Below are 71,868 nucleotides of genomic sequence, written 5' to 3' on the forward strand. Positions count from 1 at the left end.
CACACACACACACACACACACACACACACACACACACACACACACACACACACACACACACACACACACACACACACACACACACACACACACACACACACACACACACATACACACACACACACACACACACACACACACACACACACACGTAAGGACAATACAAACATTGTCTGTCAGTCCCTTTAATGCAATTAAATTCTGGTCCACTGAGCCATCGATTCATCCATCCCACTGTCAGACACTCCTTATTCCATTGGTCCAGATGTTCATTCAGCCGACCCTTCAGTAATGTGATGTGCTCCACACACACTTTCCCACCATCTTTACATCCCTTTATCAATATCTCCAACTGATAACAAGGATCTGATGAATCATAACAGTCTTCCGCACCTTATGGGAATACATATATGCTAATCTTTTAATCTTGTATTTTATATCTGTCTTTTCTTATTTTAAGGTTTATTCTCTTGGTTCTTTAAGTTTTTTTATATACACTTTGTCATTTGGATTGTTTACTGCATGCTGCAATTTTATAATGTTTTTTAATCTTAATGTTTTTGTTGCATTATGGACTCCTCATTGGGAACACATTCAGAGTTTAACACACTGAACACACACACACACACACACACACACACACACACACACACACACACACACACACACACACACACACACACACACACACACACACACACACACACACACCTGCTCACTGTTATATTTAAAGGCTATTGTGTGCGTCACCATCCACTGTCACTTTCTCCTCCTATTCTCTGAAGCACGAGCCGTGATCTCATTTGTTAATTGTTTACACCAGTAGGCGTGAGCCGTCTGTCACTCACTCTGTGTGTGTGTGTGTGTGTGTGTGTGTGTGTGTGTGTGTGTGTGTGTGTGTGTGTGTGTGTGTGTGTGTGTGTGTGTGTGTGTGTGTGTGTGTGTGTGTGTGTGTGTGTGTGCTTGGTGTTGGTAATAGTGTTTTGTCAGTGACACATCCATCTGAGGAGTGAGAGGTAAAGCAAGTTTCTCTCTCGTTGTTGTATTAAAAAAGTAACACAATGCTTGGAGAAATATATATCTATATAATCCTAGATATTGGTCTGAAGATACACTCAGCAGACTGAGGACACAGGCTGCCACCGTGAGGTCAAGATCTGCTTGAATAATGATATTTAAGTAGTGATATGTCTCAACTCTGGGCTACTTTAGATTCAGATTCAAAATGCAAGCCTTTATTGTCATATAACTAGATTGTTCAGTAGACAAGAAATACTGCAAAGAAAGCATTTGGAACAAATAGATTGTTGGTTATCGGACAGCTGCTGTGTAATAAAAACAAAATATTTGTATATCTGCTGTAGTGTGAATTTTATTTTTTATCATTTACTTTTTTCTTTTAACCTGCAGTAATTATTTCTGGAGGAAAATGTGATACAAACATTATTATACCTGCCAGATACTTCAATGCAATAATCAATTAATTGTTTTAATTCAAATTTTGATGATTCAAATGTTACTTGCCATTCATAAAACTCACTCAAAACTATGGGCGTCAAACACTGGGTCACACAGTTTTAAACAGATTTAAATGATTATCAAGATAATGGTGAACTCCAATTATTTTGGCCACCAAAATCAAGACATTTAGAGTTTTGTCCTTTGCATCATAGAGTTTTGTATATCTCTTTAAATGTCATTTTGTTATTTTAAACCTGTCGATGTGGCTTTTTTGTCTATTTTAAACCTGTCTATGTGGCTTTTTTGTGTAAAAAAACTAGCTACTATAACCTAGGTTCTAGTTTATTGATATTCTACACTGTGAATACATTGAAAACGTCCTTTTTAGGAGCTTTGATTCTGTTCTAACATCATTTCTTGCCTTCCTTGTACATAATTGTATTTGTCAATGTACTGATTTTACTGTGTTTTAATTGAAATAAAACTAGCCTTTTTTACATTTGATCATCTTATTTGTATCTCCCTTCATGTCAGGTCAGGTCAGGTAAATGTGGTCATCATTGAGTCGAGCAGACAGCGCCACCCTGCGGCGGACATGATGAACAACAGCTGAATGCAAAAGCGAAGCTGCGATGTTTTTCCCTAACGTGTTCCCGTAGAACGCTGCTGTCATGTCTGCCCCCTTCATGGTAAGCTACCCTTCAAATTTCGACTTATTAATACAGTAGTTCATACTATTTAAAAACATTTACCGACACAGTTCAGAGTGTAGACATGTTTATATTCAGTTAAGGGGCTGCATGCTGTTAGTGTGTTGTTGCTTGTAGCTGCATGTAGCTGCCTGTTAACAACATGTTAGCTTTAAAATGCTACATGAGCCTTAAAGCCACCTATGTGATGTATGTATGCAATGTTATTATATTGGGTTAGGGTTAGGGTTAGGGTTAGGGTACCCTCACCCTTATATTATATTGTAGACATGCAGACAATAAGACAATAATAAGAGCAATTTATCAGGGATTGGTAAGCGACTAATAAGGTAAACTCACAAAAAGGAAAAATGTAGTGTCACCTTTCAATGGTTGCGTATACATGCCATCATACTTAAAAGGTACATTTAAAGCCTACTCATACATGCATACCTTCAGTAAAGTATATAGCATGATAGCCAGTAATGTAAACGGACTGTTTTCAATAATTGAAGTCGTGTAGGGATGCAAGTAAGTTTTATTTTCATCCCTGAGTAATTTGTAAATGCAGATAATTTCATTAATCAGAATACCTTTATTAGTCCCACGGAGGGGAAATGTGCGCAGACAGCTTAATGTTACATATGTTAATTATGTGACATGCATTACAAAAAAAGTACTAACTTGTGATTTAATACAAAATATAATAAAAAGTTAAATAATAAAAAAAAAAACACACCCTGTAGCAGTTCTTAGGATTTAGCAGCCAGGTATATATTACACAGTTATTAACGGCATTTATGTATTGCACATATTTTATTGGTATTTAGCAGCAAGGGGTGATATAGTCTGTGTTGTGGTGTGGGGAATAATGTTGTGATAGGGGAATGTTTTTTAAATGTCTTGAACTCAAACAATAACAGAGTGACTTTTAGTATGCTATCGGCTGTTTGTCAGACTCTTTATTTGCATTTGATTAATTGAAATGCAATACATTCATTTAAAATGTGCGGTGTATCAGCATTTAAAATGGAAATAGCTGTGCAGCTTTAAAAAGGTAGCATTGTGCAGAAATGTGAAGGAAAAAAATCTGAAGAATATGCAACAGGTCACATTACAGAGCGTAAGGAATGAGACAAAGATACACGTGTTTACGTAACACACACCTTGATGTAATGCATGTCTATGGGAGGAGTTAAGAGTCCTCTTCTAACACTTGATCAGACAAGAGCTGCCGGACAGTACCTTTCCTGTAAATATCTTTCCTTTATCACTTTATAATAATAATAAATTATATTTATATAGTGCCTTTCAAGGGACCCAAGGCCGCTGTACACGGTGGACAAACAAACAGACAATCAATCAAAGGGCAAACCAAAAATAAAGGAAGCCGGGGGACCAAGAAAGGGCTCGGGCCCGAAGGCCAGGGTGAACAGGTGTGTTTTTAATGATGGTTTGAAGATGTCCAGGGAGGCAGCATTACGGATCTCGGCAGGAAGTGCATTCCAGAGGGTGGGGGCCGCAACACTGAACGCCCTGTCACCAGCAGTTCGGAGGCGAGAGAAGGGGTGTAGGGATGGAGGAGGTCCGATGAGTACTGGGGGGCGAGGGTATGGGGGGACTTGTATGTGAGGAGGAGTGTTTTGTACTGAATCCGGGACTTGACCAGCAGCCAGTGGAGGTGGGTGAGGGTGGGGGTGATATGTTGCCATGGCTTGGTGCGGGTGAGCTACTTTAAGAAGGCAAGGCAAGTTTGGTTCAACACTGGCTGAACAACATGCTTACAGTTAAACGTAAAAAAACAGTATGCATGATGTTCAGTAAACGACCAGTCAAAATAGAAGGATCCGACGTATTTTTAAACGGCGCAGAATTAGAACTAGTCTCCCACTTCAAGTATCTGGAAGTCATATTGGACTCAAACTTGACTTTTAAGAAACATATCAAGAAAGTATCCAATACCATTAAATTCAACTTGCAACATTTTAAACAAATTAGACCTTTTTCTTAGCTGTCAATGCTGCAAAGTCATACCTCCACTGTATGATTCTATCCCACATTGAATACTGTTTGACTAACTGGTCGTTTGCTTGAGCCACACACCTGAAACCAATAGAACAGCTGTTCAAGAGAGCTATCCAGGTGTTTGAGAGAAAGCCAAATTCATACCACCACTGTACCATCCTAGAAAAACACCATTTCTTGAGTTTTGACCATTTTAAGTCTTTTAAAAGTATGTGTTTTATTTATAAATGTTTACATGGACTGCCCCCCCTCCCCCCCCCCCCCCCCTTAGGGGAATTCATTCACAGAAAACCCACTGGACGCTGCACTAGGTCAGAAACCAGAGGAGACTGTGAGGTCCACCGCAGACGGACCACTTTTGGTCAAAATGTCCTCTCCATTAAAGGCAGCTCTTTGTGGAATAGCCTCCCAACTGAGACACGGGATTGTCCCACTCTCAATAGTTTTAAAGGTCAACTCAAAGAATGGATGAGAAACAAACAGACGTGCAATCACCGCTAAATGCACTTTAACACAGAGGTATCTCCTCTCGCACTTTAGGTAGCTCTTGTATCTCCTCTCGCACTTTATGTCGTTGCTGCTAGATTGTAAATACTTGTGTGTGCTGCTCATGCTCTTTCTGCATATCATGTATTTATTTTTTGCTATGTTTATAAATGTCATGTTCTTATATGTTGTATGTCAGGGACTACGGATGGAAATGAGCTCAAAGCTACAATCCGGCATATTTACACTTGAAGCATTATTTGTCTTAAGTGTTCATTGATGTGCTCTGTCCCTCTTCAAATAAACCATTCAATGAAATGAGATCATCTCCCCAAGGGGATTAAATAAAGTTTCATCTTATCTTCTCTACAGTCTCTGTACAGATGTTGCCAGCGTTCGGCTCTCCTGGTCGTCTCCAGACGGTCGTTGAGCTCGGTGTCTCCCTCCAGCTCGGTGTCTCCCTCCAGCTCGGTGTCTCCCCCCAGCTCGGTGACTCCCCCCAGCTCGGTGTCTCCCCTCAGCTCGGTGTCTCCCTCCAGCTCTGTGTCTCCCCCCAGCTCGGTGTCTCCCCTCAGCTCTGTGTCTCCCCTCAGCTCAGTGTCTCCCCCCAGCTCGGTGTCTCCCCCCCCTCTGCACACCAGGTTCCTGCTCTACCTCACCCAGCGCTTCTACGATGTGGAGATGCTCCAGAACTGGAATTTTCTGCAGAGGTGGAAGAAGGTTCAGAAGAGAAATACGTAAGGAAACATTTTGGCTGTCTTCAACATCGAGAAGCTTCCAAACCAGTGCTGCTGCTGCTGCTGCTGGTATCTGTTACTGGGAGCAGTTGTAACAGGATGTGTCATATCAAAATCTGCATTTCTCCGTTGTGATTAACTGACTCAGGTTTAAAGCTGTTACTGATTAATGCACACATTAAAGGTCAATGCACGAATACAAAGAAATCCTCAAAATAAATGTGCATGTAATAGTTCAAGTTAAGAATTGTTTTAATATTGGTTATTGTAAAATATTAGTGAAGGGCCTTATAAAGATTTTTGATATTATATTGATGGATTTTATTCTGATATAAGACTAAATATTGATTTAGATTTTGTATATCGTAATATGGCATTAGTGTCTTTCCATGGTTTTAAAGGCTGCATTAAAGTAAAGTCATTTTATATTTGTCTTTACCAACTAGTCATCAAATTCAAATTATTGATGGTAATTTAGCAAGAAGTGTAATTGTGTAAATCATTTTTAAAGCAGTACCATATTGTCAGAATATTAATATTGATGTATGAAGGAAAAAGTAAAGTGATATCTGATTTTCTCAATATCGCCCAGCCCTATTTCCGTTCCATTTTGTGAAGTTTCTGTATCTTTTTGACCTTCGCTGACTTTTCCCTTCTGTCTTTCACAGTTACTATGGCTACGCTCAGGCGAACTACGGATCAGATATCGCAGCAGCGTATTACATCCTGAGTCTGAAGGGAGGGTTCAGGTAAGAGCCTTTTTTTTTTACATTAAACAAATATTCTTTTGTCCCTCACTTTTCTCCCGGTGTTAGAGACAGTTTTTGGTTTAGTTTTTTGTGAAAAAGACAAATATGTTCACCTAGTGGCTACCTCTGTAGTCAGGGCCGTCCCTCCCTACAGGCCGATCCTGCAGACTGCGTGGGGCCTCACCTCGCGGAGGGGGCTTCACCTCGCGGAGGGGGCCTCATCTTGCGGAGGGGGCCTCGTCTTGCGGAGGGGGCCTCACCTCGCGGAGGGGGCCTCACCTCGCGGAGGGGGCCTCATCTCTCAGCTTACGGAGGGGGCCTTACCTTGCGGAGGAGGCCTCACCTCGCGGAGGGGGCCTCACCTTGCGGAGGGGGCCTCACCTCGCGGAGGGGGCCTCAACTGAGCCGCACCTATGCGCTTATGCGGTGCAATTAGTGTGGCACGGTTTCACCGCTGCGAGGCTCCACTATCACCCCCCCCCCCCCCCTGTCGACGCTCGCGAAACAGAGGGCCTCATCATATCACTTTGCGTGGGGCCTCATGTTGGCTAGGGACGGCCCTGTCTGTAGTCGAGGGAATATAAAAGACTACAATTCCCACTGCGCCGGCCCTTTAAGAGACACAGATATAGGCAAAAATATATGGAAGTTAACGTCAAGACATAGTTTTTAACCGTCAAATTACAACCTGTAGACAAAACCATTGGTACACCCTTACAGTATGCCTAAGGCTATTCTTGATGCTCCTCCATCTTGTATTAAGTTGCCATATCTCCTGTAGTAATGCAGCATAGGGGATACATTCATCATGTTCAAATGCTCCGCTGTGATCCAGTTTCCATGTGTTCTTCTGCGTTGTGTCCTCAGGTTTGTCGGCCAGTCAGATTGGTTCATTGCAGATCAAAGGGGCAAATTTAATTGGGCTTTCCTGGATCACAAAAACACCCCCCTGGAGGAAGTGAACATGAACTACACAGGCATCAACTACAGAGGGCTGGACAACCTCGGTAAAGAGAGGTTTTTGTTCCTTTCAATACAACTTTTCTTCCTACTATATCCTCACTTTCTGTCTCTCTCACCCCGTCTGACTCATGTCCTCCCTCAGAGGTGCAGAAATCTTTGCGGACTCTGTCATTACGAGGATGTCCTGAAGTGGACGACTGGTTTCTGGCCAGGCTTCACGTGTTCGAGGACTCTCTGGAGGAACTGGACATCTCTCACTGTCCACGCATCACGACAGGCGGCCTGGCTGCACTCAGGAATCTCAAGTAAGTATCCGAACACTTGAAACATTACCAAATCACTGCTTTTTTTATTATTCAGCTCATTTCCAGGTTGATATTAGTATTTTGTGTCTCTACTGTGTAGAGCTGTACCCGAATATCCGAATATTCGTTCGTTGGAGTACTATTCGGGTTTCAATTTCGTTATTCGGATATTCGTTTTGTTTGTTTTTTCGTTTTTTTCCCGTTTGTTTTTCAAATTGAATTCTCCAATATCAACGTAAGAGCTTGTGCCTCTTCCGGGGGTGCTAACACTTAACCATAAACATTATCGTTTACTTTCTCCGTCTTTATATGTAGATATTACTTTTCTCCGTTAATCTCCGTCACGTTGTTTCCATAGCAACAACAACTTCCTGTCAACAGCGCTAACTCTCCTTCAAAAATAAAAGCATGTCCATAAATAGGAAGCCAAGCCAAATTACACTTAAGACATATACAACTGCAACGAAAGTAACAAACACAATGCGATATCTTTTTCAATTTCAAAGAACACAAATTGCCAGAAAAATGGTATTCGGGACATACTGGGACATGTCTCCGTACTTTAATGTTCAAAAAACTCTTTAATGTTCTCATACTGCCTGTGCTGCAGCACCTCTTTTGACCCTCTGTCTGAAACCAGAGCCCAGTCTGCTCTGATTGGTTAGCTGGCCGGCTCTGTTGTGATTGGTCAACCGCTTAGAGATGTCCCGCCCCTTAGCCTATAACGTGCAATGTGTTAGAGCGCTATCAAATTGTTCCGGAAGTAAACAAAGGAGTCCAATGGAGGCTTTTCAGGCAGAGAGAGAAACTCCCTCTGGAGGGAACTTTGGAATTTGGATCTCACTGACCATTTACATGCACCCTATATAACACACTACAGGAGAGGGAAAACCCCGACAGAGCATAATAAGGGCTCTTTAAATGTTCTCACTGTTTGTTGTGTGCCTGTTCTTCAGAGGACTGAAGCGTCTGGATGTGTCGTCCCTCCCTGGGATCTCGAGTCCAGGCGTGGTCATCATTCTGCTGGAGGAGATGTTACCAAAGTGCGATGTCACTGCTAACGGCTACGACCACACGCTGAGGGAGGAGCTGAAGGAGGAGCACATGTGAAGGACGGACGTCAGAGGAATCGAGAAACTTTGTTCAGAAAGAGAGAGGGTCTTCAGTGGTCGGACAGAAAGTCTGCTTTCATGCTATGGAAACATTAACAATACAATCATCAAAGATTAACTAGACACAGACAATATCCAGCATCTTCATTTTTCAATGGACATCTGCACAAGTCTTGTCACACATCTAATTATGTGAAAAATAAAACAATTCAATAGTAAGGAACGTATGTACTTCCTCAAGTTTGTTAGACATCTCAATCAATGTTTATTTATATAGCCCAATATTACAAATGTTACATTTGTCTCAGTGGACTTCACAGTTTGTACAGAATATCAGTATGACAATACGACACCCTCTGTCCTTAGACCCTCACATCGTACAATGAAACACTTCCAGAGAAACCCCACAGTTTAAAGGGAAAAATGGGAGAAACCTCAGGGAGAGCAACAGAGGAGGGATCCCTCTCCCAGGACGGACAGACGTGCAATAGATGCCGTGTGTAAATTGAAAAGATAATACATTTACAACATAGGTAGTCCAAATGTTTGGAAATGCATGTGTGTATAATAGGAAGATGAATCCACGAGTATATCCATCCAGGACTTATGATCCAGGACCACAGCCACGACTCAAGATCCAGGACTCGCAATCCATGACACAGGACCGCAGGATCATCCATGACTCCGGATCCTGGCGTATATAGACACCAAAAAGAAAGACATTTGGGGAAGCTGGGTTAATCGGAACATGAGAGTACACAGGTATAGACAGAGAGAAGGAAGAAGTAAGATGTCCCCCGACAAACTAAGCCTATATCAGCAAAACTAGGGGCTGAATCTAATCAGCCCTAACTATAAGCTTTATCAAAAAGGAAGGTCTTAAGCGCACTCTTAAAAACGGATAGGGTGTCTGCCGTCCGAACACAAACTGGAAGCTGATTCCACAAAAGTGGAGCTTGATAAGAAAAGGCTCTGGCTCCCATTGTACTTTTAGAGACTCTAGGAACAACCAACAACCCTGCATTCTTGGAACGCAATGCCCTAGTAGGACAGTAGGGTATAATGAGTTCTTTAAGGTAAGATGGCGCCTGCCCATTAAGGGCTTTGTAGGCGAGAAGAATAATTTTAAATTCTATCCTGTGTTCTATAGGGAGCCAGTGTAAGGCAGCCAGAACAGGAGTAATGTGGTCCCTTTTCCTAACTCTGGTTAGTACACGAGCTGCAGCATTTTGAATCAGCTGAAGCGACTTGACTGACTTCTTGGTACACCCTGATAATAAGGAGTTACAATAATCCAGCCTTGAAGTAACAAATGCATGGACTAGTTTCTCTGCATCGTTTTGAGGCAAGATATGCCTGATTTTTGCAATGTTACGTAGATGAGGCGGTCCTTGAAATTGATTTTATGTGGGTGTTAAAGGATAAATCCTGATCAAATATAACACCAAGATTCCTTACAGTCTCACTGGAGGCCAAATTAATGCCATCCATAGTTAGTATATCTTTAGATAATTTGTTTCGTAGATTCTTTGGGCCAAGTACAATAACTTCAGTTTTGGTCGTGTTTAACATCAAAAAATGTAAGGTCATCCACGTTTTTAAGTCCTTGAGGCAGTCTTGAATTTTATTTAGATGATTAATTTCATCAGGCTTGATTGATAAATATAGTTGAGTATCATCCGCATAACAATGAAAGTTTACAGAATGATTCCTTATAATATTGCCTAACGGAAGCATATATAGGGTGAACAAAACAAAAATCTGTCCTCTCTTGTCGGATATAAATCTATATGGGTACAGATGTATGTGTGTGTGTGTGTGTGTGTGTGTGTGTGTCTGTCTGTCTGTCTGTCTGTCTGTCTGTCTGTCTGTCTGTGTGTGTGTGTACAGTGTGTACAGTGTGTACAGTATGTATGTATGAATTTATGTATGTATGTATTGAGCAAATTTAACCATGTGCATGTGTTTTGCTTGCAGAAATGTAAACATGATTTGAAATGTACTGAATAAAGATTTTATTTCTCAATATCATGATTTGTGTACACTTATTACCTTTATCTATAACATACAAGTTCTGTGGCAACACGCCCAAATGTGTATATTTCAAATCTTCACTGTGGAAGCTTATGTGAGGAAACTAAAGCCCATAATCCAGTATGAGCCTTCTAGGGTCAGATCTGATATTAGATGGACAAAGACACCAGAACTATTGGGAGACAAGAAATAACTCGGATGAGGCAATCACTGCTTGCGTATGTAAAGATGTCCTCTGCAATGCTTTGGTAGCCATTTTTTAAGTGAACATAACTTGTTTTATGAGCCAGTCCTACTTTACAATGCATGTTGCCTATTTTAAAATGTAGATGTTTCCTCTTCTCCACGTTTATTAACTTCTTGTTGATTATATAGACTTTTATGTGACACTCAGTGGTGTTAAGTAACATTTCCTCAAGTCCTTGCCAATATCTTTGTACTTTACTTAAGTAACCTTTTGAATGCATGACTTTTACTGTAACAGAGTATTCCTACACTCTGGTACTTCTACTTTTACTTAAGTAAAAGACCTGATTACTTCTTCCACCTCCGGTTTTACAATGCATAATATTGTCTCCTATCGAGTTTATTTGTGGCATATTGTCCACCTTAATATCTGTTTATTTAATAGATAGAGTTGTGTGTAGGTGACATTTTAAAGAACCTTTAATTGTAGAATAGTTAAACACCTGAACTGTTGAAGCAACATCTGTTAAACACCTGAACAGTTGAAACAACAACCTTAATATTCATCCGGCTGCTACTTAAAAAACATTTATCTATTTACCTATCATATTTCAATAACTTGCATATAGACTATTATTGCGCTATTTCACTTTTTAAACTATTTTTCTTTTTGTATTACTATTTACTTGCACTATATTTTCTATTCATCTGTGTTTTGTGTTGCACTATTGGAGAAGCCTGTGACACAAGATTTTCATCGGCATAACTAAACTGTAGCTATGTTCGTATGACAAATAAAGAACCTTGGTAGGAACCTATTACCTCATGGGAACTCGGTCATCACCAACCCGGACCGTGTTTCTGACGGACAACAACATCCGAGTGCTCGCTGTAGCATAAACCAGGAACCTGTCGTGATTTCGTGAAATCTGGGATTTAAATAAATTGTCAAACAGACCTTTGTGGTGAAAACGTTTCAGTACACGGATAAATGTCTGAAGCATCAGGTAGGAAGACTGTGTGATGATAAATGAAGTTTTAATTTAAATAAATAAACGGTGCTACACTGAGCTAGCCATAAAGCTAACAGCGCTTTAACTCGAAGATACATTTTTTGACACAAGTGATATTTAATTTCTCCATTTTTAGAACGTCCTAAAAAAGAAGAAGAAGAGGAGGAAGAAGTTACGCCTGAACCCGAGGTTAGAAACATGTTATTTGTATGTAGCTAGACAATGTTAGCGAGTATCGAGTATACATTCACAATGTCAACATGTCAATCCCTCCAAAAGAAATGAAATAAAAACAATTGTAAAATAATAAAATGGTACATGCATAAAAAATATATATGAAACACTAATAATAAATACACTATTTATCGAGTTAGCGAGTACTGTTAGGTGGGGTAATTCCACTCGGCTGACTGTCAGCTTTCCAAACAAACACGTCACCTGTCATCGTCTGACTTCCGCAGATCTGGAGAAGAAGGCAGCCATTCACTAGATTACTGCCTGTTCTCTTTATACATCCATGTGCATCCATTTTAATGTCAGCATTGTGGGGTTTGTTTCGTAGGAGGACTCGGACGACAGCAGTGGAGAAGAGGCTGCAGGAAACACAGAGAGTATGTGACTGTGACAGTGGTGCAAAAACATCAAATAGAAAGTCCAGCTAATAACAACAGCTGCTACATTATTAAACTGTTATTTATAATTACATTTACTCAATTCAAGTACAATGTTAAGGTACTTGTATTTACACGTTATGCTACTTCATATTTCCACTCCACTAGAATTTCGAAAGCAAATATTGCACTTTTTACTCCTCTACCTCTAAGTTAACCCTAACCCTATAACAGTATAAAAAGTAATACAGTTTGCTACACCTTACCTACTTACTGTACTTTACTTTTAACAGAGTATTTAAACACTAGTATTAATAGTTTAACTTAAAGGGGACCTATCATGCAAAATGCACTTTTTGATGTCTTTTATACATAAATATGTGGCCCCCCCGGTGCGTTGGGGAACTCAGAAAATAATACCCTTTCTCTTTTCCTCCGTACCCAAATATTTTTAAAACGGAGGTACAACGAGCGGAGACAGATTTGTTTTTTTAAGCTAAGGACCCAAAATCCGCGTTTCTCTAACAGGGCTGTAACAGAGGGGTTTGAGCAGTATGAGGCATGGCTACAATGGGTGAACTGTTTGGTATTTGAAGCAAAAAACGTCACAGACATGTTTTGTATAGGTATGGCCCTACAATATATGTTTCAAATATAGCATGATAGGTCCACTTTAAGTAAAACACTGGAGTACTTATTATACATCTGCTCCAACACAAAATGTTTGATTCATTCCTTTTGAACTTAACGATCCTATTTGTTTATTGTGTTTGAATGCATTGAATTGTGTTTTAATGTTACTCTCTTCATCTGGTTGTCCTCAGTGGACTTCCTGCGTAATCTCTTCTCCAGCACGCTGGGCCTCGGATCACCAGAGAAAGTTCTGGATGATCTGACTCTGGAGGGAGTGGCACGATACATAAAGAGCGGCAAATGTGAGTTGTTGTCCGCCTATCCGTTAGGGATGGGAATGATTAATCGAATATTCAAAATGATTCAGGTATTCGAATATAAATTATAAAAAAATGTATTGCAATTTTTTTTTTTTCATGGGAGGGGTGCTTAAGTTGATTACTTATTATCAAATGGATTCATTAAATGTACACGACAGTGCCATTTAAAATATCTTAAGAAAAATATCAAAGAAAACTTGGTTTGATTTCTATATTTATTTGAAAATGTATTTATTGATTAAAAACAATTATAGGTGTTGGGGAATAATTTCCCCTGCATGTCGTCCTTCGCCCTCTGACGCAGCTGACCAGCCTTGAGCAGCCGTTATCTCCCTTAAGGAGGGGCTGCCCTAGCAAGTTGTTGATGTTACCAGTTTGTGACCGGGCAACTCTCTGTCAGAGATGGTTATTGTTGTGGGACACCTGGAACACATCCTTCTCGGGGTGTAGATGACCCCGAGCCATAAGAGACAACAAATGTGATTCAGTGTCCTCAGCTGTTTAGTCTCTCTATTGAAGAATGTTGATTGTTACACTCTGAACTAGTTAAAACCTGGAGCTACAGGAGGGGTCTTCAGAATTGACCGTGGCAACTCTACCGTGAAGTCAGAACCTCTGACTCTTTAAAGGCGCGTTCACACCGGAGTACTTTTCCCGTTTAGTTCCGTTAGTACCCCTGATGTCGCGTTCACACCAAAAAGAGTACTTATTGCCGGGAACTTTTACCCCCATTTTCAGTGCCTGCTAGAGAGGTGGTACCAAAAAAGTACCAATTTTGATTGGCTGGGCGAATTGCAAACCACGCCCCGTAAAACTCTGAAAAGTCTTGTGAAGCCGCCATTGTATTTGCTGGCATTAGCATTATTAGCATTAGCATTAGCCCCGCGCACCAACGGAGAGAGAATAACTTATGGCAACACAAAAAAAAACATGGGAGCGGTGGAGATGAGAAGGTGTCGGCGTTCTGGCGGTTTACTCGGAAGGCTTCAGCTGGGAGTCCCAGCAGCTTCTACTGAAGCCAGTCCCCAACTCCGGGGTCTTCGGGTGGCAGTATACGCCGTGAAGTTGTTTGCGGCCTGCCAGTAAACCCAAAGCAGAAGAAGAAGAAGTGATGTCAGCGGCTCATTTGCGTAATCTTCCCTCAGGGAAAAGTACTCTGGTGTGAATGCGATAGGTACTTAGTGCCCTGGAGTAATAAGTGCCGGGGCACTAAGTACGGCAAAGTACTTGGTGTGAAAGCGGCTTTTGACTTGTTTTGTGAATTCTTCGGCCGAAGCTCCATATAAACCCATCAGTGTTTGACATCAGAGCTCCAGCTCTCCCTGTGTCTCCTTTGAGTCAGGGACTCCTCCTGCATTGCTACACAGAAGTTTCCCCCACAATAGGATATGTCAATTCGGTTAATCGGTTAACCGTTTTTTGGGGGGGTCGAATATTGGAATATAAATTTGCTTTCAAATGTCCATCCCTATTATCCATCACTTCATAGTGGATTGATTTTCTCCTGTTTACATATTGCATTTATTATTTTGTTATATATCTATATATATATGAGAGTGTGAGGATTTCATGTCAAATATGTCTCTGCCATCACACAGGTAAAAACATCATCTGCATGGTTGGAGCCGGAATATCCACATGTGAGTGTCGTACCAGGAAACAATTACTTTTGAAAGCATCGTTATGTTGATGTGACCATCAATGTCCTCTCCGTCCACAGCGGCTGGGATCCCTGATTTCCGCTCACCAGGAACTGGGCTGTACGCAAACCTGCAGAAATATAACCTGCCTTACCCTGAGGCCATCTTCCAGATCGATTACTTTAAGGTGAGTTTTGAATTATTATAATTTACAATTAGATACACAAGATAAGCTAAGAAGCCAAGTTTCTGTTTGTTGTAGTGTAATGCCAAGATAATGCACATTTAAGTAGGGTCTGAAAGACGTTTTTAAAAAGTCACGTTAGAAAGTTGGGACCTTAATCTAAACTAAAAACAAAAAACACAGCTTACCAAACCAATGTAATAACATGTCTCCTTCTTCTCAGAAACATCCAGAGCCTTTCTTCGCCTTGGCCAGGGAGCTTTACCCAGGACAGTTTAAGGTAGTAAACCACACATTGCTGCCTTGGAAGCCTCATGTTAATTGTTGAAAACTGTACGAACTTAACAAATACATCTGGATATTCAAGTATAAAATCCAACTTCAGAAAAACAGCCTCACAGGTGTTGTTTCTCCTGTGGTTCTATTGTTGTTTAGCCGACTATCTGTCACTACTTCATGAAGCTGCTGAAGGACAAGGGTCACCTGAGACGCTGCTACTCTCAGGTAGGACTTCACACTCTGAAGATGTCTCATATCTTATTTCCTACCTGACATCCAGAATACTGAGTCTCTCTCCATTTTCAAATCACGTCCCAACACATATCTCTTCACTCTGGCATATCACACGTCCTCTGCTTTTTCTGCTTTTCTGTTTTTATTGATTGATTATGTTGTCTTCTTTTTGTACTTTGGTTTTGTGTTTTGTGTACGGCGACCTCGAGAGTCTTGAAAGGCGCCTTTATAAATTCTTATATATTATATTGACTTAAAGGGGACCTATTATGTAAAATCCTCTTCTTTATGTCTCTTCTACATCAGCATGTGTCCCCTCTTCTTCATGTCTCTTCTACATCAACATGTGTCCCCTCTTCTTCATGTCTCTTCTACATCAACATGTGTCCCCTCTTCTTCATGTCTCTTCTACATCAACATGTGTCCCCTCTTCTTCATGTCTCTTCTACATCAACATGTGTCCCCTCTTCTTCATGTCTCTTCTACATCAACATGTGTCCCCTCTTCTTCATGTCTCTTCTACATCAACATGTGTCCCCTCTTCTTCATGTCTCTTCTACATCAACATGTGTCCCCTCTTCTTCATGTCTCTTCTACATCAACATGTGTCCCCTCTTCTTCATGTCTCTTCTACATCAACATGTGTCCCCTCTTCTTCATGTCTCTTCTACATCAACATGTGTCCCCTCTTCTTCATGTGTCCTCTACATCAACATGTGTCCCCTCTTCTTCATGTGTCCTCTACATCAACATGTGTCCCCTCTTCTTCATGTCTCTTCTACATCAACATGTGTCCCCTCTTCTTCATGTCTCTTCTACATCAACATGTGTCCCCTCTTCTTCATGTCTCTTCTACATCAACATGTGTCCCCTCTGTGGAAAGAGACTCTGAAAGTTTCAGGAACAAAGATTCTCTCTCTTTTTGATCCATTTCTATAAAAACCTGTCTGAAAATGAGCTGATCAGATTTTGGCCACTTTATGATGTCATAACGATGTTTTGTCTTGTGTAACCATTAGCCAATCAGCAACCAAGGTAACCCCCCCCCCCCCCCCCCCCCCCCTTATCACCTGAATCTCCTCCTAGAGCACCATTGAGTTCTTTTTAACCAAATCTCTCTCAGAGGGGCGTGGGGAGGGGCTCCTTATTTTCATCTAAAGTAACAGACAGAGAATCAGCACTTTGGAAACAGGGCTGAAACAGAGGGGATTATGGGTAATGCTGCAATGATCTGTTTGGTGTTTCAGCCAATCAGAGACAGATTCTGGATATATCTGAGAGCTGTGATATATTGATGAAAAACAGTATAATAGGGGATCTTTAAATGTGTGTGTGTTCATTCAGAACATCGACACCTTGGAGCGAGTGGCCGGATTAGAGGGAGAGGATCTGATAGAAGCTCATGGAACGTTCTTCACGTCTCACTGCGTCTCCTGCAGCAAGGAGTTCAACCTGGACTGGATGAGAGGTTTGCTTTCACTGGCCTTTAGAAAGAAAAAAGCTTCTGGTTTTTGAGCGATTGTGATTCAAACCGTTTGAGACTTGAACCGCCTCTCTTTGCTTTGTAGATCAAATCTTCTCTGACGACGTTCCCCAATGTGACGGGTGCAGCAGTTTGGTGAAGCCAGGTCAGTTGATCATTGGCTATTTCACTTCTTTTCATCCAATGTATTTTATGTCCCTTGTTTCTCTTCCTTAAAGCCCTTTGGACCTTTCTGCACACCATCTGATATCTATCTTACATGACAGTTGGATATATGTGTCCCTCTTTACCTCAACATGTCTTTGTACCGATGTGTCCCTTGCATCTTTTAACCCAGACATCGTCTTCTTTGGAGAGAGTCTACCTGTCCGGTTTTTCACTTCAATGAAGATGGTGAGCACACAGATACAGATGTCATTTATTCATTCGAAATTTCAAAATGATATACAAATGTAGGAGATTTGCGTGTGTTTACATGGTGGTGGTTTTCAAGGATGTATGCATGACTGGTTAAGAAAATATGACATAACACCTCTGTAGGAATCAAAATGTTTACACTGTCTTTATTTACCTGTCAGGACTTTCCTCGCTGTGATCTGCTCATCGTCATGGGAACGTCTCTGCAGGTCCAGCCGTTTGCAGGTTTAGTCGGCAGGTACTGCAGATCAAGTGTCATGTCATGCTGCTTTCCACAGACTCTAACTGTGACATCTAGCTCCCGTTGAATCTATTCTGCATTATAAAAGATTCAGGCTTTCCAGAAATAATCTTCTAATTGTCTCTTAAAATATCTCCGGGCTTAAAGCTGAGGGATCTCTCTCCCACATGTTTGCAACTTATCGTTCATTGCTCTGGTTACTAAAATATTGTTTTTTTTAATTATTATTATTATTATTATTATTATTATTATTATTATTATTATTATTATTATTATTATTATTATTATTATTATTATTATGTATTTATTTCAACAAGGACCATGCATACAAATACATTCATCTCAGAGAAGAGAGGGGAGGATTTATGCCAGGTCAAGTACAGGTCAATAAAATAATACATACTGTAGTTCAAATATAATATTACAATACAGTTCCAATGTTAAAACTCAGATTACAGTGTCATTCATGTTGGCATGACTGGTTGCTTGATATACATTGTTTTGCACCATTAGAGAAAGAGTTAAAGTCAGTTCAGGTTTTAAATTCAACTGGAAGAATATTCCAGTGTTTAAAGATCACCTATTCTGCAAAATCCTCTTCTTCATGTCTCTTCTACATCAACATGTGTCCCTTCTTCTTCATGTCTCTTCTACATCAACATGTGTCCCTTCTTCTTCATGTCTCTTCTACATCAACATGTGTCCCCTCTTCTTCATGTCTCCTCTACATCAACATGTGTCCCCTCTTCTTCATGTCTCCTCTACATCACCATGTGTCCCCTCTTCTTCATGTCTCTTCTATATCAACATGTGTCCCCTCTTCTTCATGTCTCTTCTACATCAACATGTGTCCCCTCTTACTCATGTCTCTTCTACATCAACATGTGTCCCCTCTGTGGAAAGAGACTCTGAAAGTTTCAGGAACAAAGATTCTCTCTCTTTTTGATCCATTTCTATAAAAACCTGTCTGAAAATGAGCTGATCAGATTTTGGCCACTTTATGATGTCATAACAATGTTTTGGCTTGTGTCACCATTAGCCAATCAGCAACCAAGGTAACCCCCCCCCCCCCCCCCCCTATCACCTGACTCTCCTCCTAGAGCACCATTGAGTTCTTTGTAACCAAATGTCTCTCAGAGGGGCGTGGGGAGGGGCTCCTTATTTTCATCTAAAGTAACAGACAGAGAATCAGCACTTTGGAAACAGGGCTGAAACAGAGGGCATTATGGGTAATGCTGCAATGATCTGTTTGGTGTTTCAGCCAATCAAAGACAGGTTCTGTATATATCTGAGACCTGTAGTATATTGATGAAAGACAGAATAATAGGGGACCTTTAAGTAATTTGTTTCCGTCCCTTTTTCTTTGCTCTCTCTCCTCTCTCATTAGAGTTTCTAAAAGTTGCCCCAGACTGCTCATAAACATGGAGAAGGCCGGGCAGGTGAGCGTTTCCCCTCCATCAACCATTTCCTGCCTGTACGCTGACTATTCTTTACGTCACAGATGTATTTCCTGTTTCCTCCGCAGGCGGATCCTATGCTCGGGCTGCTGGGTTTTGGAGGAGGCATGGACTTTGAATCAGACAAAGCGTACAGGTGAAACAGAGAGACTTCCTGTCGCAGATTGTTTGGCTGGTTTACTTTTATTGTACCATTTCAACTTCTTATCTTGTGTTTAGAACATCTGATTACATCTACCCGATAGAGAAGTAAATCATCCAGATTATACACATCGGATCAGATTAAAGGGGAAAGAGATTATTTGGAATGATGAACCGTTTTTAAGAAATGTATCACCTGGGTCAAAATGATGAAATAATCAGTAATGGTTGATAAACAGTATATCATATTAAATGTAATGTTAAATGTGCATGTATTTTGTCTATCAGTTTGAACTAAGCATCAACTTCCAGGTTTGAAAAGATGCAACTAAAATGACCCGATACTTTTCACTTGGTTTATTTTCTCACTAAACATTTTTCTAGTACATTCATGGTCTCAATTTTTTGTTTTAAGGCTTCTTAAATACAGCATGATGTTCAGTTTAAGAATGTATTGTTCCATTTATATGAAAAGAAAAGGATCAAACAGTTTATGCTTTAGGTTGCTAACAGAGTTGTTTGGTTTGGATGTTGTCAGTTTTTACAACTTTAGACCTCTCTTGGTTCATTTTCAGTAAATGTTAATTGTAACGTCTTAATTCTCTATTTTAGCGGTTCCCAATCTGTGGGCCGCGGCCCCCTAGTGGTCCGCGAAGGCATTGCAACTGGGCTGCAAAATTATTTTTATTATTTTTATTTTGTAATAACAATAACATATAGGAGATGACATTACCATCTCAGACAAAAACAAAACAAAAACAGAATAAATAAATATACAGTCAGTAGGACCACTTCAACATTTCACAAACAAAAATAGGTTGACAACCAAAAACCACCAAAAACACAACATGGCAAGCATATTTATTGTTCCTTTGAATCCACTCTTCGTTAGAGCTCATTATTTCCCAATTCATGGCGTGTTCATCCGCCCTTTGATTTTTTGCGGTAATAATTTTATCCAAAATAAATTGTATTTTTAATCTACTCTTCAAACACCTTAAATTAAGATTACTCCTTGATTGAGTTTTTAAAATATGTATTGTAACCAAAAGAATAGTTGTATTTATTAACTGTGTGCGGTCTTCATCTAAAAGCCCAAATAAAATATGAAAGGGTGTAAATGTAAATTCAATATTTGCCGCCAAATAATTTGCAAAACATTATGATTTGTTTTCCTTTCTCTTTCTTGATCCTCCTTAGCAACGGTCATTACAGTCCTTGACAGCACAGCGGTCTGTTCTACTGGATTAACAATGTGTTTTGAATTGACCAATCAGAATTTTATTTAGCCTCCGTATTGTTTATGGTTGAATGTGGGCCGCGAAAAAAAATGTAATTCTTAAGTGGGCCCTGAGTTGAAAAAGGTTGGATATTATCAATAAGGCTCTATTAGGCGTTTGGATAAACTTGGGTGACATCACAGCGGCTACGTTTATGGTTTGAACTGACATCATGCAGTTTGGCTTTCCGCCACCAGAGGGAGCCAAAGCATTCACTTTGACCTGTGCTTCATTTTCTGGTTCTCTCATCATTTAGCTTAATTCTTATTAAACTCACTTTCTCAGTAATCACAAAGAAACAGTCGACAGTCATCATGACATCCAAACATTGTTGCTTGTTGACGACACCAATGACAGTTTGTTGAGTCATCTCTGACAGTGCATGTTAACAAAACCCCTCTAAAACGCCCGGGAAAGTGTTTCTATTCAAGATCCAAGGCTTTTACTGTCATTCCTACATAGCTACAGTGTATTTATGTCGATGACAATCTTAGGTCCCAGGCTCCTCCAACAGTGCTTATACTTTAGAGCTGGAAATAAACACACTTAATGGAGATGTGTCTATGTTTTAACACTGTGTTTTGTTCTCCAGAGATGTAGCTCACATCAGTACATGTGATGACGGCTGTTTGGCCCTCGCTGAGCTGTTGGGATGGAAGGTAAGTTGCACAACTATCTGTCATAGTTCATGCTAATTCTCACATCTATTTGTATTTGTTTCCTCTACTGTGACATGTCTCCATGCTTTAATGTTCCCATACTTTACAACACACACAACACATACAACACACTTTAGGAAAGGGAATAGGGCCTCTTCAAAGCAGTGATGCAAATTAGTCGCTTTTCGGCGCCTCCCGCTTTTTTAACGCTGATTTGGGTGACTTGTGTAATTCGTGGAGAACCGAAGAGTTTTCGTTTTGGGGGGGGGGGGTCCGTCAGTCCGTCCGTCAGTCTTCTCACTTCAAAAAAGAAGAAGACATCTAGATCGCAAAATAATTAAACAAGCGAGTGCCTGTTTTTCCTGGCCAAGGACAGGTTCATTGAACACAACACGAGCGTAAAGTGTCTTCACCATAGGTCTTCACGTGGTTATGTCTCGTCTGAAAGGAGTAACGGAGAGCATCGGAACGCCGCTCCAACTCTTCAAATATTGCATTACCTATAAGGAGCCATACACATGCCGCAGTGTTTGCGAGGCTGTGTCTTTAGTTGTAAGCACAGTGGCGATCTGTTGTTATTAGCATCTGGTTAGCTAGCTATGCTAACGAATTTAAAGAGCTTTTCTACAACCAGGTGGAAGAGAGCTCTCTCCTGAGAGGCTCAAATAACCTCAGCTCAGTGAGGTTAAGGCACACCTTGATATGATCATTATAGTTATTAATGAGACATTATACACTAAATTATTAACAGGTATAAAATACTATATGACAGTAACAAAAAAAAGTTGTTAAAAATAACAAGAATAGAGTTTGAAAGGGGAGTGATTTGTAAAATATCCAAAAAGAAAAATCTGTCATTGTCAGATGGTAGATTACGCTGTTTTTTTTCTGCTTCGAATAGTTCTCTCTTTTTTCTCCATACCTGTGTTTGCATCACTGTAAAAGATGCATTTATTGTTTGAGGACAATCCATCTGCCAAAACTATCACACACACTTACTCTAAATACTCCTGGACCGTTGAAAACAACAAATTCAGTAATGGGGTCACGGCCAATGTAACCACCGCTGTTATTCAAACACAACATTCGGAGCGTTGTTTGTTCACAAACCATAAATGTTACGCCTAAAAGCAGAGCTGAATAAACATTTTGATTTGCTGTGGACAGTGTTTTTCTGATATGTGGAGTGATACAAAAAGAGTGCATTCTCTAGTTTCATATTTAGCACACTAACACATTTAAGGATCATTGAAAACCTATGGTATTAGGCATGTTAAAGGCCTGTTATAAAGATATTGAATACTATTGGAAAGGGGAGAAATCCATTCATGTTCGGATGTTATCTTCTAAGGTCAACTCACAACTTCCAACTTGTTATTCAAACACTTTTCCAGAACACAACCTTGAGATATTGCTACTTAAGGAGAGTAATTCTACAAAACTAGCTGCATAGTGAGAAACCCTCAGATTCACACCTCTATTGAATATATCTAGTTGTTGGCCATATCACTAGCTCTCATCTAGAAGATATCTGCCTCGATCTACCCTCTAAATATACATTATACTAGTTTGCACCTGTGGTAGTCATGAGGAAGAGTTGCAGCAGAAGCAAATACAGAGAGAAAAAGTGAGAGCTTTTGAAATGTGGTGCTAATCTATTTCTAACGTTCCTGTGATGTTGTGGTCGTACGTCACCACAGAGGACGGACTTCTCGTAGCACAGCAGAGCATACACTGTGTTTCTGTTAACCGCCTTCATCTGGTCTCTCTGAGGCTCCATGTGTCAAAGTTTACTGTTTATTTATTCATTTGGTTTTATCTTATATTTGTTGGTTTTTGTTTTTGTTTTGTTGGTTTTTCAATAACAAATGTATTTCTTTAAGAAAAAATATATATATATTACATTACATGTCACTTGTTAGACGTTTTTATCCAAAGCGACTTCCATACTCAATACTGTGGACAATCCCCACAGGAGCACTTTGGGGTGAAGTGTCTCAGGGACACAACGACATGCTGACTGCAGTGGGGTTTGGACCTGTGACCCCCTGGTCCAAACACCAACGCACTAGTCCACTGCGCCACACGCCTAATCTGTTAATAATTTAGTTTTTGGGAGAAGGGGTGGGATTAAATAAGTGTAAACTTCCTCCCACCCCTTTTCGGATGTGTAATTAAGTAAACCATTTGTTTATATATAATTTAGAGTCAATAATATTTTTGTTTATCAATTTGAGACTGCTTAAGTTTGTATAGTATAGTATAGTTTCATTTCATTATTATTATTATTATTTTTTTGTTTGTATCATTGTTTTACACATTCGAAATAAATCAAATCAAAATCCTTTATCTGTGTCTTTTGTTCCAGGAGGAGCTGACGGAGCTGGTGAAGAAGGAGCACGGCAGGATCGACAGCCAGGACCAGAGAGAGAAGAGCAAAGGAGCGGCAGCCAATGAGAGCTCTGCATCTGAGGCACCAGCGGCTAAAAAGGAAGAGTAACTAGTCCTTTTAGAGAAGCTACTGGAGGGATGTCAGAGTTTCGCTTGGCCCTTAAAGAGAAATCGTGATACAAAGATTTTGGTTTGGAATTGAAGCTCATTTTAAAATGTCATTCTGAACAACCTCCATCTTGAAATCGCTGTGTGGAAGGACTTGGGGAAACAAACACAAGTCGTTGAGAGGCTGAAGTCTGAAGCATGGTTGTCTTTGTCTGATGCGCTACCGAAAACACTTTGCTGAGATAAAAAGAATCTGGGAAGTATCTTAAATTAAAAAGGCCCTGTTATGCTTTTTGGCTTTCCCCTCTGCAGTAGGTTTCTGTGCATGTAAATGGTCTGAAAAAGCTAAAACACATTGTACCTGATTGGCTAAGGGGCGGGACATCTCTAAGCGGTTGACCAACCACAACAGAGCCGGCCAGCTAACCAATCAGAGCAGACTGGGCTCTGGTTTCAGACAGAGGGTGAAAAGAGGTGCACAGGCAGTATGAGAAAAATAAAGAGCTTTCTGAACATTAAAGCATGGAGACATGTCCCAGGAGAGACACAAAACACTAATATGAACCTGAGAATGAACAGAATAGGTTCCCTTTAATTAAAAAAACATTATAATATGCACCCAAATGTTATCTGAATAATCAAAAACGTTGCAGACTTCAAAAATAGAAAGACTCTTCAACCCTTTCGTCCACAATCACCTCAGGGGCACAGGTGAATACATCGAATATCCATTTGACCAACCCATAGTGATCACACAACATTCAATTATAATATAATAACAAATACCAACATTTAACAAACCTCACAACAACAACAACGTTCCACTCTGTGAGCTGTTTGGCTCCTGCACTTTGTTTTAAGCTTGTCAATTGCACTTTACTGACATGTATCTACTTTCCTTATTTGTTTTTTGCATAATTTGATTCCTCAGCTGTATATTTTCTTTTAAAGGCAGTTCACTCTATGCATGGTTTGCAAGAGACGGTGGCGGGGTAGAGTATAGCTGGTGTTTGCAGAGCGTTAAGGTCAAATCTACCAAATGGTAGCATTTGAATCATCACTATGCTGAATTATATAACAAAGATACACTATAATGTCTCTTAACCACTTTTTAAACACATCTGATGGCCTGATTTGGCCTAAGCCACTTTTTTCAATTTAAAATCACATACTCAAATCTGTCCTGTCGGTCAATGACCTCTAAAATATTTCACATGATGAACTTCCTGATAGGAGAGCGGAGGTAGTTGTAAAGTTTACAGTTAGCTATGTGGAAGTTTTAAAGTGTTGTAATTATATTAACCGTGTCTTTCATCCTGACCCTCTGTTGGATTTTCTTTCATTTCTTTTAACAAAATGTCTTCGATGCAAGATATTATTTCATATTCTTATGAAACAGCAAACTGTACATGGTGCAGTAACTCTGCTCTTGTCAGTCAAGAGGACTTTAGGAGGTCTTTGGTTGATTCTGTTGCAGAAACAAAGAACAAGGATAAACATTTAGTTTTGATTTGATCCTCATAAGTTGAAATACAGATACTTTCACAAGACATAAGGAAAACGTGACAAAGTTATCTGAATCTTGAGAATAGAAGGCATTAAGGAGATAGTATTTAAAAATGTATGTTTACTAACAAGTTGTCTTAACTGTGACAATAAGTGCTTAAGTAAGGTGTAGTTAAGGAGATGTTGTTTCATGAACAATGATTTTGGTTATCTGAATTGGCATGATTTGTCGCATCATGAGGGTTTGGACACGGTTACATACCATCTGTACAAATGAATGTAAACCAGTTGAAAAATCCTGCAATAAAATTAACATTTATAAAGCCGATGATTTCCTTTTGTCATTTTCAGGAAGGAGCTAATCCAACTCTGGTCATTTTTCAGCCTTTAGTTCAGGGGTGGGGAACCCTGGCCCCCGGGCCGTAGCCTATAGGCCTACGAGCCGCGAGACCATTTGATAAGGCCCTCGAGGTCATTTATAAAAAAAAAAAGATCTAGACCGCAAAAGAATTAAACAAGTGAGTGCCTGTTCCAAAGTTACAACTGTTACACTACGTCCGTTACGAAACTAACTAACTAACAAAGCTCAATATGGAAACATTTAAGGTTAACTTCGACCTCCGGGGTGGCCTTCCTATGGAGGAGTGGATTGAGCAGTGCCTATCTCCAGAAAAAAAAAGCGTCTAAACGACGACATGCAGAGCTACGTGAAGAGCAGGTAGAGCAACTGGAAAAAAACCGAAAACGAACAGAACACCGTGAAGCAAACAAAATGGGCGGTTAAGTGCTTTGAAGACTGGTGTCAGGGTAGCTGTGGTCATAGACTTTCAGACGTCAACAAAACAGCAGCTCAATACCATGTTGAGAGATTTCTATGCAACTGTCAAATAATAATATTAGCCAAATAATGGATCAACGCTCTCTGTCTAATATGTTCGCTAGCTGTTAGTGTTATTGCATAGCAACCACCTCGTACTATGTTTTGTGCAGAAGGCAACGGAGGGACTATTTTATTTTGAACATAATTATTTACTAATAAAAACTATTTAACCCATAAGAACCTGGACCAATTTCTGGCTCAATAAAAATTAGTGGGAGCATAACACAGGTTGAATAGAGCACATAGAACACATGTCTAAAAAAAAAATCTAAATTCCACCACCAGATGACAGAGATCTGAAAAGTGACATCAGTGTCACTGCAGTCTTATTTGATTGTTAAATTAAATTATTAAATGTACAGTGTTTTCTGACATTTCTGACATTCCTGAGCACATTCCATTAACTCTGAAGCTTCCAAAGATGTTACCATAGGCATATTATGTATGGTTGGAAAGCTGAGAAGGAATGGAATCCATTTCAGATGACTTAGTCATGGTCAAACCATCTCAGAAAGAGCACAGAGAGAGAAAGGAGTATTTGCATTTCCGATTGCCCCCAAAAGGGCCCGCATGCCATTATTGGCCCCAAAAGTGCCCCCACCAAACATCTCTACACCTAGGCATGCCATATGTTTTTTAACATCTACATTTCCCAAGGAACAATTATATCAAGTCCATTCCCCAAGGTCCATAAGACCTTCCCAGAAGGAGTTATCATCAAATAAAGGTCAAGTGTTGTCGCCAGAGCACCACACCTGCAGCAAGGGACTGATCATTAGTGCTCACCTGACTCACCTGTGTTGATAACGCAATTGCACTCTATTCAAAGACCATGTCCATGTCCCACACTGTCCTCAAGAGACAATACAATATGTATTATATCTATTATATGTAATATGCCATGTATTACTAGTGTAGAACAAGTGCCATTCATTCATTTTTCACACCAGGTGTCTGACATTTCAAACTGGACCAGGTGAGAGGTGGATCTTTGTCTGTTAGGTCAATGTCAATCTTCATTTGTCTAAAATTAATCAGACTGAGAATGTAGCTGACTTTTTATTTTTATCAACATCCAATGCCACTTGAATAATAAAAAAAACAATGTCCGGCTAGAAATTATTTCAGATCAACAGCAGGAAAAGTACAATCTGAACAATAGAAAACATGTTGCCTGGTAGATTTGGAACCATTTGGAACACGTGAAACAGAGTGTCAATAATCACCAGGAATATTTTTAATTCCACAACACCTACATCTCAACAACTTCCCGTTCCTCTTCTCCTCCCAGTCATCCTACACTATCCTTTCCAAGCCTACTGCTGGCTGTTTAGAAATGGTAGCCTTTGAAGCAGTTTCTCTCTTCTGTGAAGCAGAGATGCACGTCGCATTTCTCACACAGGGTGGTGGTTGCATTTGTTTTGCAGACTGTGCAGCGGCCACGCTCGGTAGATTTCACGGGCCAGTGTCCAAAGTGGTCCTTACGGACATCATCAGGAACTCCAACACGGACTCTCTTTCTCGTGGGAGGTGCTGAAGGAGATGGAGTGTTCATGTCAAGTGATGGGCGCCCCCTTCTTGCCTGGATGAGGATGAGGCAAGTTGCCACCTCTGCCTGGAATCTTCTTAGATTCAGTGCTCTCTCACCGATCAGCTTGCAGTCGTTCTTGTAGATCAGCCACGCGTTGACCAGGGCTACCATGAGGGTGTGCCAGAAGAGGTAGATGTACCATCTCCGTGATCTCATGTGGTATTTGTACCGGAGAAGGCATCTATCCATGAGATCCACCCCCCCCATGAAGGTGTTGTACTCTTTGACGACATTAGGCCGGATGACGTCAAGGAATGCCTTCTGGGGTTTGCTCCAGCGCCTAGCTTTGTCTTGTGGTTCCACTGCTGTTTGAGAGGAGATCAAGGTGACAGGTCTGTTGTCATGCCACTTTACTATGGCCATGGACCCCTCTTTCTCCACCCGGCAATCGAAAGATCCTCTGCCTCTCTTGGCAAGACTCTTGTCATCCTCAAGCTGACATCCAGCCAGGCGACTGCTGCGGACTGTTCCTGTAATACATAAAGAATAAGACAAGATGAGTCAAAACTAGAAACAAAGGAGAATGAGACCATAGGTATGTTGTTATTACCTGTGTGTGTGTGTGTGTGTGTGTGTGTTTGTGTGTGTGTGCGTGTATGTATGTGTGTGTGTGTGTGTGTTACCTGTGTAGAAGATCTGCCGCTGACGAAGCTCTCGCACCAGTGCGGCTGAAGAGAAGAGGTTGTCGGCGAACACTTTGTAGTTCTGGCCTGATGGAAGAGTTTCACACAACTTGACGACCACATCTCCTCCCATTCCAAGTGTGGTTCTTTTCCCAGTGCCACCTTCATAGACCTGGAAATCACATAGGATTCCGTCGGATGAGCAACGGGCCCAGATCTTGAATCCCCAGGGGTGGGGTTTGCCCTTCACATATTGCCTGATGGGGCAGCGCGTTCCTCTGAACGAGACCATCTGTTCATCGATGGAGTTGTGCTCCATCGGGGTGATCTGGAGACATTGTTTGCGGAACATGTCAAGCCATGGACGGATCTTCCAGCACTTATCCCCTTTTTGCCTGTTGGATGGAGCCTCGTTGTTGGTGAAGTGGAGAGATGTGAGGAGGGTCTGGAAACGGTCGCGTGACATGTTGTCAGCGACCATGCCAATCCTTGTGTCGTTTTCCCAGTAGACACGGTTTCCTGGAAGCTGGCAAAGTCCCATGCGCAGGTACATGCCGATTAGGATTTCCAGCTCCTTTACTGTGGTCTGCACGTTCTTGTGGGTGGCAGAGGTTTGAACGCTGTAGAGGTTGGTTTGCTCCATCATTGCCACAAGCATCTCATCTGTAATGAACCTCCTGAAGTACTGCAGGGGAGTGGGGAGCTCATCTGGAGGTTGGACCCTCTCTCCTTTGAAGGTGTGGTCTGGTGTTTCAAAAGCTTTTTTTCGCCATAAGAATCTTTCTTGGCCAGTAGAACGGTGGGATGCTGCAGTCGGAGGTTCTTCATTAGGAGGTTCTTCTCCCTCTGGTTGAGGTGGTTCCTCTTCCCCTATGTCGCTTTCCGACTCATATGGCTCCTCCTGATAATCAGGATCTAAGACAGGATCATCAAATTCATCCTCATCTTCATCCTCACCACCTAATCCCTCCACCTCACTTTCGTTTCCATCCAGGATTATTTCCAGGATCTTCTGGATGTCCTTGTCTCCATCCCACCTATTTTTCCTGTTCATCTAGAGAAGAAAATATGGAAAATAATCATGACTTTCAGCTGATGTCATCATGTAACGTTGGTAGCACTTTACCCTACAGCACGGTAATTATCATTTCCAGCTGTGAGGTAAAGTGCCACATGACGTTAGTCCTAAACCTGCCATGTTGTAGGTAGCTAGCTAGATAGTAGTATAAGTAACTAGTTATTACTAGTTATAGCTAGCTATATATATATAATATAATAACAATATATTACTGAGTATAATTGAATTAAGTAAACTGATCAGATAATGACAAGTTTTCTAATTGTGACATATAGGTCACAACACTTATTTTTTTTACCAGTTTAGTCTAAATGCCTGCAGTGACGTCTATGTCACACACATATTTACTTGCTCTTTTACCACAGAATAAAAAATAAAAAGTCTAAACAATGATTTATATTCGACAAACAACATGTTATCCAATATTTCAACCATAGGATTTGATGGATCTTACCTTTTATCCTCAGGATGGGCAGAGGGGCAAATTAGCTGGCAGACTGAAGTTAGCTTGTGGAGAAAACAGTCAGGAAAGGTGGCTGCTAATTGAACATGAGGTCATCCCAATGGTCACATGACCTTTCAGAAATGTGACTTGGGTGTCGCTTCAGGACTATATGAGTTGAAATTAAGGGTATACTTGAAGTGACACCCCTGCTACACCCTAAAATTGTGTGTGACATGCGCGTCACCTCAGGTTCTTATGGGTTAAATTGGAGTTTGTATTTTTCTTTCATATTGCCATACTTGTTAACCGTTTTATAAACGCAACTTTATTGCTTAAATCAACAATAATAATTTGGTTAGCTGTATACATATAAACAAATATGAGTTTGTTTTTTTACTTAGTTTTTATTTCAGATTCAGTTTTTTTATTCAATGTTACATTTTGACTGAAAAAAGCATATCAAAGCACGCAATCATCACTTCTACTTTTGCTTTTATTTGAATAGATGTGATACAAGCTCCTGATACGTGCTCTCATACTGTAGGGGCATGTTGGTCATTGACACCATGCAGATCACGGTGTTGGCAGGAAATGCTTTAAACAGAAAGTGCAAGATAAAGCGAGACAGTGAGTGTTCTTGCCACGGAAACGTTGACCTATCAGCAACACCTCTGAGTGTGGTTTCCTTTGAGGAGGGCCTGTTGGCCAGCAGGGGAACAGGGTAAAGTAGAGACATGAAACCCCATCTGTTCTCACTCTTCTGTCTTTTAACATCTCTAACGTTTGGAGTGTGTGCATCTGTGTGTTTATTCCTCCTGCTGCTGCTGCTGCTGCTGCAAGATAAAAGGACACAGATCATCTCCGAGTTGTGTATGCATTGTCTCTCTGTTCTCAACCTTTTCTGAGCAGATTGAAAATAGGCATATGTCGCTTTTTAGAGAGCATGCAGTGTCTTTTCTCAGTTCACACGCTGAGCCGGGTTAACCACATGCTGACTTGAGGAGGGGAGGGATGGTACAAGATCAGCTAGAGAACAGTTTCACATGATAATTGAAAGTGTGTTAAACGCCAGAATGTGCAGCACACAGAAGAACAAGACCGCTGTCAGGCAGACTTCATTTTGAAATGTCCTTACACCAGGAGACGTCTTGAGGATGTATTTCTGAGGATGTGCGCTTCCTATTTTGGCCCTGTTTGGTATTTTTTAGCTCTTAAGCAACGTCTTGCACAAAGAGTTGGAGAGACAGAGAAGATTGCAACATGTGGAGAAATGTGTTAACACCGTAGAGAGGAGAGGACACGAACTAACTGAGCGACACATGTAAGTATCAGACATTTACATACACCATAAGCATGTTTGGCTCGAGACTTTCACCAAGAAAATCTTCAGGTGCCTGCACTGTAGATATTGTTGGTGATATGCAGACGTTATGTGGTACACTCTAATCTGAAACAGTTCAATCTTACTTTCATCTCACTTTCACCAGAAGAACTCTAATCTGAAAATAAATCTTGCCTGCAGGCTTAATCTTTTTTGTGACGAGTTGTTATGATTTGACTTGCACACTCATCTGATGCATGAATGTTACTTCAAATCTTACTTCAACCTTTAAATTGCACCAGACAAATCACCATTTTAAACTAAGTGTTGCTTGCACTGTTACTCTTTATTATGACAAGCTGCCTTTATGTCACTTACAGGCTGATCTGAAGAATGTGCGAGAATGAAGAGCTAAATCTAACTCTAAGAGAAATAAGGATTCAAAGTTCATATTGCCTTCAGTCTTAAGCATTTGTGTGACAAGCTGACAGTATGTGACTGACAGGCTAATCTGATGTTCATATGCATGAATGTTAAAAGGCCAAATCTTACTCTTACATTTTTTATTTCACCCAATAAATCGTAATTTGAAAGTATTTTATTTCCTTGCAGTCTTGATCTTTGTTTTGATTAACTGTCTTTCTGTGACCCACACACTAATCTGATGATAATGTGCACGAATTAGACAAATCTGAAAACCAAGAAAAATCCTAGTTCTAAACTTAATTATGTCAGCACTGTTCACCTGTTTTATGACTGACTCTCTTTGTGACACTTTTTGTGACTCAAACACTAATCTGACGTTAATGTGGTGTCAACGTTCATGGGTGCAGACGGTGGTACATGCACGTCAGCGTGTCCTCAGATGTTTGCGTCCCGGGCGGCTAGCGGTCGGGTTAACGGGACGACGGCCATCCCGTGGAGGAGCAGCCGGAGGAAGCCGACCCTGCTGGAGCAGCTGAAGAGTTCAGAGTGCGCCTGGTGCCCCGCGGCCCCCTGGGAAAGAGAGGGGGCCCGGGCGGCTCTCTGTGGGACGCCTGCTGGGGTGAGCTGATCAAATCTGCCAATCAAAGAACCCGTGGTGGAGAGTAACTGAGTACATTTACTAAATTACTGTACCATAGTTCAAGTAAAAGATGCTGCACTCTGACAGCGTTGTAACTTGTTTTATTTAAGGCAGTAAAATAATTAGTTGATATGCTTCCTTACAAAGGTTAAAGGTGGGGTAGGTAATTGACTTCAGAAACACTTTTTGTTATATTCCATGGAATGCTCTTAACATCCTGATATCAATGAATACATTAAATGCTTTGACAATAAATAGCCCACAAAAAAATGTCATCTGTGGAAGCCGTGGCGCTGTAAAAAGCACGACCAATCATCTGAGCCGGCTAAAGTAACTGGATGGCCTACCTGCCTGTCAGCCTTCCATCTGTGCACAAAGTTATCTCGTGCCCTCATTGGTCATGTGCACGTTCGTGTGTGTTGGAGGAGGGGCTCTGTAAGGAAGTATGAAGGAAGGGGCAGATTTCTTCTGGTTGTGTATTTTCAACTTCTAGCGCACTCGAGCTATTTTCTTCATTCTTACCTAACCTACCTTTAATATCTTACGTTTTTTTTTACATAGATTCTCAACTCAGTATCACCACTATGAGCTTTTCAGCTGCTTCTAAATAGACTTGGCCACAACCCACATTTGTTTAAATGACATACAAACTATGCTAAATGTCATCGCGGGCCACATTAGCGTTATGGTTGCCCTCAAAGAGCCACTTTTCACTTCAAGACTATAAATGTATCTACTCTATAATACTACATAATAACCTCTGCATTGCATCATTATTGTTTAAGTAATAACTTATTAACCTCATAAGTACTTCTGAAGGCAGGAGTGCAGGGGAAATAATCAAAACAACAATTCATACAAAAAATATATGATTGGTAAGAAGAACACATGTTTGAGCATTCATATATTATCAGTAGTGTAAAGTAACATGTACCAGTTCAAGTGAAAGATGCTGCACTCTGACAGCGTTGTAACTTGTTTTATTTAAGGCAGTAAAATAATTTGTTGATTTGCTTCCTTACAAAGGTTAAAGGTTCACTTCAGAAACACTTTTTGTTATATTCTATGGAATGCTCTTAACATCCTGATAGCAATGAGTACAATGTTAAGGTACTTGTACTTTACTTAAGTATTTTATTTCTAATCTTCTCAATGAATACTTTAACTTTTTGTACTTTAAGTAGGCTAGATTTGGATGCTAATACGTTTGTCCTTTTTCTTGAGTAACATTTTAAAAAGCATGGACTTTCACTTGTGACAGAGTAGCCTATTCCTACACTCTGGTACTTCTACTTTTACCTAAAGTACACGGCATGAGTACTTCTTTCACCTCTGAATATCATACATGAACGTCTAACGAAATCTAGAGGTGAAAGAAGACATTACTTTACTTAAAGTCCTCTTCACTGCCCAATGTTCATAACGGTTTTTTGAGCACATTTGAGAGGATTTTTATAAATGTGTGTTCATCAGTTATCTCTCTGCTTTCCCATCTCTGCATGTATTTACCCACTTCATATCACCCAATCATCTCTTAGTTAGTTTCTGCTCATCCACATATGTTTTACTCTAAAGTGCGTAGCTTAAAGCTGGTCTGAAAAGAGAAAAGGAAACCTCCGTTAGTGATTCCTGCGTTCTTTACTGACATGCCCTGCGGCAACAACAGCAGTGTTCTCAGCTCGTCTCTGCAACAGGGCAGCAGTTCCTTTTTCTGTTTTATGTCTGATAACACAGCGCTCTACTTTTGGGGCTAAATGCAGAAGTAGGAGTTGAATAAAGCGCTGCGCAGATGAGAAAAATGACATTACAAAATGGATACATCTGCTGCAAACAGAGGATGTGAGTAGGAGAGAAAAAGATGTTCAAATTGACGTTTTTTGAAAATGACTTTCCACAAATGTCCTTGACACGTGAGTATGAGGTCATGGGGGAGGATAGGATTGTCTGTTTTTAACTTTCACGGAAAAACCTGAGAGCTTCTTACTTTTTGAATATAGGCATGAAGTGGTTTACGGATTTGAAATGCTAAACGAAACAATGTGTTTATTCATTTCTTCTTGAATCGTTTCCAGTGCTTCTTCCTATTAATTAGATAAATACATGTTGCTGTTATGAATCAACAAAGTAGTTGCTCGTATAACATTTGCCTGTGTGTGTGCTCAAAGTGTCTATATCTGTATTTCTGTGCACTCTTACAATGACAGCCACTTCCTGTGTGTGTGTAATGACTGAGCCGTTGTTTTACACAACCTCATTATGTGTCAACCAACCAAGTACTATGACTTTTGACGTCAAGTTTCCAACGTTGGAACAAAATCATGAGTTTTTCAATTGTGGCACGCTCAGAGGAGGCGTAGGAATTTAAACCAGTAATGAGAGTACTCTGAATTAGTCAGCTAGTTGTCATAGCTCAGCTCCAATTCCTTCTGTTGGATAGACTTCATCGATGTGAAAAGCTGTCGTAACTGCCATTGACACACACTTTAAATGAATGTAATGGAACATATGGATATATGTTAGTGTTTCAGCTTTACTTTAACAATGTTTTGACAAGAAACAACTATAACAACAGTGGATTTGACAAAGAGGAGGATCTGAGCTGAGTGGGCCTTCACTCACATGGTGTTTACAGGCCTCTGCAGAGCCATAAAGCAGCTATGAACCCTGGGTAAATTAGCTGTTTATGAACCTGTTAAGCCCGAGAGCCTCCTGGCTGCAGGGTGTTTTTTCACGAAACTGTGTCTCAGGGCTTCTTAATATATAAAAACCTATTAATGTGTCATAACCATTTAACGGGAAGAAACTCGGCTAACTGACAATATGAACGATTTTTACCGAAACAAAACACAAGTCTCACAAGAAGCGCCTAAATGAGCCCTGAGGGAAAAAATGCTGACGCACTTAGCACAGAATTCAAGGTAAAAATACCCTTATTACTTATCGTAACTGCACATAGAAGATATCAGATTAAAGCTGGGATTCCACAGATTCTATAGGTATTAGTATCATCACTGAGCGATCAGAACTCGTGACAGGGGAAGCAAACACATAGATCACAACACGCATAGCATTACGGAGCATTCAAGGGAGGTCGTCTCACCTTAGCTGTTATTCTGATCAAAAGTCGTGTTCAATGGCATTAAAACGATAAAAACGCGGCTAAAGGTTAATCCAATGGTTAATCCAATGTGTCTGTGTCACTTTGAAATTATTACTGATAATTCATCATTCAATTTTTATGTCAAAAACGGAGATTTCCTATTAGCTGCTACGATAGCTACTAGAGAGTATCGTAGCTTCCTGTCTTGGGCATTCTGGCTGTGCATCACTCATTCACCAATGGGTAATGTTTAGATGGATTTTAGGAACTTCCCCTGGATTCTATTGGCCCTAACGGTTAAAAAGATATGTCAATCATCAAAATCGACCAAGAGATATGGAAAATCCACCTAAATGACCCCAGAAGTGGGTTTTTTGTGCTAAACCTCTCTAAAAAGTTCAAATGTCACTTGTTTTGCATCAATCTTGATACAGAGTACTTATTATATGTTATAATTTGGATTCCTAAAGCTTTTAGTCTACTATCCCATCATTCAAGGGTGGTTTTTCACGATAAGTAATGTTTTTCTTTTGGACGGACACTACCATTTACATTTTTTTATTATGTTCAATCTGAATTTACTTTCAAATTGAAAAAACTTCTACATACGGAGCCCCCTAGGGGACATGGAGAAGAAAAGAAAAAAAAGTTTAAAAAAAAAAAAGTTTGCGAGATCTCGCAAAACCCCGTTGCAGTTTGTAGACGGTCCCTAAGCTCTCTCCCTCCTCAAGCTGCAGATTGTGACCAATTCTTGATGTTTAGCTCGGATGACGCCGCGTATCGAACTGTTCTGATAAAAACGACTCTGTAGCTCGTTGTCTACCTTGCTATGATTGTAAAGTCATGTTGTTTGCATTTTTACGTGCATGTCCCCTTGCTCTGAGTGTTCTCTTGAGGTGTCTTCACTTATGTGAAACCCTTTATATATATACAGTCTATGTGTGAAACCTGTGCTTATTGCCAAGCACTGATGTTATATCTTTATATTTAAGGCCAAGCTCAAAGTAAAATCGATGAACCGCTCCATTGTTGTGGTTTCTGTGTTGCCGTATAGCAGCCGAACCGAATTGAGCTGAATGAAAAGTATTGCGAGATCTCGCAAAACATTTTTTTTTTCTTCTCCATGTCCCCTAGGGGGCTCCGTATCTACATCCAACTCACAGGTTTATCCTTGCTTTGAGAAAAAAGATTATTAATTTATCCCTTTTAGAAGTGAAGATATGGTCCTTTGTTCTGGGAATGTCATTTTCGAGCCTGAGACCTGAACAACAGGCTCAGGGCTCAACAGGTTAATGTTTGGTTACAACCTGCAATCAGGACTCATTTATCTAGATCAAATCCTGTCGTAGAAACACACTGTGCTGATGCCAGGGGTGGGAAGTAACTAAATACATTTATTTTTAATGCAAGGCTTAAGTACATATTTCAGGTACTTGTACTTTTCTTTCTGTGCCACTTTATAATTGTACTCCTCTACAATTTAAAAGGATAGACTGTACTTCACTATATTTATTTAACAGCTTTAGTTACTTTACACTGTAAATTCAGACTTTGACACACAATAAATACAAAATACTGTTAAATACTGTGTAGATTAAACTATCCAACATTATATTTAAGTACCTAAGACAATGAGTGAGTTGGCAGAAAATCATTAGCAGCACTTTTGCTAACTGTTTCTTTCATTTGAGTGCTTAGAATAATTGTATAGATCAGTGGTTCCCAAAGTGTGGGGTGCAGAGGCATGACAGGGGGGGCGCGAGAGACCAGGAGGAAAAATGGTTATTATAAAAATAAATCAAAATTTGAAAAATTATTGATTCGAAAATAATATGATACAGTACAGTATTATTACGTCTGGGTCTCTGTGTTTCATTAAAGCTCGGCTCTGTGTGTGTGTGTGTGTGTAACGAGCCATTTTGTGTGTGCGTGCACGAGAGAGAGAGAGAGAGAGAGAGAGCACCGGTACCGGAGATCGTTGTTGTTAGCCCCCCTATGTGAGGTCCACACACCACCTATAAAAATAGCACTTGACCCTGCTTACACCTATATGCCGTGAGCTGATTATCGAGCCTTCATTGTAACAGTCATTGTAACAGTCGCGGGTACATTGTGTATTTGCGTGGGGAGTGTTGCAGTAGAACGTTCAGCTGTAGCGACCGGTACATTAATGGGAAACCCTAAATGTTTGAGCACCCTCTATGAAACGTCAAGCTACCCCACAGCACCCCCAAAAGAAATCTCTGGCGCCGCCACTGAGCCTGACTATTTGTGTTGGGGGGCCTGACTTTTTTTTTTCTCCAAAAGGGGGGCCTGATAGAAAAAGTTTGGGAACCACTGGTATAGATAATTCAATATGAATATTTGTTTGAGTACTTTTACTCTCAATGCTCTTAATAAGTACATTTTTCATTTTTTTTCACTTAACCCTCCTTTTGTCTTCGGGTCAAATCTGACCGATTGACTACTTTCATCAATCATAACTTTTTTGTTTTACTTTCGATTGCATTAAGGCTTCATGATATCCTTCACAGTAGACATTTGAACATATACTATTGCTGATCACCACTTTCACCCACACACCCACAACAACACCCACACACACACACACAAACACCCACACACACACAAACACCCCCCCACACACACACACTCTAGATGTGTGCCCCCCCCCTTTATGTGCCCAATCCCCCCATGTAAATTACACCTGGCACACACACACAGAACAATTTGACATATTTCCCGCTCTTATGTGCCCATCCCCCCCCACATGGATCACACCTGGCACACGCAATACATGTTCAGTGTCTGTTCTTTGTATATGTACTGCAGTTGTTCATGTATACCAGTAGTCTGATACAATATGTACAGTTTGAAAGGGTGTTAAATTAAATGTGGTGATGATTAATGGTTTTTGTGTTAATGTAATAGCAGTTAAAACAGGACCGGTCAAATTTGACCAAGAACACCAAAGTAAGGGGGGGGGGGAACGAAGACAATAGGAGGGTTAAGAACCTTAATCAATGCAGGGTTTTTTTCTTGCAATGGAGTATCTTTACAGAGTAGTATTACTTTCTCCAGCACAGGTTAATTATTTACCATACTCTGTTTTAAATCAGTTCTCCTTTCCTTTTAGATTTTGAGCCTTTCCTCTCACTGTTTCTCTATTTACCGCCTGGTTGCCGTGTGTAGCTTCCAGTACGAGCATTTAAAAGAAAACCTGTCTTCCTGCTCAGCGCCTCACATACTGAAATGAGTCACTAAGTGTGTGTGTGTGTGTGTGTGTGTGTGTTTGTGTGTGTGTGTGTGTGTGTGTGTGTGTGTGTGTGTGTGTGTGTGTGTGTGTGTGTTTTTCTCTCCAGAGTTTCCTGGTTGTACGGGACTCCACGACATCTGTTCCCAGCCTACTGTGTGTGTCTGCAGGAGGAGACAATGATGAAGCAGTTATTGATTATTGTATCAAAAGCACAGGCACAGGTATGGACCGACTGCATGCAAACACACACACATATTTCTCTTTCTCTTCCTCTATCTTTGGGTGTGTGTGTGTGTGTGTGTGTGTGTGTGTGTGTGTGTGTGTGTGTGTGTGTGTGTGTGTGTGTGTGTGTGTGTGTGTGTGTGTGTGTGTGTGTGTGTGTGTGATACAGTGCCCTCTGTGTGGTTTTCAGTGGGTATTTTTTGAGTCATTATGTTTGCAGATAACAGTTGCACGTCATAGTTCTGCTTTTTTATTTTAAACTCGAGTGCAAACCTGACAAGCCTCTAACAGGTGAGAGCAGTTAGGCACACCTCGTCAAACTGTCTCTCAAACTGCACACACCGGTTCCTTAAAGACTTGAAGTGCAATACATGTATCTACAATCTAGAGATAACGGCACAAGTGAAGTGTGTCCTAAAACACAGCATCATAAAGTAACTTCCTTGATCTGCATATAGATTTAATGAAGTGATCACATTTGTTAGAAGTCCCCTTTCTTTCTGTCTTCCTGGTACACGCTCTGGTGAGTTTCCAGGAATGTGTTTTTTTCATTAGAATTAACTCTGCCTACTCTTTCTCTGTTGGTCGTGTCAGTCTTCCAGCTGTCTGAGTCTCGTCTTTCTTTCTCCGACTTGGCGCAGCTCGTGCTCTTCTACTCGCTGACCAGGTAAGAAACGGCTGGGTAACTGATACTGTTTTTAACGTGTTATGTGTGTGGTTGGACGCCACCAACAGTGAGCTTCTCTAAGATTTGTTTGCAGTAAGTTAAATGTTGCTATGATTACCTGCATGTGTCTTTTCATGCTGACCATGTTATCTCCATCCTAAGTTATATATATTTGAAATGGATTTTAAATGTAGGTTTCAAAGGATAGTAAGCTAATCGATTCGAAAATGAATCATTAACAATTTTTATATTGGACTCATGTTTGTTTCATTCATCTCTGATCCAACATTTTTCATCTAGTATTTGGTTATAAGAAAAAATGTTATACAAGAATTGCAGAAATCGTGTTTCCAGCCTTTGAAATATGTATTTACTGTAATTACATTTTAGCTTATTAGAGGGTCCCATTATGTTAATTTTCAGGTTCATATTTGTATTTTCTTCCTCTACTGCACACATGTCAAACTCAAGGCTCTCAAGGATCATTTCTAATTACTATTAGATCTGGCCCTCCGGTATATTGCACGCACACCTTCACTCCATCCTGAGGGTCTCCTCAGCTCAGAGCCTGACCCCAAACATTGATGACCTTGCACCCAAGATGAGATGCCAAGTATCTGAACTAGCATCACAGAGCAGCACACTGAGTTTAATGGATGTTTCCTTCTGCACTTTCTCTCTCACGACAACAGGGCATGTTTGGTTTGTTCTTTGAGGGAAATAGTTTTGTTGAAGCTGTTGTTGGCCTGTGGAAACATGTAATCATAAGAAATGACTCTGGAGAAGCTGCAGATAGAGCCATAAGAAATGAATGCAACTGATTATTTAATGTTTAATGTTGTTTTTATAGGCAATCATTTAAGCTTTGTTAGTTCCAGGTTTAATATGTGCAATAAGTTCATTTCAATAAGTTCTGCAATAAACATTGAACCAGTCCGGCCCTCCACTAGTACCCACTTTTTTTATTTTGGCCCACTGTGTATTTGAGTTTGACACCCCTGCTCTACTGTGACATGTCTCCATGCTTTAATGTTCAAAAAGCTCTTTATTGTTCTCATACTGCCTGTGCTGCAGCACCTCTTTTCACCCCCTGTCTGAAACCAGAGCCCAGTCTGCTCTGATTGGTTAGCTGGCCGGCTCTGTTGTGATTGGTCCACCGCTTAGAGATGTCCCGTCCTTTAGCCTATCACGTACGATGTGTTGGAGCGCTAGCCGATAGAATAATAATAATACTTTACATTTATATAGCGCTTTTCCTGGTGCTCAAAGGGCTATACAAGCAAGTAAAGAAGACAAATAACAACAAAAGTAAAAAGTGCTAAGCTAGGTGGAATAAGGGCGAGGGGTTAATGGATTAGGAGTTCAAGAGTGAAAAGGTGAATTTTGAGGGATTGTTTGAATGATAGAATATAAGTGTTATATAATGATGTCACTAAGTTCAGGCAGTAAACAAAGGAGTCCATGGAGGCGTAATTCATTAATCGAGGATAATAATAATCATAAGCTAAAGCCCTATTAAGACGACTACTCAGACAATGCTTCTACATTTGGACTCAGTCTGTTTAACAGTTATTATTATTATTATTATTATTATTATTATTATTTACGTTACCCTCTCTTCCTGTGTGTCAGGGATGTGTTGGCGGTCTGTCTCTCCATTCCTCTCTGGATCTACGGTGTGACAGAGAAGACCAGAGATCTCTCTCAACTTGAACCTGGTGAGTTCTTCCTGTCCGTCATTTCTGTCTCATATCCTCTGACAGAAGTTGCGTCAGAAATGCAGAACCAGAGACGGTTTTTTTTTTTTAAAGAAGTTTATTTTCTCTGACATCTTTTCTAATTCAGAAACTTGGCTCTGCCCCCCAACGGACCAACAGACTGATGAGATGACCCAGAGAGAGCCGAGCAATGTGATGTGCTCCATACAGGTGTGTGTGTGTGTGTGTGTGTGTGTGTGTGTGTGTGTGTGTGTGTGTGTGTGTGTGTGTGTGTGTGTGTGTGTGTGTGTGTGTGTGTGTGTGTGTGTGTGTGTGTGTGTGTGTGTGTGTGTGTGTGTGTGTGTGTGTGTGTGTGTGTGTGTGTGTGTGTGTGTGTGTGTGTGTGTGTGTGTGTGTGTGTGTGTGTGTGACTTTGGGGAAAGCAGTGGTAAATGATGAAATGTTTATCATAGTTCTATTTTTGGTTCTTTTTCTTATCACTTATCGTCTCTCACTTTGTATGCACTATGCAAACCAAGGCAGATTCCTTGTGTGTGCAAACCTACTCGACAACACACCTGTTTATGTTCTTTATTCTTAATCTGATAATGCATAAATCTATTCAAGAAGGTGAGAAAGACAAGACGACCAATAACATTTATTTACTAGGATAAACCCCTTGAGATGCACCACCTCATTTTCAAGGGGTCCCTTTTGAATGCTCAACAACTCCATCCCTTAATTCTACACAGAATATTTTAAACTGTCTTATATTTGACTTAGTTTGATATCTTTTCTACTTGACTAAATTCCTACACAGTGGATTTTTATTTAACAGAAAATTGTCCCTACAATAGTGTTTTATTTGTCAGACAGTTTATAGATTTGATATCTTCACGGTCATCTGTATATTTTTCTTACTCTCTAATGCTGGTTTATTTCTATTTCTATTTTGAGATGCTTATATTTTATTTCTACTCTTTTAATGTGTAGTTATGTGCAATGCCTTGTTTTGCTTTCAGCTGCTGCTGCAACAAAAAAATCCTGAATTGGAATGAATAAAGTACATCTTATCTTATTTGATGTTATATAAAAGGAGAGCACACAGATATTCAGTAACTGTGCAGTCACCGAGCAGCTAGAGACTAAAGCTTTGTCTCCGGTGAACTCAGCGCCACATTTAGCATCCAAAGACACGGATATTATACTCAAAGTTGTAAGAGTGAACGTTACGAGTTTGATCTTATTTAAAGCCTGTATTGTGGTAGAAAGTGTGTCAACGCATCCTATTTCTTCACTTCCTCTATAGCTGACTTCCACCAACGGGGCCTTGTGTATCATCAACCCTCTGTACCTCCGGGAACATGGAGATGATTGGTTGACCAACAGGAAGACGTCAGCTCAGAGCGCCACTCAATCGCCCACCAATTATAGAAAAGAGCGCCGCCTCAGCTCCACCAGAGCATGGGTAGGAGCCGGGCTACTGAATAAAAGAGCCATCTCCATGGAGCAGGACTCTGCTGCCTTTACAGAGACCTCTGGTGAGGACTTGCTGTACATGTATCAGAGAGGGCAAAAGTACACACATCCTTTACTCAAGTGGAAGTACAGATACTCATGTTTAGAAATACTCTAAAAGTAGAAGTACTGACTAAACTTCTTTACTCAAGTCAAAGTAAAGAGGCTTTGAAATGTACTTCAGTAAAAAGTACCCATAACTAGCAGCTGTTTTAAAGAGTACCTGACCTCCCTTTATATTAATAGAAAAATAATGTCATTGTTAGCTAATGAATGTTTCCATGGTGACCAACGGCAACATGACAACGTTTTCATTGGTCCCTCTTCTTTAGAGAAGACCAGGAAATGATGGATACACGGACCGTGTTCAAATCAATAGGCACGCAATGACTCTAAATAATAATGATCACGCCACCAAACACACATTCAAACTAAAGGAACCAGCCTGTTTGGAAAATGAGAGAAGTAGAAAGTACAGGTATTTGGGGTCAACATGTAAGAAGTAGAAAGTACAGGTATTAGTGTTCAACATGTAAGAAGTAGAAAGTACAGGTATTTGTGTTCAACATGTGAGAAGTAGAAAGTACAGGTATTTGTGTTCAACATGTGAGAAGTAGAAAGTACAGGTATTTGGGTTCAAAATGTAAGAAGTAGAAAGTACAGGTATTTGTGTTCAACATGTAAGAAGTAGAAAGTACAGGTATTTGTGTTCAACATGTAAGAAGTAGAAAGTACAGGTATTTGTGTTCAACATGTAAGAAGTAGAAAGTACAGGTATTTGAGTTCAACATGTAAGAAGTAGAAAGTACAGGTATTTGGGTTCAACATGTAAGAAGTAGAAAGTACAGGTATTTGTGTTCAACATGTAAGAAGTAGAAAGTTCAGGTATTTGGGTTCAACATGTAAGAAGTAGAAAGTACAGGTGTTTGAGTTCAACATGTAAGAAGTAGAAAGTTCAGGTATTTGGGTTCAACATGTGAGAAGTAGAAAGTACAGGTATTTGTGTTCAACATGTAAGAAGTAGAAAGTACAGGTATTTGTGTTCAATATGTAAGAAGTAGAAAGTACAGGTATTTGGGTTCAACATGTAAGAAGTAGAAAGTACAGGTATTTGTGTTCAACATGTAAGAAGTAGAAAGTACAGGTATTTGTGTTCAACATGTGAGAAGTAGAAAGTACAGGTATTTGTGTTCAACATGTAAGAAGTAGAAAGTACAGGTATTTGAGTTCAACGTGTAAGAAGTAGAAAGTACAGGTATTTGTGTTCAACATGTAAGAAGTAGAAAGTACAGGTATTTGAGTTCAACATGTAAGAAGTAGAAAGTACAGGTATTTGTGTTCAACATGTAAGAAGTAGAAAGTACAGGTATTTGTGTTCAACATGTAAGAAGTAGAAAGTACAGGTATTTGTGTTCAACATGTGAGAAGTAGAAAGTACAGGTATTTGTGTTCAACATGTAAGAAGTAGAAAGTACAGGTATTTGAGTTCAACGTGTAAGAAGTAGAAAGTACAGGTATTTGTGTTCAACATGTAAGAAGTAGAAAGTACAGGTATTTGTGTTCAACATGTGAGAAGTAGAAAGTACAGGTATTTGTGTTCAACATGTAAGAAGTAGAAAGTGCAGGTATTTGAGTTCAACATGTGAGAAGTAGAAAGTACAGGTATTTGTGTTCAACATGTAAGAAGTAGAAAGTACAGGTATTTGTGTTCAACATGTGAGAAGTAGAAAGTACAGGTATTTGTGTTCAACATGTAAGAAGTAGAAAGTACAGGTATTTGTGTTCAACATGTAAGAAGTAGAAAGTACAGGTGTTTGTGTTCAACATGTAAGAAGTAGAAAGTACAGGTATTTGTGTTCAACATGTGAGAAGTAGAAAGTACAGGTATTTGTGTTCAACATGTAAGAAGTAGAAAGTACAGGTATTTGTGTTCAAAATGTAAGAAGTCAAAGTAAAAAGTCGTCGGAAAAATAAGTAGTGGAGTAAAGTACTGAAACCAGAAAGATGTACTTGAGTACAGTAACAAAGTATTTGTACTCCACTAGCTACTTTCCACCTCTGCTTTTTATACAATATTTGAGAAGTTATTACAAAAAACCCTTTGTTATTTGTGGTTATGTTTGAACATGAAGTTTTCATTGACCAGGTTTTGAGATATCTGATTTATTCCACTTTCATGTCTCTGTGTTAATTACAGTATAGCTACAGCCAGGAGTCAGCTAGCTTAGCTTAGCTTAACTTCTTGCATGGCTCAATCACAATAAAAAAAATATATATACATTTTTGTGTGAGTTTAGAAATAAACAAACAAGATATTATCCAGTAAAATGTCCAGGTGCTGGTAGACAGATATTGTTACCTTGTTACTTTTTCCCATTGACTTACATTGGGAAAGATCCGTCTGTAAACCAACGTAAAATGTTTTAGTAAGGTACGTTTCTTTATTGAGCACATTTTCAGACACCGAGGTAATTCAAAGTGCTTTACTGTACATCACCATTAACACATAATAGGAAGACAACAGAAAGGAACACAATAAATAAACATAATGGGATAACAGATTCATAAAAACCTTGCATAAAAGAGATGCAGAATAGTTTGAAAACAACATTGTAAAACATGTTCAAAGACATCTGGGTAAGCAGCTAAAAAAAGTAATGTTTTTAGCCTCGACTGAAGGTAGTTAAATCAACTTCCCAGAACGAAAACATTGCAGTGGGATTAAATGCCAACACGGTGTTCATTATCCACATTCTTCTTCTCCAGGTCTGACCAGAGCCCTGTCAGCTGATTCTCCTCATTGCCCCACGACAACATCAGAAACGTCAGCAGGCGTTGTTCTCCGGAGGCCCAGCAGAGACGCTGCCTCCTCCCCTGCTCCATACAGGTGTGTGTGTGTGTGTGTGTGTGTGTGTGTGTGTGTGTGTGTGTGTGTGTGTGTGTGTGTGTGTGTGTGTGTGTGTGTGTGTGTGTGTGTGTGTGTGTGTGTGTGTGTGTGTGTGTGTGTGTGTGTGTGTGTGTGTGTGTGTGTGTGTGTGTGTGTGTGTGTGTGTGTGTGTGTGTGTGTGTGTGTGTAGTAAATATGTGATCCATTCAGGATGTATCAAGGTATTTCTTTCCCAGTCTTCCACCAGATCTGCGAGCAGTGATGAAGTGAGAAGAAAGGGAATCTGTGTGTGTTTATTTATTATCCCTGCAAGAATGGAAGTAGTCATCACATACAGAGCATCAACTAGTTCCTGAACAGTGTCCTTCACATGCTGATATCCAAGAGAGGGAGTTACTCAGTCACAAGATGGAGGAATAGAAAGCAGGATTCAATGTTTACTTCAGATTAGCCATGTATTGATTATCCTCTCAAGAATGGAAGTAGTCAAAACAAAAAAAGAGAATTTGTTGGTATTTTTCTCAAAATTCGGACTTTCTCAAAACCAAAAACTTGGACTTTTTCCTCAAAATTCTAACTTTTTCATCAAAATTCTGAATTTTTCAAAAAATTCTGACTTTTTCACAAAATTCTGAATTTTTCACAAAATTCTGACTTTTTAACAAAATCCTAAAAAATCTGAATTTTTCTCAAAAATCTAAAAATGTGGACTTTTTCACAAAATCTAAAAATTCTGACTTTTTCCTCAAAATTCCGAATTTTTATCAAAAATTTAAAAAATCTGGCTTTTTCTCAAAATTCTGGCTTTTTCTCAAAATTTTGACTTTTTCTGAATATGTAAAAATGTTAATAATCCCTGGTCCCCGGCTTGAGCTTGAATCTCAGGATCCATGTATCTGTGATCCTCTCCAGAATGGAAGGAGTCATCACATACAGAGCATCAACTAGTTCCTGAACAGTGTCCTTCACATGCTGATATCCAAGAGAGGGAGTTACACAGTCACTAGATGGAGGAATAGAAAGCAGTATTCAATGTTTACTTCAGATTAGCTCCACGTCAGAAATGAGCATGCTTGTCATATGTCTCTCTCCATAGAGGCTGAATCATCATGTTAATCACATAGCTATCATATGCCTCAAACAGTCCTGATGCTCTTCTAGGTAATCACACATCCTGTCATGTTCACAGCTACAGTTGGGATACCTTTGATATCATGTTACTCTCAGATTGGAAGAGGACATTCAGTTATAACAGTTATAATAACACCTCTGCCTCCACCCCCTGTTTACAGAGTGAGTTCTGGGAGCCTCACCCCCGACACCCCCTCCACCCCTGGGGGTTCGAACCGAGAGTCTCTGGAGCTGCCCCCCCACGGCAGCCCGGTGCCTCTGTCCCCCCACAGGGTGTCCTGGGTCGAGGATGGAGTCTGGCTTCCTCCTCCCAGACCTTCCTCTCGGCTCCATCCTCCATATCTGGAGCTCGACTCGCTCTCAATCAGCAGCATCGAGGAGGAGCAGGAGTACCAGATCCCCAGCCCCGCTCCACACCACCAGTCTGCTCACCGATTGGCCGACAAGGTCATCCACCGTCTGTCGGCCGTGGGTCAGGCCCTCGGCGGATTGGTCTGCCAGAAGAAGAGACTGACCAATCGCGTGCAGGAGCTGAGCGAGAGGAAAGGTTCGGCGTTCGCAGAGGCCGTGAAAGGATTTGTGGAAATGACGCTGAAGAAAGCTGGTGATCACGGCGGGGTCACGGGGCCAGAGTTCCTACAGGAAGTGAGGTCATCGCTCAGCTCACTGAGGGAGACGCTGCTGGACTATCCAGACATCCTGGCACTGTTGGACAGCATCACCGACCTAAATGACTCAGAGATCGGTGAGTTCTACATCAACATGTGTCCCCTCTTCTTCATGTCTCTTCTACATCAACATGTGTCCCCTCTTCTTCATGTCTCTTCTACATCAACATGTGTCCCCTCTTCTTCACGTCTCTTCTACATCAACATGTGTCCCCTCTTCTTCATGTCTCTTCTACATCAACATGTGTCCCCTCTTCTTCATGTCTCTTCTACATCAAAATGTGTCCCCTCTTCTTCACGTCTCTTCTACATCAACATGTGTCCCCTCTTCTTCACGTCTCTTCTACATCAACATGTGTCCCCTCTTCTTCATGTCTCTTCTACATCAACATGTGTCCCCTCTTCTTCATGTCTCTTCTACATCAACACGTGTCCCCTCTTCTTCATGTCTCTTCTACATCAACATGTGTCCCCTCTTCTTCATGTCTCTTCTACATCAAAATGTGTCCCCTCTTCTTCACGTCTCTTCTACATCAACATGTGTCCCCTCTTCTTCATGTCTCTTCTACATCAACACGTGTCCCCTCTTCTTCATGTCTCTTCTACATCACCATGTGTCCCCTCTTCTTCATGTCTCTTCTACATCAACATGTGTCCCCTCTGTGGAAAGAGACTCTGAAAGTTTCAGGAACAAAGATTCTCTCTCTTTTTGTCCTGATCCATTTCTATAAAAATCTGTCTGAAAATGAGCTGATCAGATTTTGGCCACTTTATGATGTCATAACGATGTTTTGTCTTGTGTAACCATTAGCCAATCACCAACCAAGGTAACCCCCCCCCCCCCCCCCCCCCCCCCTTATCACCTGAATCTCCTCCTAGAGCACCATTGAGTTCTTTGTAACCAAATGTCTCTCAGAGGGGCGTGGGGAGGGGCTCCTTATTTTCATCTAACGTAACAGACAGAAAATCAGCACTTTGGAAACAGGGCTGAAACAGAGGGGATTATGGGTAATGCTGCAATGATCTGTTTGGTGTTTCAGCCAATCAGACACAGGCTCTGTATATATCTGAGACCTGTAGTATATTGATGAAAGACAGTAAAATAGGGGACCTTTAAAGATTTGTTGTAAGTTCCCTTTCTGTACGAATGTGCTCTACTAACCTACTTCCCCCCTCTCCAGACTCCCTGGTGGAGCTTTCCCTCCACAAAGTGGCTCTGAAGCCGGTCTCCGCTCACCTCTACTCCTGCATTCACGCGTCCCGGACCAACGACGGCAGCTTCGACCGTCTGCAGAGCAACATGAGCCTTCTGGAGAAGAACGGGGTGGAGGAGCTGGGCGGGTCTGCGGGCGTTGGGGTTCCCGACTCTCTCACCCTGGAGAGGATCCAGCAGAGGTGGACCAGTATGCACGAGGCGTACTCTCCCAACAAGAAGGTCCACATCCTGCTGAAAGTCTGCAAGAGCATCTATCACAGCATGAGTGCTAATGCTAGCTCAGGTAGACAGGAGTGTGTTTTCTAATCATTGCTGTCATACTTTCTTACTTCCTTTTCAGAGGTGGGAAGTAGTGGAGTACAAATACTTTGTTACTGTACTTAAGTACATTTGTCTGGTATCAGTACTTTACTCCACTACTTATATTTCTGACGACTTTTTACTTTGACTTCTTACATTTTGAACTCAAATACCTTTACTTTCTACTTCTTACATTTTGAACCCAAATACCTGTACTTTCTACCTCTTACATGTTGAACACAAATACCTGTACTTTCTACTTCTTACATTTTGAACACAAATACCTGTACTTTCTACTTCTCACATGTTGAACACAAATACCTGTACTTTCTACTTCTTACATTTTGAACACAAATACCTGTACTTTCTACTTCTTACATTTTGAACACAAATACCTGTACTTTCTACTTCTTACATGTTGAACACAAATACCTGTACTTTCTACTTCTTACATGTTGAACACAAATACCTGTACTTTCTACTTCTTACATGTTGAACACAAATACCTGTACTTTCTACTTCTTACATGTTGAACACAAATACCTGTACTTTCTACTTCTTACATGTTGAACACAAATACCTGTACTTTCTACTTCTTACATGCTGAACTCAAATACCTGTACTTTCTACTTCTCACATTTTCCAAACAGGCTGGTTCCTTTAGTCTGAATGTGTGTTTGGTGGCGTGATCATTATTATTTAGAGTCATTGCGTGCCTATTGATTTGAACACGATCCGTGTATCCATCATTTCCTGGTCTTCTCTAAAGAAGAGGGACCAATGAAAACGTTGTCATGTTGCCGTTGGTCACCATGGAAACATTCATTAGCTAACAATGACATTATTGTTCTGTTAATATAAAGGGAGGTCAGGTACTCTTTAAAACAGCTGCTAGTTATGGGTACTTTTTACTGAAGTACATTTCAAAGCCTCTTTAGTTTGACTTGAGTAAAGAAGTTTAGTCAGTACTTCTACTTTCACCAGAGTATTTTAAACACGAGTATCTGTACTTCTACTTGAGTAAAGGATGTGTGTACTTTTGCCACCTCCGTCTGTTTGTCTGTGAGTTAACTTCCCGTGTTCCTCTCCTCTCTTGCAGGCACAGCGTTCGGAGCGGATGACTTCCTGCCCTGCCTCACCTGGGTTCTGCTCCGGTGCGATGTGGTCACTTTACACCTGGACACGGACTACATGATGGAGCTGCTCGACCCCACACAGCTGCAGGGAGAGGGTGAGGAAGCAAACACAAGCAAACACACACCGTCAGGGTAACACACACACATTTCCACCAAAAACACAGTACGGCGGTTTGCTGCTTCATTAGTTGTTTCCTGGAATTCTTTGGAAGAACCGTCACTAAATTACAGAATTGAACTTATGTAGGTTAGTTGTAACTAAATCATTTTTCTCTCACTAGCTGCCAGGAGTAACTAATGTTATTGTAGCTAAGCTAGCTAACTGACCAAACATCCATTAACTTGCTGATGACTAAACGTTTAATAAAATACTATTTGAGAAAAAATACCAACATGACATGCCAATAAGGTTTTGCTATATATCCAAGTAACATCAGCTTGGTTAGCATGAGCAGATTTGTTCCACTCATTCAATGGTTACCCACATTTCCTAACATATATGATCAGATCAAGGGGCGTTGGTGAACTCAAGTTCGAAACCCGCCTCGGCCACCACTGCGTCAGGCCGTTGTGTCCTTGGGCAAGACAGTCTACCCGCATTTGCTCCTGTGGGTAATGTCCACAGTAATGACATTTATATGTGTAATAAGTTTAATATGTAATTGTAAAGCACTTTGAGCACCTGTAAAAGCGCTCTAATTAAATTAAATGTAATCCATTATTATTATTATTATTATTATTGTTATTATATATATTGTTTATGTTTTGAAGTGGCAGAAAACAAGTTTGGTTCTTTATAAGCCAAGCTTTCACTTTGCAGTTCTGTCTGCTCCCGGGTACAAACTAACTGAAGGCTCCATTGATGCCAAACAAAGAACGAGGTTTTACACTTTCTGAAAGTTGCATCATTGAAGCTCTTGAGTCTGAACGTAATGGTTATCTCTTTCATTCCTCCCACAAAGAGAGAAGGAATCTTCAAAGCAGGATATGAGTCAGAATGTCACCACTTCCAGTTCTCTTGAGGTCAATGCTTTTTTGAACGTGTTTTAGGTTAGATGCTGGAAGTAAGATCTGTTATCAGCACAAGCTTATGAGATTATTCTCTGCAGGAAGCCCTTGTGATGATAACTTCTGATGCACTACTTCCGTTATTTTCTTACCTTTCACTTTAAAAGCCCTAGAAATACACACTACAAAGATGTTAATCAGATCGTGTTTTGCTAAGATGCAAATCAACAAAATAGCTTACAGTTGTTATTCCAAGTTGGACGGTTTTGTTGGTAGCTCAGAGGAAAACTGAAAATGTTTGGGTTGTCTTTGAGACAGCGGCACCGACAATTATTCAACTTTGAAACACTGAGGGGTTAAAGTAGTCTGTTGCCACTACATGTAGCTGTTCCAACTAGTTTCTTGCTCTGAGCTTGAGATGTCAATCAAATCAAAATGTATTACAGCCGCACATCACGAAACACGCCTCAAAGGGCTCTACAAAGCAACAAACAAAATACAAATGGCATAGCAAATAAATGATAAAAACATTATGAACAACAACACAAGTACAGAAGTGATGCTAATGAAGATGGAAACAAGGTGAAGGAAACTAGTTGACAAGGAAGAAAGGAAGCATGATGTGATCGTGGAAGCCTGTAAAAAATGTTTTTCAAATATTTTGAGATTTGGTTGAGCAGGATATACTTGTACTTTTACTTGTCCTTTATTAGAGATGTGTCTGTTGTTTGTGTTTGTTTTTAGTGTCAGGATGGAACTCTTTTTCTCTGCAAACAGAATCTACCTACGGGTAGAAATAAATAACCTGAACCTGGTAGATATTCGCAGAGTAATTCATGATGATAGATAGGGAGGTGCTAGTCCATGTAAGATTGTAAAGGTTTCATCTTTTATTTCATTAGAGGGGGACCAGAAAAGTTTAAAATCTGGAAGTCTGATCTTAAGTGAATTGGGAGATAATGCAATGAAATGAAAACAGGTGTGACATGATCAAACGATATAGATACTGTTCAGTTATAATAACGAGTAATAGCAACCAATGTTCCCCTCTCTGTATTCCTTATATCAACAGGTGGATACTACCTTACAACTCTATACGCCTCTCTTTACTACATCAGCAGCTTCAGGCCTCGATTGGCCGCCCGTCAGCTCAGCGTCGAAGCGCAAAACTCTCTCAACCAATGGCATCGCAGGCGCACGCTCCACTGCAACCAATCGCGGCGCAGCAGGAACCGACGGACCATTCGCAGGCAGTCGTGTCAGGACAGAGCGTCGCAGAACTCTGAGACGGACACTGAGAGGAGAGAGGAGAGAAGTAGGGGAGACGGGGAGTCTTTTGATAATGACAAGAAGGGGACACAGCAGCAGACGGAACCTGAGGCTCTGCAGCCGCTGGATGAGGAAGAAAACACTCCTTCAGACTGTGACCAGAGAGAGGGGGTCACGAGCAAACAGGAAGAGAGGCACACGAGCAAACAGGAAGAGAGACAGAGTGTGTGTGGAGAAGAGGACCACAGATGATTGCAATTTAGAAACAGATCGGAGCTGTTGGACTCACGTGTATTTGACCATTTGGCTTTAAAGAGGCCCTATTATGCCACGTGGGACCTGAAACACCTCCTTTGTTTACTTCAGGAACATAATGACATCACTATGTAACACTTCCGCTTCTATTGGCTAACGCTCCAACATATTGTTCGTGATAGGCTAAGGGGCTGGACTTCTCTAAGCAGATGGAGAAGAGGACCACAGATGATTGTAATGGAGAACAAATGTAGATGCAATGAGCTGTTGGACACAAATTTGACCATTTAGACTTAAAGAGACCCTATTTTCCTTAATTGGGGTGTTCACTTTCATGTAGTTGTAGCAAAGGATAACAACCCTGAGTTTCTTTCCCACACACTCCCCACCCTGTCTGAAACGCCTCCATTGGACTTCTTTGTTTACTTCAGGAACATAATGACATCACTATGTAACACTTGCGCTTCTATTGGCTAGCGTTCAACACATTGTACGTGGCGTGCTTAGAGGCGGGACTTCTCTAAGCGGTTGACCAATCACAACAGAGCCGGCCAGCTAACCAATCAGAGCAGACTGGGCTCTGGTTTCAGACAGAGGGTGAAAAGAGGTGGTGCAGCTGGAGACATGTCACAGTAGAGGCACAACATACGGCCCCTTTAATCAAAAAATCATTCTTCATTTCGAAAAGATCACACTGTTCACATCGAGGCAATAACTTGTTGAGGCTTCTCCTTTTGAAAGGGCCATTGCTATACAAAGTTGGAAAGCACTGGACTAAATGAGTCCAAATGAGCTGTATTGTAAAGAATAGAAGCAAGTATTGAAATGTTTTTATCATTATATTTATTTTTGTATAAAAGCTAATTTGTTCATGTTTGACGGCTTTTAGATGTTGGTTGTACGCCTTGTTTCTGCTCTCGTCAGTTATCCATATCATTTCCTGCCGCACACAATATCTCTCATTTATTATTTACAGCATAAAACAGGGGGCAACAGCTGATGAATGAGCAAACAAAGCAATCAGTTTAACTTTAATTATCCTCATGAAACACGGAAAAGCTTCGGGGCAGCGAGTTAGCATCTCGCTGGTGAACATTTGGCCGGAGTGAGAGAAAGAGAGTGAGTATTGGAAAGACAATCATCCGGGAAAGCAAAATGTGTCTCTAAATAAATGCTAATGTCGCTCCGTATCTTCAGTCGGTTCAAATAGACTGGTCTTCGCTAATATATTATCTATAAAACAGTCATAATGCCAAAGTAGGTGTGTCGTTTTTTGCTTCATGTGGCTGTGAATAAATAAATTAAGCTTAAAAAAACATCCCTTTTTTGTCTCATGTCATGGTACCTTTGGTGAACTGTGAAGCCTTATATTTCGGTTCCATTTACTGCCTTTCTAATGTCTAAATATGATGCTGTTAAACTGAATTTCTTTACAGAGACACGTGCCTCACAAGAAATCCCCAAAACGGCCTTCCCTGTTTTCCACCAGAGGGCAGCATTTAGCCGCCTTTGAGAGGAGCCTCTTGTTTCCTCTTTACATTTTTGATTATACATCAAGCAGAAAACACACAGGTAGGAATCCTAGTGAAGGCAATCATCACTTTGTTTGTACTGGGGAAATAAATGGTGATCAAAAACTACAATATATATTTTTTAAATGCAGCAAAGATTGGTCACTGTTCACTGTATTTGTCCTGTTGAATATATATCACATTTTGTTTAACCCTTATGTTGTGTTCGGGTCTCCCGTGACCCGTTTCAAGTTAAAATTATATAATAACTACGCTCTAGTTTTTTTTTATCGGAACAATGCTTCATGATATCCTCCATAACAGATATATAAACTCTACAAAACAGATTTTGATAATTTTTGCCAAGTCTGAAGGTGTATCATTTGGTGTTCGGGTCTGGGGAGACCCAGCAGAATTGTTTTGGGTGACTCGGGGTCAAATTTGACCCAATCAAGATTCATCTTTGACTTTAGACACCCCTCCCCCACCCCCTTCATCCACTGTAACAATCATTTTCGCAACATGCACCTGGTCTCCCCTCCCTCTGCCCCCCTCCCCCCACGGGAACTCCACCTTTCTTAAAGAATATGCATACGAACACTTGAACCTGAACACACACATGCACGTTTTCAATATGTGGTGTCATGTGTTTTGGGCCATAACATTAAATTACAACAGGATTGTACGGTTATGAATGCATTATAAGTTAGTTATGATGTAATTAAAACAATATTGGATGATAGTCATTTTTTGTGTGTGTTTTGGACTGAGATAAATTATGGGTCAAAATTGACCCGCGAACACCATGAACGGTAACAGCTTTGAACACAACACAAGGGTTAAAGAGAGCACTTGTAAAATGTAACACATTCAACATGTTTATTATTTTACCTGCCTAGTCCATTTAAATAGTGTATCTATTGTGTGTTGTGTTTTGCTACTGTCTTTGTTCCTTTTCTTCAAGCTGATTTTTTATTAAATGACAGCCTTAAAGTACAGATTTTGAAGAAAGCGGAAAACTTTAATTAACTGATGATGCATTGGATCATCAAGATCTGATCTAATATCCAAGATCAGACACAGAAAGCAGTTGTAACGCCTTAAACATAAATAATAAGTGCAATTTCAAGGTTAGGAGACGAATGTTTGTTTGAAGAAAGAGTAAAGGTTGTGTAAAAGTTGAAAAATAGTTTGAGTTAGTCGTTAACGTTGAGGCAGCAAAAGGTTGAAGAAGTGACTAAAGTTGAAGTCATAGGAGGAATTGAGTTAAAGTAGGATACATTCTTTAAAAAAGGAATTAAAGTAGAAAAACAAGTTGAAGAAGATGTGTATTAAAGCATAAAGAGAAATATAAGTGTTTATATAATATAAAGCAGCCATATTATAATTCAAAACTTAACTTTAATAATATTTTCCTCTTGTAATTTGCAGTAAAATACAGCTTTTATGGATGTTTCTGTTGTTTTTTCCCTGGATCCTAATTAACAGGCTATACATTTGAATGTTAAAAGTTAATGAATGCACATACATCGAGCGTGTACACATGTAAATAGTTATACAGGGGGCCTCTTATGTTAATGTTGACACACAGACACACACACACACACACACACACACACACACACACACACACACACACACACACACACACACACACACACACACACACACACACCTCCATGTACACACACATATGGAAACGTATCATCACTGCATGCTAACTGACCGAGCCAATCAAATCTGCCTAATGAGACATCTGGCATTCTGCCTGCATGTAGATGTCAAACCTAGAAACAGCTGGGCCTTCACACAAACACACGCGCGCACACACGCGAACGCACAAGCATGCACACGCGCACACACACGCGCGCGCACACACACACACACACACACAATTCCATCTCCTTTTCTTCTTATCAGTGCTCAGGTTTATTAGATCTGGTGGAAGGGAAGACGAGAGAGAAGCATTTTTTTTAACACTCACATGCACACACACACTCACTCATACAGACGGAGGAAGAAGTTGTGGTCAAGACTACCGGCCCAATGCACACACACACTCATTCTCTCACGCACAGTCCCTTCACACATGTGATATATTATGCATACATGAGTGTGTGTAACGCACTCACCACGGTCATAAATTACATATATGGCAGCGGTGGAGGAGGGGGTCCGCAGAGAGGAGAAGAGGAGTGTGTGTGTGTGTGTGTGTGTGTGTGTGTGTGTGTGTGTGTGTGTGTGTGTGTGTGTGTGTGTGTGTGTGTGTGTGTGTGTGTTTGTGCGCATGTGAAATGAGGAGGGGGAAGAGGAGTGGGGGGGCACAGATGGCTGTGGCCTGAGGCATTTGAGGTAGGCTACTGCAGCTAAACATGCACACACAAACACACACACACACACACACACACACACACACACACACACACACACACACACACACACACACACACACACACACACACACACAGAAGATTAATTGTAAGGGGGCTCATATATATTAACACTTCTACATATAGTGTATGAAAGGAGAAATAGGTACATAAAACCATATCAATATTATTTTATATTTATATGTTGTGCCTCTGCTGTGACATTTTCCATGCTTTAATGTTCATGTGGGGAGAGAAACTTCTACATCTAGGATAAAAAAGTAGCGGCAGCATAATGAAAAAGTAAGAAAACATAAACAATGTCTAACAACTTAATATACACGTGGAAAAGACAACAATATGAAGAATTTGGGTAAAAAGAGCTCAGACTAAAGTATAAAATATCTTTGTATTGTGTTTGTTTTTGGTGTATAGAGAGGCAAAGTCCCGCTCATCTACTTCCGCCCCATGGGTCCTTATTTCGGAAAGATTATGTATTGAAGTCAATGGAGAGAGAAAGATTATATTTCGACCCGTTTGAATTGTGCCACGAATTACACATATGATGTTTGTCAATCTTAAAAATTAATTTCCATTTCAAAAAAGTCAAAGTTTGTCGTAAAACTGTTGAAATATAAGACTATGAAAAATACGCAACTAGAAAGACTACAAATCCCAGAGTCCCGGTCCTGCATGCTGGCTCTTAGGAACCGACTAACTCCCCTTGTGTGTATGTACAGCTCTCAACATGCCCAGACTTGGAGTGATTTTTACCTCTTTTAATACTTTCCGCCTCGTTCTGAAAGAAAGAACTGAAATGTGCCAACGTGACGGCCGTCTTGGTGTGTGGTGCGAGATGGGAGATTTAGTTCATTGAGCATTTCAAACAAACAAAGTGTTACTTCACAGTTTTACGACATTTTTTTTTTCTTGACTTGCAAAATTATCTTTTAAATTGACAAACATCATATGTGTAATTCATGGCACAATTCAAACGGGATCGAGAGATAATCTTTCTCTCCCCATTGACTTCAATACATAATTTCTTTTCTAAATAAGGTCCCATGGAGCTCCCCCGGAAAGGGAGGGACTTCGCCTCTCTATAGATTCTAAACTTAATTACCTACTTTTTCCAATAAGGGATAGTGGCATCTTAAGAGTCTCCATCAGATGATAAAGTGGTTAAAATAAGCCCCACCTCGACCAGCTATTGAAATGCTGCCTAGACACATTCATGTATCAGTATAATAATAATAATCATATGTTATATCATATTATAGAAAATCACTCACACAGGCCATTTCTCTGATGTACGAGTATCTCGTATCTGACTTAAGAATCAATGCAGGTCTTTTACTCTTAATGGAGTATTTTCATACAACATTATTTGTAATTGTCTATGTTGACATTTAGTCGTGTTTTGTACGCTGTCATTCATGTATTGTTGATCTGTGCAAACAGTAAAGCCCCTTGATGTACGACTATGCGTTGGTCACTACTTTTACTTAAGTTAAGTACTTTCATACATTCTCCATCACTGCTTTTTGTGTTATTTTCCTGTCAGTACAATACATTTTCTATAAACCTTTAAACTTGTGACAACATCTGAATATGAGGATGAACAACAAGGAAACAAAGCAAAGAAAAACAGACAACAGTAAAAACAAAATCACTGTCAGGCCGTTCTTACAAAGTGGGTTTTTAAAAAAGATTACAAAGTTTTAAAATCCATACATCAATGTTTCGAACACATTGATGTATGGATTTTGCACATTTTATTGCCTATAGTTTCCAGAGTTATCTTACTCTCTCATTGTGCCTGTGTGCTCCGTAAATCCTAAATCATGTTGGATAGAGAGAGTGTATTTTATTGCCGAGCCTTGTCCTCATCTGTCCCTCGTCTCGATGATACATGTAAGTGTTTTTGTCTTTATTTTGTCCTTTCAGGGCCTCCATCCAACAGCTTGCCTCTGTCACGCTCGTTCACACACTACAACACAATAAAAACTTTCCCCCTTTCTCTTTCTCTTTCTCCCCCGCCTGATCCTCCTTCACTCATTAATTCCTCTCCTCCTTTCTCCCTCATTCCTTCTCCCCCACCTCCCTCTCTTTTCCTCCCTCACTTGTCTGAACTCTGACAGGTGTGTAATTGAATGATTAACGACCACCACAGTGACCCGCCTCCTCCCAAACACACACACACACACACACACACACACACACACACACACACACACACACACACACACACACACACACACACACACACACACACACACACACACACACACACACACACACACACACACAAACACACACACTTTATGTTAAAATGGAAATGTACATATTTATGCACACACACATTCATGCGCTGACCCACATTTACACATGTGCATTCATTTTTGCTTCAATGGCCCAAATGGTCAAATTCAAACCAGTTGAAATGATGGAGACATTATAAGAAGTCTATAGGATATTCACTGAAAGGAACATTCATTATCCTGCACAGGGATATGTGCATTTATTATTCGGATGCATTTTCCACAAAGATATGATTTACTGCAGTTATTTTTTATAGATTTCTGCCAAAACATTACGCCTGTTTGTTTGAGGTTCCAAGGTTATTTTCTCTAAACCACAGTACAAACACAATAGAGTGGTGCAAGGGTGAGTCAACATTTAGCACTTCCTGTTGGCTTCTGTAGAAGTAGACATTATTTTGAGCGTGTTGTTGGTTTGATGCCTGAAAGATTGTCTGTGGGTGGTCAAAAGCTGAAGAGATGTTTCAACATGTCGGTAAATAAATACCCCACTGGTGAAGGTGTGAAAACAGCGGTTGTGACTAAAGAAGTGTACTAAACGTCATCGCGTTCAACATAAAAAAACAAATCATTGATTCAATGGTTTTATTCATGTTTCATTTGCTAAAAAATAGAAAGGATGTGAAACAGATTGGAAAAGATCACACAACGTTTTTCAGTAGATTTGATCAAATGAACAGGAAGTGTTCGGTGCATACATGCCTCAAAGAACAGGACGTTTTGAAATACTTTAGTTAAAATAAAGTGCATTTTGCAGATCAGTTTGACAGTGCAGATTGAAATATTAGGAGGTTTTGCAGTGTGACTGGGAGCTGATCAAATTGACAGTAAGATTTGACTGCAGTTGCTTAAATTGCCCAGATGATTTGCTGAGCACTGGCCTAGATGGACAGGACATTTGGCAAATTCAGTTGTTAGTACAGATGCACAATTTGACACAACGTTTTGCAATGCCGATCATTTAAAAAAAAAAATAACAAGACATTTTGCAGTTCAGTTGCTCAAATTGCCAGAATGTTTTACAGTGTAGTTGCTGTTTCTACATCCCTGCAGCCTACATTTGATGATAGCTTAGCTTGTTGTGAAAAAAACATGTATTACTTGACCATGCAGCACAGGATTCATGTTTTAATAGCATTTTTACAACAAAAAAACAACCCAGGCGAGCCAAACATATTAAAAAAGGGTTTAGACCTCAGAGGGTTAAGAGAAAGTTTGGCAGTGTAGATTATTAACAAATAAGAGGAAGTTTTTTGCAGTGGAGTTACTAAAATGAACAGGAAGCTGCAGTGCAGTTCGCAAACAGGAGGGGGAGTCTGGAGTATCGTTTTCCCTCACATTTCTACAATGTTAAACCCTATGGTTAAACCTTACAAAAGTTAAAAGCTAATACGCCAAAACAGTTACTCAAGTTATGAAGTTATTAGATGACAATGAAACGGTTTCCCTGCAGAAGAAACCGGACCGGAAGTGCCGTTTTCATCCTAATTACTGCTCTTCGACTGCCAGGTAAACTAGCTGTTCAGGTTTGTTTTCCTAGCTTTGTTGTGTGTTAGCTTGGTTAGTTGGTTAATTGACTTTCTGAAGTGTCTAAAGGGAAATGTATTTGATGCTTGAAGTGTAAAGGAGAGAATTTCTGAATGTATTTTAATTTTTGTATCACATGCTAAAGTTGATTACAGTTAATTTAGTCGATTTCCCCGCGATGTTGCATGATTCAAGATTCAAGGCTTTATTGTCATGTGCACCGTAGCTACAGTGTAGAATGAAATGCCTCCACCAACAGTGCAACATGAACATAAATAGAACATAAAACAAATAAAACAATGACAGAGTGGAAATATTTTCTCCAAATACCCTTTGATTTTGTTTTTGCTTGTGTGTGTGTTTCTTGATTTGCTTTGAGCCCACTGCAGTCTTTTCAGTGTTTGGATTGAAGAAGTGTAGGCCTTGATCAGCTAACATGTCCTGATTCAGTTCTAGAGAGTGCTAGCCTAAGGTCCCGTCCACACGGAGACGAAAATGAAAACGAAACGATGTCGATATCAAAAAAGTCTTCCGTCCACACGGGATCGGCTCAAGAAACGTCTCCGCTGTAGTACATATGCCGGGCCTGTAAGTGGCGCTGTTCTTCCGACGCGAAATACACCAAAAGCAGCGAAGAACACCCCCGAGCATGGTTGCCTGGTTGCCCTTCTGTTTATTCTCCGAGGTGGATTCAGCAACATGTAGTTCATGTAGTTCTCCATGTCCACTTGTTGCTGATGGTTGTGGTAGAGGAGCTGTAGATGTTGAACTAACATCTGTAGCATGGTCAGTAGCGTCTGGAGCACGAACGCAAACCTGTGATCCGCCATTGTTGTTGTTGTTGGCGAAACGCATCAGCAATGACCCGGGGGTGAGCAGGAGAGGTGGGGAGAGGCGGGGTTATGATCGTTTAGGACGTACACACGGTGCCGCAAGCGTTACGTTACCAAACCTTCCCACTTTGGGATGCGTCATCGTTTGAGGGCTCCATTTCCGCGGTTCCGTTACGGCCTCGTGTGGACGAACCGTTCATACGATAAAGAACTATAGCGGGTAACACCCGTTTCGTCTCCGTGTGGACGGGGCCTAAGTTTACTAATCTACTTTTATTGTGAAGTTTGAAGAATAGCTGTGTTAAAGCAACATGTTGCCTGCTAATGTGAGCTTTTGGGGCATTATTGTGACACAAAAATGTAAAACAGGAAGCTATACCCGTTTAAATGTGCACATATTTTTGATGTTTGGCTTCAGTTTCTTTTACCAATGACTTGACAATGAACAGCAAACCCAAAGTCATTTTTAAAACCTAAACTTAATCAAGCATTTGTGGTAGAAAATGACCCACTGTTGAACAGTTGTGGATATTGCTGTGAAATGTTGTACCAACATTCATAGTTCCCAGAGGATGTATCCTAATGACTTCAAGTTAGCATGAATCTAGAGACTCTGCTTTTATCATAAAAAACATCCTTATCTTGTTTGAAGAGGACACATCCTGCTGATGTTCAGGTATATATCAGTATGTAGTGTCTCTACTTTAAAGAGTCCTCTCCTGCTGATGTTCAGGTGTATATCAGTATGTAGTGTGTCTACTTTAAAGAGTCCTCTCCTGCTGATGTTCAGGTATATATCAGTATGTAGTGTCTCTACTTTAAAGAGTCCTCTCCTGCTGATGTTCAGGTGTATATCAGTATGTAGTGTCTCTACTTTAAAGAGTCCTCTCCTGCTGATGTTCAGGTATATATCAGTATGTAGTGTCTCTAGTTTAAAGAGTCCTCTCCTATTGATGTTCAGGTGTATATCAGTATGTAGTGTCTCTACTTTAAAGAGTCCTCTCCTGCTGATGTCCAGGTGTATATCATTATGTAGTGTCTCTACTTTAAAGAGTCCTCTTCTGCTGATGTTCAGGTGTATATCAGTATGTAGTGTCTCTACTTTAAAGAGTCCTCTCCTGCTGATGTTCAGGTGTGTATCAGTATGTAGTGTCTCTACTTTAAAGAGTCCTCTCCTGCTGATGTTCAGGTGTATATCAGTATGTAGTGTCTCTACTTTAAAGAGTCCTCTCCTGCTGATGTTCAGGTGTATATCAGTATGTAGTGTCTCTACTTTAAAGAGTCCTCTCCTGCTGATGGTCAGGTGTATATCAGTATGTAGTGTCTCTACTTTAAAGAGTCCTCTCCTGCTGATGTTCAGGTGTATATCAGTATGTAGTGTCTCTACTTTAAAGAGTCCTCTCCTGCTGATGTTCAGGTGTCAATCAATCAATGTTTATTTATATAGCCCAATATCACAAATGTTACATTTGTCTCAGTGGACTTCACAGTTTGTACAGAATATCAGTATGACAATACGACACCCTCTGTCCTTAGACCCTCACCTCGTACAAGGAAAAACTTCCAGAGAAAACCCACAGTTTAAAGGGGAACATGGGAGAAACCTCAGGGAGAGCAACAGAGGAGGGATCCCTCTCCCAGGACGGACAGACGTGCAATAGATGCCGTGTGTAAATTGAAGAGATAATACATTTACAACATAGGTAGATCAAATGTTTGGAAATGCATGTGTGTATAATAGGAAGATGAATCCACGAGGATATCCATCCAGGACTTATGATCCAGGACCATAGCCACGACTCGCGATCCAGGACTCGCGATCCATGACACAGGACCGCAGGATCATCCATGACTCCGGATCCCGGCGTATATAGACACCAAAAAGAAAGACATTTGGGGAAGCTGGGTTAATCGGAACATGAGAGTACACAGGTATAGACAGAGAGAATGAAGAAGTAAGATGTCCCCCGACAAACTAAGCCTATATCAGCAAAACTAGGGGCTGAATCTAATCAGCCCTAACTATAAGCTTTATCAAAAAGGAAGGTCTTAAGCGCACTCTTAAAAACGGATAGGGTGTCTGCCGTCCGAACACAAACTGGAAGCTGATTCCACAAAAGTGGAGCTTGATAAGAAAAGGCTCTGGCTCCCATTGTACTTTTAGAGACTCTAGGAACAACCAACAACCCTGCATTCTTGGAACGCAATGCCCTAGTAGGACAATAGGGTATAATGAGTTCTTTAAGGTAAGATGGCGCCTGCCCATTAAGGGCTTTGTAGGCGAGAAGAAGAATTTTAAATTCTATCCTGTGTTCTATAGGGAGCCAGTGTAAGGCAGCCAGAACAGGAGTAATGTGGTCCCTTTTCCTAACTCTAGTTAGTACACGAGCTGCAGCATTTTTGAATCAGCTGAAGCGACTTGACTGACTTCTTGGTACACCCTGATAATAATGAGTTACAATAATCCAGCCTTGAAGTAACAAATGCATGGACTAGTTTCTCTGCACCGTTTTGAGGCAAGATATGCCTGATTTTTGCAATGTTACGTAGATGGAAGTAGGCGGTCCTTGAAATTGATTTTATGTGGGTGTTAAAGGATAAATCCTGATCAAATATAACACCAAGATTCCTTACAGTCTCACTGGAGGCCAAATTAATGCCATCCATAGTTCATATATCTTTAGATAATTTGTTTCGTAGATTCTTCGGGCCAAGTACAATAACTTCAGTTTTGGTCGTGTTTAACATCAAAATATTTAAGGTCATCCACGTTTTTAAGTCCTTGAGGCAGTCTTGAATTTTATTTAGATGATTAATTTCATCAGGCTTGATTGATAAATATAGTTGAGTATCATCCGCATAACAATGAAAGTTTACAGAATGATTCCTTATAATATTGCCTAACGGAAGCATATATAGTGTGAACAAAATAGGTCCAAGCACTGAGCCCTGTGGCACTCCATGGCTAACTTTGGTTTGCATGGAAGATTCATCGTTGACACGTACAAACTGAGAGCGTTCAGATAGATAGGACCTAAACCAGCCTAAAGCAGTTCCCTGTATGCCAACTAAGTGCTCTAGTCTTTGCAATAGGATATCATGGTCGATAGTATCAAATGCAGCACTAAGATCGAGCAAGACAAGAATAGAGACAAGTCCCTTGTCAGAGGCTATTAGAATGTCATTTGTGACTTTAACCAGAGCTGTCTCTGTGCTATGTTGTGTTCTAAAGCCAGACTGAAAATCTTCAAATAAATCATAGTTTTTTAAGTAATCACACAGCTGTTTTGCGACTGCTTTCTCAAGAATTTTTGAGAGGAACGGAAGATTAGAAATAGGTCTATAGTTGGCTGAAACCTCTGGATCGAGGTTGTGCTTTTTAAGAAGCGGTTTTATCACTGCTACTTTGAATGATTGTGGAACATAGCCTGATAATAAAGACATATTCATAATATTTAATAAAGAAGTGCTAATTAATGGAAAAACTTCTTTTAACAGCTTAGTTGGAATCGGGTCTAAGATACACGTTGATGGTTTAGAAGAGAGAATCATTGAATTTAATTGTTCAAGGTTTATGGCTGAAAAGCATTCTAGTTTACTATCTAGTGTAATATTAGAACTTACGTTTCCGGGAGCTGTTGATAGGGTGATAGGTGTATATCAGTATGTAGTGTCTCTACTTTAAAGAGTCCTCTCCTGCTGATGTTCAGGTGTATATCAGTATGTAGTGTCTCTACTTTAAAGAGTCCTCTCCTGCTGATGTTCAGGTGTATATCAGTATGTAGTGTCTCTACTTTAAAGAGTCCTCTCCTGCTGATGTTCAGGTGTATATCAGTATGTAGTGTCTCTACTTTAAAGAGTCCTCTCCTGCTGATGTTCAGGTGTATATCAGTATGTAGTGTCTCTACTTTAAAGAGTACTCTCCTGCTGATGTTCAGGTGTATATCAGAATGTATTGTCTCTACTTTAAAGAGTCTTCTCCTGCTGATGTTCAGGTGTATGTCAGTATGTAGTGTCTCTACTGGGACATGTCTCCATGCTTTAATGTTCAAAAAGCTCTTTATTTCTCTCATACTGCCGGATGTGCTGCAGCACCTCTTTTCACCCTCTGTCTGAAACTAGAGCCCAGTCAGTTAGCAGACCAGCTCTGTTGTGATTGGTCAACCTCTTAGAGATATCCCGCCCCTTAGCCTATCATGTGTTGGAGCCTAGCCAATAGAAGTGCAAGTGTTACATAGTGAGATGTCTGGAAGTAAACAAAGGAGTGCAATGCAGGCGTTTAGGAACACACTACAGGAAAGGGAAAACCCCAAAACGCATGATTTTGAGCAAGAGAGTCTAAATAGTGTGGTCAGAAGCTGGGATGGGACCTTTGGCCCCTGGTCAGATTAGGCGTTGCCGCTAAAGAGATGTTAGTTTAGTTTAAGTTGTGATTGAAAGAAACCTCGTTGTACTGACTGAAGAGACATGTAACATGTTGTGAGAGAAAGAGAGGAGAGTAAACCCATCCTGCACTGAGAGTGATGACGAGGAGGAGGGACAAAGAGAAATGAGAAGTGAAGGATCGCTGAGGTCAGGACCCGGGTGCCAGGGAGAAGAGCCATTTCCTGTTGACCTCTGTCTGAACCCTGACCCCTGACCCCTCCCGCTCCAGGCCGAATGGGGGCAGGACGGGGTTGGCAAAGGATGGAGTTATGTGGATGTTTAACGTCTAAAGGGAAGTAGATCAGAGAAGGAGGTGACAGAGAGGATGGGAGCTACAAGAAGAAATGTTATGAAGGAAAATAGGAGGCGTTGGTTTAGTTTAGACTTATGGGGCAGCTTTAGGAGCCAACATGTGTATTATGCTTGAGCTGTTTATTTAAAAAAAATAAAGATATTGTCAATTACACTAATGCATAGGATAAATAATCGTGATCTAAATCATTTTAATAAATAATCGTGATCGAAATCATTTTTGTCGTCATTTTGGCCTTAATCGAGCAGGATTCTGGTGTACTCATTGGAGTAGCTTCACTTTTCTGTAGCTGGAGTGTAAGTAGATGGTCATTGAAAATGGAAACGTTGGAATACCTGAGAAGGTGTGCGTTTATATTGAAATTTTAAGGTGTAAAATAAGTCAAATGTCACCATTAGCTTTATAAAATCGACATACCTTTCATCACACACTGAAAAACCTTCTGTTTCTGTTGTACCTTGACCATTTTGTGTGTGTGTGTGTGTGTGTGTGTGTGTGTGTGTGTGTGTGTGTGTGTGTGTGTGTGTGTGTGTGTGTGTGTGTGTGTGTGTGTGTGTGTGTGTGTGTGTGTGTGTGTGTCGTGATAGCAAAATATTGTTCCTGAACACACCTACTGTAGCAGTAACAACCACAAAAGCCTGGCGCTTATTTTTCTGTTCTTCCCCATTTTTTCCAATTTAATCTAATTTCAAAAAACCTTACAGATGTGTCGTTAAGACCAAAATTAATCAATATTTCATTTGCCTCCTGATATTTGAGGACTGAGCCCATTTTGCTATTTCAATGACATTTTGAATAAGCACCCTAAAGAAACAAAATAATAATCTTTCAGTTTTTGTAAAATAAATTAATACATATTACCGTTTTGTTTTTTTAATGACAGGAAATGATACAAAACAACCTAGCCCAGTCGCCAATCAAACATATTTTTAACTAATATGTAATACTTTAATGCACAACATCTTCCCGGAGCAGTCTCCCCACAATCTGCATGCTTTACTGTAGTTGAGTTTTATGAAAAATGTCTTTCATTTCAATTTCCTCTATAGAAATGTGTTCAGCATTATATTAGCTGTACCTCTCTATACACTCGCTAACAGACAACAAACCGACCGAATCAGAAGAAACACACAAACAGATGACAAGCGACAAGTCTTACAAAAAAAACATTTTAATACTTTAACGGTATTTCCCGTAATCATTCAGAAATGTTTCAGCGTGGAGCGGAGAGGGAGCCGAATGTTTAAAGAGTCCTTTGGCTGCAGCTCCCCTCACACACACCGCTGTGACACAGAACAAATGTACTAGAAATGCTCAGAGAAGATTGTGTGTGTGTGTGTGTGTGTGTGTGTGTGTTTGTGTGTTTGTATGTGTGTGTGTGGAAATGGCTTTTGTGTGTGTAGGAAAGACCCTAAGGTATCGGACACCTGTTGGCGTCTTAAGGAGGTCAGTGGTACGCGAGCGAGGCAGACTGGAAGTCATTCATAGTGTTTAGCGTCATGCTAAAGGAAGGAAGAGCACTAATATTTCAACGAGCAAGCATAAATATAAAAATAGAATCAGAAAAAACAGCTTAAAGTAAAGGTGTGTGTGAAGGTGTGTGTGTTTGTCGTTGACAGTGTGCAGGAAGACGGGGAGTCGTGGAGAAGGCGTGCTCACAGGATCGTCCATGTTGCAAAATATTCATCGGTCTTCCTGCGGATCAGCAGGCATGATGGGAAGTGTAGTTTTAAAGCATGTGTCTCACCCACAGGACACAGTGGAGACGAGGGGAGGAAGCACTTCTACTCAAAAGAGGTATGGCTTAAACCTGTGGGTCCAGACTGTGTGTGTGTGTGTGTGTGTGTGTGTGTGTGTGTGTGTGTGTGTGTGTGTGTGTGTGTGTGTGTGTGTGTGTGTGTGTGTGTGTGTGTGTGTGTGTGTGTGTGTGTGTGTGTGTGTGTGTGTGTGTGTGTGTGTGTGTGTGTGTGTGTGTGTGTTAGCAAGCTACATTGAGGTCAGTGTCTTTCAGTGGGGAATGTAAACTTTCGTATCAATGTGTCGTCTTTTTTTTTCTTCTTTAAATAGGGTTCAGTTCAGCGTCCTACATACATATATCTCACCACACACACACACACTCACTCATTCATACTGTCATTTGCCCTTACACACACACACACACACACACACACACACACACACACACACACACACACACACACACACACACACACACACACACACACACACACACACACACACACACACACACACACACACACACACACACACACACACACTCTCTCTCTCTCTCTCTCTCTCTCTCTAACTCGCCCCACGACTAGTGTGCATGTATGTCCAGTCCCTGGGCGAGCAGCGGCTCTGCGGGGTGTGTGTGTGGGGGGGGGTGCAGCAGCATGGCGGGGTGGGGTCCCGGGTACGGGTGGAGGGAGGAGCCCGGGTGGTGAGGGTAGCCTGGCTGGGACAGTAGAGAGTAATCACCCTGCAGAGAGGACATCCCCTGGAGACCTGGGGACACACGGAGGACAAGGTTTATTTAATGAAGAGTGGTGCAGAGGTGATGGGTTTCTGTAGGCAGGAAGTTAGCATAGCAACGGCTTCCTCGGATAAAGCACTGGGATTTTGGAATATAAGCTCTGTGGCACACACACACGTCTTGTTCACCAGGATAATCTCCACAAATCTACAGCGCATTTATAATCGTAGAAGTGTAAATGCAATCTCCCGAGGTAAAAGCCACGCTATAAAGTATGACGTCACCATCGCTAAGCTAAAGGTGGCCATTTAGTAGTTTCATTTTCACTTTCATTGTCATGTAGTTAGTGCCGCTTTTTAATGACACATAGAAGGTTCAGACATTCACCAGTGGGGTGTTAACTGACACATTTTACAGAACAAAATCTCTTTTGTGATGCTGACTTATTATTGTAGGTATTGAGCACTGTTCACCTGGCAACACGAGGTTTTAATGAAGAGCCTTGAGATTAAACTAATAACTAAATATTCTGCATATAACAACCTTGAGATTTCTGTACCTGCTGTTCTGAGCCCGAGGTGAACCTGTCCGTCCAGTCCGTATCCCCCGAGAGCCGCTCCCTCTGGGCTGTAAGGACCCCCCTGACCTGTGGGACAACACACACCGTCACACATATACAACACACACCGTCACACACACACCGTCACACACACATATACAACACACACCGTCACACACACACCGTCACACACACATATACAACACACACCGTCACACACACCCCGTCACACACACATATACAACACACACCGTCACACATATACAACACACACCGTCACACATATACAACACACACCGTCACACATATACAACACACACCGTCACACATATACAACACACACACACACACACACACACACCGTCACACACACATATACACAACACACACCGTCACACACACATATACAACACACACACACACACACACACACACACACACACACACACACACACACACACACACACACACACACACACACACACACACACACACACACACACACACACACACACACACACACACACACACACACACACACACACACACACACACACACACACACACTTATAAACACCAACCTGAGCGATTTGACTGGTCGATCATCGGCTGCACTATTCTCCTCCTGGCGTTGATGAACCTGGAACATAAAGAGTGTGTGTTCAGGAAGCGAGATGGCCGAGGCCGAAGTTAATGAAGAAACGAGGCTGACCGGGAGACTATTAACCTTTTCCATTTTACAACCACTTAACCCGTTTCTGGGGGGAGAGTAAATCAACGTTAGGGCAGAGCAGGTATTGATCGCACTGTGATAATTGATTGATCGGGCCTGTGTGTGTGTGTGTGTGTGTGTGTGTGTGTGTGTGTGTGTGTGTGTGTGTGTGTGTGTGTGTGTGTGTGTGTGTGTGTGTGTGTGTGTGTGTGTGTGTGTGGCTGCAGCAGGGGTACAAATGCAAACATGCAAGTTATCAGATTACTAAATATATCGTTTAACATGTTACACACACTTCATTATTTGTGTACCGTGTGGTTCTCTGCACAGAACAATCTGAAAGAAGTGATTGATCCGCATACTAGAAATGTGTGTGTGTGTGTGTGTGTGTGTGTGTGTGTTTTCCTGTGCACCTAGGGAGTGAATAGAGGCAGTAAACCATCTGATTATTGGACATTGATTTGCTATTCAGTTTTATGAACATACCAAGTGGATTTGACTGTGCTGTTGGTCAGAGAAAAATGCTTAGCAGGACATTTGTTCTTCTGTTACGATCCCCTCTCTAATAAAGTAGATTATAGCTCCTCTAAAAGTCTTTAAAAAGCCACCTTTTATTAAACTGACATTTATATGTGCAAAATATCCACAATTAGGAGTTACCGAGGAAATAAATGTGACTCGTTAGATGCAGATGCAGTTTGTCTCCCTCACAGCAGCGTGTTATTGACGTGTGGTTAAATTGAAAGTTGACGCTTTCAGTTTACACATGACAGTTTAACGGATTATGGATGACGCCGCCGGGCAGAATTAGTGTATTGATTGAGAGTGCACTGACCAGTTGTTGACCTGTAAGATGGTCAGTCCCGTGTCCAGAGCCAGCTGCTTCTTCTGCTCCTCGGACGGGTACGGGTGCTGGGAGAGGACACACAGAGCGAGGGTTAAAGGAAGCAAGACAGTTCCTTTGATTTGATCAGAGTACTGCGATCACACAACCTAAAATACAGATCTCTCTTTGGTACAGCTGCTCATGTCATCCTTCTCTTTACCAGTTCTTTGTACTTTTAACTTATTGTTTACGCATGTATTTGTATGTGTGTATATGCATTTTTATTTGTAGAGATATATGTATTCATCTCTCTTCTTGGCCCTTGTTGGCGTGTGTTTTACGATATAATGAAAAAGGGAAAGTACTGTGATTACATTACGGGATATATAATAACAATAATAATAAATTATATTTCTATAGCGCTTTTCTTATATCTTAGCCCCCTCATCAGCAATCTGTTTGTGATTTTACCTTTTTAATATAATCCCCCTATGAATTTATTTTCAATTTATTAATTTGAGTATTATTTAGACAGTTTCTTATGATTAATGTTTTTAAAATAATATGCTTGTATTTATTTATTGTTATTTCTCCTTTCGTTCACGTAACAAAACAACTGATTTCTGATTTAAAGGTGGGGTAGGTAAGTTTCAGAAACCGGCTCGAGTGCACTAACATTTGAAAGTACACAGCCAAAAAGAATCCGCCCCTTCCTTCAGACTTCCTTACAGAGCACCTCCTCCGCGAGAGCAGGCTGCAGTAACGTTACATATCAGGCAAAGCTAAACACATCTAGGTTAGCAATACTACACAGCCAAAGCAACTCCGATATTGACTCTGTTTGACTTCTCCTAATTTCCACTTTCTTTTTGTTCTTAATTTGCTCCGTTACATTTTTTCTTTTGCGACCAGTAGACGATGTTAAACCTAACTCTGCCATGGTGAAAGTGGCCGCCTGTTGCTGGCGAGTCATTGAAGTACTGCTGCAATGCACGCCCAATGAGGGCACGAGATACATTTGTGCGTGCACGAGATGGAAGGCTGACAGACAGGGCGGCAATCCAATCCGTTTAGCTGGCCCGGCTAAACGGATATTCATTGCTATCGGGATGTTAAGAGCATTCCATGGAATATAACAAAAAGTGTATCTCGAGCCGGTTTCTGAAACTTACCTACCCCACCTTTAAGGCATTTAACAATTTCCTTTTTAACAAATGTGACTATAGCTATACGCTTGTAATTCAACCAGGAAACATGTGTGAAGCTACTGATTAAATAACATGCGTGACAGAAAGCTGGATTTTGGAATATTGCAGAA

The 71,868-nt window shown here is 40.6% G+C and overlaps 5 protein-coding genes across 5 annotated transcripts in view; 3 read left to right on the top strand and 2 right to left on the bottom strand.

The window, feature by feature from the left end:
• The first annotated feature begins 1,995 nt into the window (after nt 1-1,995).
• On the top strand, nt 1,996-8,746 carry dmac2 (distal membrane arm assembly component 2). Its single transcript, XM_079679646.1, has 6 exons — nt 1,996-2,150; nt 5,034-5,398; nt 6,067-6,147; nt 7,015-7,154; nt 7,253-7,415; nt 8,372-8,746. Exons 1-6 carry the CDS (start codon nt 2,133-2,135, stop codon nt 8,523-8,525), a joined length of 921 nt encoding a protein of 306 aa, XP_079535772.1. The 5' UTR covers nt 1,996-2,132; the 3' UTR covers nt 8,526-8,746.
• Nucleotides 8,747-11,589: 2,843 nt separating this feature from the next.
• On the top strand, nt 11,590-25,670 carry sirt2 (sirtuin 2 (silent mating type information regulation 2, homolog) 2). Its single transcript, XM_079677383.1, has 16 exons — nt 11,590-11,754; nt 11,897-11,949; nt 12,323-12,371; nt 13,196-13,306; nt 14,923-14,964; nt 15,045-15,151; nt 15,372-15,428; nt 15,584-15,652; nt 17,006-17,129; nt 17,230-17,289; nt 17,482-17,537; nt 17,723-17,799; nt 19,190-19,241; nt 19,328-19,395; nt 21,273-21,339; nt 23,708-25,670. Exons 1-16 carry the CDS (start codon nt 11,739-11,741, stop codon nt 23,837-23,839), a joined length of 1,140 nt encoding a protein of 379 aa, XP_079533509.1. The 5' UTR covers nt 11,590-11,738; the 3' UTR covers nt 23,840-25,670.
• Nucleotides 25,671-27,270: 1,600 nt separating this feature from the next.
• LOC307038026 (piggyBac transposable element-derived protein 3-like) lies at nt 27,271-30,229 on the bottom strand. The gene is made up of 2 exons (XM_079679318.1): nt 28,439-30,229; nt 27,271-28,285 (listed from the first exon to the last, which is right to left on the bottom strand). Exons 1-2 carry the CDS (start codon nt 29,490-29,492, stop codon nt 27,555-27,557), a joined length of 1,785 nt encoding a protein of 594 aa, XP_079535444.1. The 5' UTR covers nt 29,493-30,229; the 3' UTR covers nt 27,271-27,554.
• Nucleotides 30,230-30,736: 507 nt separating this feature from the next.
• On the top strand, nt 30,737-53,996 carry rinl (Ras and Rab interactor-like). The gene is made up of 12 exons (XM_079677895.1): nt 30,737-31,282; nt 32,116-32,327; nt 38,811-38,925; nt 39,521-39,593; nt 41,226-41,311; nt 41,439-41,521; nt 42,600-42,831; nt 45,575-45,695; nt 46,988-47,571; nt 48,676-48,993; nt 50,110-50,241; nt 52,227-53,996. The coding sequence occupies exons 2-12, from the start codon at nt 32,148-32,150 to the stop codon at nt 52,673-52,675; spliced, it is 2,373 nt and encodes a 790-aa protein (XP_079534021.1). The 5' UTR covers nt 30,737-31,282; nt 32,116-32,147; the 3' UTR covers nt 52,676-53,996.
• A 13,136-nt stretch (nt 53,997-67,132) lies between these two features.
• Nucleotides 67,133-71,868, bottom strand: part of meis3 (myeloid ecotropic viral integration site 3) — a 16,998-nt gene continuing 12,262 nt past the window's right edge. The window contains exons 10-13 of the mRNA XM_079678471.1: nt 70,560-70,636; nt 69,594-69,652; nt 69,013-69,099; nt 67,133-68,485 (exon numbers count right to left, since the gene is read on the bottom strand). Coding sequence (XP_079534597.1) covers nt 68,298-68,485; nt 69,013-69,099; nt 69,594-69,652; nt 70,560-70,636 — 411 coding nt within the window. The 3' untranslated portion in view covers nt 67,133-68,297. The remainder of the gene's footprint in view (nt 68,486-69,012; nt 69,100-69,593; nt 69,653-70,559; nt 70,637-71,868) is intronic.

This window comes from Notothenia rossii (assembly GCF_949606895.1).
Source record: "Notothenia rossii genome assembly, chromosome: 4".
NCBI classification, from domain to species: Eukaryota; Metazoa; Chordata; class Actinopteri; order Perciformes; family Nototheniidae; genus Notothenia; species Notothenia rossii.

Bases quoted from the DNA above. Each gene is read 5' to 3' on its own strand.
- rinl (XM_079677895.1), top strand. From the start codon at position 32,148: ATGTTTGCGTCCCGGGCGGCTAGCGGTCGGGTTAACGGGACGACGGCC. The intron at 41,312-41,438 runs GTGAGTTCTTCC...TTTCTAATTCAG, and splicing joins TCTCTCTCAACTTGAACCTG to AAACTTGGCTCTGCCCCCCA. The intron at 45,696-46,987 runs GTGTGTGTGTGT...CCCTGTTTACAG, and splicing joins TCCTCCCCTGCTCCATACAG to AGTGAGTTCTGGGAGCCTCA.
- sirt2 (XM_079677383.1), top strand. The intron at 15,152-15,371 runs GTGAGTTTTGAA...CCTTCTTCTCAG, and splicing joins TCCAGATCGATTACTTTAAG to AAACATCCAGAGCCTTTCTT. The intron at 19,396-21,272 runs GTGAAACAGAGA...TTTGTTCTCCAG, and splicing joins GAATCAGACAAAGCGTACAG to AGATGTAGCTCACATCAGTA.
- LOC307038026 (XM_079679318.1), bottom strand. From the start codon at position 29,492: ATGAACAGGAAAAATAGGTGGGATGGAGACAAGGACATCCAGAAGATC. The intron at 28,286-28,438 runs GTAACACACACA...TATGTATTACAG, and splicing joins GCGGCAGATCTTCTACACAG to GAACAGTCCGCAGCAGTCGC.
- dmac2 (XM_079679646.1), top strand. The intron at 7,155-7,252 runs GTAAAGAGAGGT...GTCCTCCCTCAG, and splicing joins CAGAGGGCTGGACAACCTCG to AGGTGCAGAAATCTTTGCGG. The intron at 7,416-8,371 runs GTAAGTATCCGA...CCTGTTCTTCAG, and splicing joins GCTGCACTCAGGAATCTCAA to AGGACTGAAGCGTCTGGATG.